General features: G+C 38.0%; 4 protein-coding genes across 4 annotated transcripts; 2 read left to right on the top strand and 2 right to left on the bottom strand.

Annotated features, from left to right (window-relative positions):
• Positions 1-15,290: 15,290 nt before the first annotated feature.
• Positions 15,291-32,623, bottom strand: LOC113091807 (zinc finger protein 845-like). The gene is made up of 2 exons (XM_026257434.1): positions 32,570-32,623; positions 15,291-17,816 (listed from the first exon to the last, which is right to left on the bottom strand). The coding sequence occupies exon 2, from the start codon at positions 17,686-17,688 to the stop codon at positions 15,661-15,663; it is 2,028 nt and encodes a 675-aa protein (XP_026113219.1). The 5' UTR covers positions 17,689-17,816; positions 32,570-32,623; the 3' UTR covers positions 15,291-15,660.
• Positions 32,624-51,861: 19,238 nt separating this feature from the next.
• On the top strand, positions 51,862-54,543 carry LOC113091808 (protein ALP1-like). Its single transcript, XM_026257435.1, has 4 exons — positions 51,862-52,424; positions 53,079-53,233; positions 53,484-53,599; positions 53,711-54,543. The coding sequence occupies exons 1-4, from the start codon at positions 52,015-52,017 to the stop codon at positions 54,413-54,415; spliced, it is 1,386 nt and encodes a 461-aa protein (XP_026113220.1). The 5' UTR covers positions 51,862-52,014; the 3' UTR covers positions 54,416-54,543.
• A 407-nt stretch (positions 54,544-54,950) lies between these two features.
• LOC113091810 (uncharacterized) lies at positions 54,951-59,545 on the bottom strand. Its single transcript, XM_026257438.1, has 4 exons — positions 58,809-59,545; positions 58,374-58,549; positions 57,555-58,052; positions 54,951-55,105 (listed from the first exon to the last, which is right to left on the bottom strand). Exons 1-3 carry the CDS (start codon positions 58,957-58,959, stop codon positions 57,609-57,611), a joined length of 771 nt encoding a protein of 256 aa, XP_026113223.1. The 5' UTR covers positions 58,960-59,545; the 3' UTR covers positions 54,951-55,105; positions 57,555-57,608.
• Positions 59,546-64,934: 5,389 nt separating this feature from the next.
• On the top strand, positions 64,935-65,853 carry LOC113091806 (nuclear apoptosis-inducing factor 1-like). Its single transcript, XM_026257433.1, has 2 exons — positions 64,935-65,520; positions 65,612-65,853. Exons 1-2 carry the CDS (start codon positions 65,103-65,105, stop codon positions 65,851-65,853), a joined length of 660 nt encoding a protein of 219 aa, XP_026113218.1. The 5' UTR covers positions 64,935-65,102.
• The last annotated feature ends 6,236 nt before the right edge of the window (positions 65,854-72,089 follow it).

Here is a 72,089-nt window from a genome sequence, read left to right as displayed (position 1 = left end):
TACTTTTACCACCAATGCATTGCTCATTATGTATTCATCTTCATTATCACTCTAAGGTGTGTGGGATACATTTTCCGTACGGACAACCTACAAGAGAAAACCCCAATCCTGTGTTGTTCATGGGTTATGAATGTCATGTAAATAGGTCTCAATGGATAGCCATATTATTGCATCACAATTCATTTATTTAAATACGCTTGATTGTCATGTTTAACTAATGCACCTCTCTTTTTTCCCTTTAGGTAACACCAGCTAGACCTCCCCCCAAAAGATGTCCTCAGCCATTACACCAGAACTCAACTACTGATCCTGAAGATATGGAAACCTGTGGATGTTGGGAATTTTGAGAATATGCCTCTGGAGACGTGTGATGTCGGAACCCAGTGGCCAGATCACATAGAGCATAACTACAGTTTCAACTGCGGTAACAAGCCGATGAAGGACTGTGGGACTCAAACAGATCCAACACCGTCAGTATCAGCACATAATTTAAATAACAAAGACTTTAAATTTTATACAGGTTTATGTGCTGACAGTTTCTGGCAACTTTTGCAAGTCTTATCGACTTTTTTCTCACAACGACTGAATACCAAATTGACCCTTCATGAACAATTTTTGCTTGTTTTAATGAGACACCATTTGGGGCTATTGGTTACTGACTTGGGTAAACGATTTGGGGTGAGTAGAAGCACAGCATTTGAAATATTTACATTTTGGAGACCAATACTTGCAAGATTCATGAGGGAAAAGGTGATTGCTTGGTTGCCCAGGGATACACTGAACAGAATCAGGCCCAAGACATTCCACAAAAACTATCCTAAAGCCACATGCATCATTGACTGTACAGAGGTCTTTGTACAAAGGCCAAAGAACTTAAGAAAAAAATCACAAACGTACAGCAATTACAAACATCATAACACATACTAACTGCTATACTGTATAGCCCCCAATGGCTATGTTTGTATCAAAGCTTTTTGGTGGAAGGGCCAGTAATAATTTCATCACAAAGAACAGTGGTTTTGCTTCAGGTGATAAGATTTTAGCAGATTCATCATCACGGATATTTTGCCTCCAAGAGTGAGTCTAGCTCTTCCTGCATTCACACGTGGACGTAAGGAGCTGTCTGAACGTGAGGGGACATCCACATGTCGCCTAGCTAATGTCAGAATTCACACTGAAGGGTTTTAAGATTTTGTGTAATGTTATGTCTGGTAGGTTGCAAAGTGTTGATGAGATTGTAAGTATTTGTGCAGGGTTATGTAATTTGCAACCTCAGTTAATCCGTAACATTACTGAATGAATAAGAAACACCTTAAATGGGGTGTGTGTGTGTCTGTCTGTGTGTTTGTGTCTCTGTGTGTGTCTGTCTGTCTGTCTGTGAGTGTGTGTGTGTGTGTGTCTGTGTGTGTGTGTGTCTGTCTGTGTGTGTGTCTGTCTATCTGTCTGTCATGTGCTGAGTTGTCATGGGAAAGTGTGAGTGTGATATGGTTAATATTGTATAGAATATGTCCTTAGGCTAAAGAAGGTCACAGTATACCAAATATTAATGTATTTATTAATGTACATTTATGTAAATATGAATTGTATTTAAACAGAAAATCTAACAAAGCAACCAACAGTTTCAGACAGCAATTGCAAACAGTCAAAATGTACAGGTTTAGACTGTAAACAAATGTCGAACGTGCATTAAGTTGACATAAAAATGCAATGCAGATAGTTAAAATGTACAGTTGTAAACAGTGAACAAATGTCGAACTCTTGATCTGTGTATTACCGCTAAGTTGTCACGGGAAAGCACATTAAAGTGTAATAGCTACTTGAGCCCACAAATTGTCATGACCCTGTGTGCAATTCTTGTTGCTATTGCTGGTAGCAGATGCTGAAAGTACACCCTCTTCAGGTGGCAGATTTTGTTCATTGTCCACTCTTCATTGTAGGGTACATCTATAATCACATGTTCATTTGTGGTCCACCCCATAAATTTACAATTCTTTTTTTTTTTTTTTTGCACAGGGCATTGCCATCTGGACCTGATAGTAGTACCCTAACCTAGATGCTGTTTCCCTCAGAATGTACTTTCCATCAATCAATCTAACATCGTATTTGTTCGAATCTATCATTTTTTGAAGACTGCCACCATGTGCTACAAGCTTTTTTGGTGTGGGACACTTGATCTCAATAACAGTATCTGTGTCAATAATTTCATCGAGACTGGCACCAAGCCAATTTTCTTGATCATGCACAACCAGGCCTGTAGTCTCCACTGTAAGCCCTGTTGTTTGCTCGAAACACTGTCTAGCCAAAGGCTCCACTTTTTGACTGTACCTAGTAGCCTCATTTCCAGAAGACCTTGTGTTATGTTTTCTTTCTACCCAGTTTGTTGGGTCTTTCTTTTTTGGTACCTCAGATGCCTCACTACTGGTTATCCTCATTTTTCTCTGGTCCACCACAGCTGACCATTATGGCCCTTGGTCTCCGTTTCTAATCTCTGCCTGTCCTGTTCCCCACATTGTATATACTTTTAAATGTTGTGTTGAAAAGTGTGCAGTTTTGATCTGCACACATGTTGTGCTCTTTGGGTGGACCTGTTTCAGTGTGTGCAGTGTGTGGTTGAGCAGTCAACACATGATGCATGTGAACCATCGATAAGCCAACCATGTCTAGTGCTGAAAAATGTGCAGTAACATCTTCATCTGTCAGAAATGCAGAAGAAATTACACTCATGGATTTTCTGGGGCCACTGCACTGCGTTTGCATATTTTCCACTGTCTCTGGCACTACATTGTCACAAGTGGAGCTGTTCCAGGCACATGCCGTGTCTGTGCAGGCCAAGCCTTTAAACCCTCTTGTTGTTGCATCTTTAATTTTGTACAGTAGCCCTGCCGTATGGCTACAACACTTCCCTCGGCCGGCCATGCAGTCACACACTACTTCGAGAACTTTGCAGTTTTCTCTCTGTATTGTTACCGACACATTATGGTACGTGTTCACTGCCTGTGAAAACCTCACGACACCTTTTAAGTTTATGAACTCATCTGCGATGGTATGCAGTATCTGGCCAATCCATCCAGAGCTCATGTAATTCTGACCTTCAATCAATGCCCTGTAGTTCAGTTTCTGAAGCTCATCGCATGCCAGATGATCAATAAAATAATCTTGAATACCTGTAAGAACATCTATTTTATTGCTACAACTGGTCGTAGCTAAGGCCATCCTTAAAAATATTTTGGTTTGCCGTAACAGCCAAAAAAATTAAAAAGGGTCTGTAGGTCACAAAAAAATTTAATACTAGGTAGGCTACACAAGGTAGGCATTAATTTTTTTCTATTATAATAACAACTTTATTTAATGATATAAGTAAAAATATAATAAAGATGTAATACCGTACACATATCAGCCTAAACAGGTTCTGTGTTAGGGGCTGCTGGCTGACAGCGTTTGGTCATGTCTGAGAGATTTACCTCAGACGAAGGTAAGTGTGAATACATGAATCCATTTTAAAAAACTTTTTTTTTTTTTTTTACAAGAACATAACATTATACGTTGTTTGATGTTGTAATATTTTTTTATCTGTATTTCTAGCATGTCACATTTACAAGCACCAAAACTGTATTTATTGTTTGGATTTCGTAATAACATTGACAGAATCTGAGAGCTGAGATTTTTTTCTTTCATAAGTAACCTGCTCTTTCTAGTCTGTCGGTCTCTGTGTCCTCTTCGCGGTTTTTCTGTGAGTGAGAAAATGGATGTGTTGCGTAAGAGCGTGTGGAAAGCGTGTGTCTCACATTTTATTGCATTTGTATTAGTTGAAGAGTAAAAAAAAAATCTGTGGGTCTTAACACAATTACAATCGTTAAGTCGGTCAGACTAAAATGGGAAATATAATTAATTGGGTTGGTCCTAAATTGACAGGGTCGGTCGGGTTATGGCAAAGAATATTTTTAAGGATGGCATAATTATTTAAAACTTACGAAGCTTGTGAAGATATTAGCAACACAGCTAGTAACAACAGCATTCAGTTTTATTGTTGTCATCAATTAATACACCTCTTAATAACATTACATTACATTATTACATTAGGTTGTCAATAAATTAACTTTATCAGTAAGTTTTGGCCACTGCCTTTCATCATCTACCCAATGTTCCCTTTCACCAGACATTTTCTTTAATGAGCAGGATTCGCTTTCATTGAATTGTTATTAGAGGGCACCGGCAAGTATCACACCGTCACACTTCGCAGGCACGCAGTAATTGGGGCAGGCAAGATGGCGGCGCCCATAGAGTACGCGGCGGATTTTTGTATACCATGTCTGTATGAAGGTCAAAGGTTTGTGTTGTTATTTGACTGCATGCAATGCATTGAAATCCAAAGCCATTTTCAAATCATTCTTATTTTCTTCCAAATAATAACGCTCACAATTTCCAATGAGAAAGTTAAAGGTGACAAAGGCAAAGAAAACCCTTGATGTTTAACTGAATGAGGAAGAAGCCTTCGGATGAAAACACTATACAAAAGTTCATTTGGTTCACAGAATTAATAACTGACAAAAGTCTCATATTTGACTATGAGAGTTAATACTACACTTTATTTTCTAGTGAAAAAAAATTCACTGAGCCTCTTATGTCCTCCAAACAATGTGAAAACTGAAGTCAAAGAAAACAAATATAGTGAATGTATTTATGTAGGTTCTGCTACACATTAGCAAAAAAAAAAAAAAAAAAAAAGGGGGTTAAAATACAAACATGACATTGTAAAACAAAAAACTCTTTGCTTGCCATTTTAAAACAAAGCATATTACAAATCCTAAAAACAAAACACCCATTAAATGTTAACTGTTATGGGGAACATGTATTCACGTAAATATACACGTATATTCTGAATATAGTAAATTAACACAGCAATTGTTTTACGTGTAGTAACTGTAGCAATTACATGTATACCCATTTACGTTTAATGCTCTCATAAATATAACAATATTAAACCTACATTTAAAATAAATATTTTAATAAAATGTAAATTGTAGTCAGAATCATTGCACTGCTATTCTATTCAATTATTTCCAAAATTAGACAAGGACTCTACCATCAAATGTAAGTTGTGCTCTGGAGAAACATGACTCAGGTCCACACACATCTGTCAAAGCATCTGTCAGGGCAAACTGCAAATAATATTTCTTCACTGGAGCATTTTCTCTGCTACTTTCAAGTTTTGTTCTCAGCTCATTGGAAGAGAGCTACGTGCATAAACTGTGTTCCCATTGACATGGTCCCTACACAGTGTTCATTGCTCCCTACTCCCTGAGCAGGGGAAATCTGTTGAGGTTTAGCAAAGATAAAACTAAATACATTTCGCTGCTTTATCACGCTGAAACAATTTCTATTGGTAGTTTTGTTTTATTACTTTGATCATGATTGGTTAATCTGGCTGTCATTCAGGAAACTGGACATTGAATCGTTTTGCGCCTTTCTACATTTAAAAATATGACCGTGATTATCGTCTTTCTGTGAGTGAGGCTGAGGCGGCTGACTGTGAGCTTCTGCTTGTTGTAACTGTTCGGTCGTTCAGGAATTGTTTTATATTTGCCTGTTATTTATTTATTTATATTTATTTTTTGAGCAAATTTGAGTCGTGACATGTCAATGGAGAACAAAAACTGTAATGTGAACACAAGAAGGGTCAAATGTGTTCTACAGACATAGTCCTAGGGTGAGGCGTTGCTGCTTTTGTTGAGGAGTGAGCCGAAGGCGCCCCACCTGCATAGGCTCTGTGGTTTCTGTGGGGGAAACAGATGACGACTCCTCAGTCCTCCAGGGTGCACGAACTGCCAGGCGCTGACGACGGCGGCGAAGGCGACCCTCGATCCGCAACGCCATGTTAACAAGATCGTCAAAGTCACATGGCAGGTCCTGAGTGGCCAGCTCATCCTGGATGTCATCCTCTAGCCCAGCACGGAACATAGCTCGACAGGCCCCCTCATTCCAATCGCAGGTCGCTGCAAGAGTCTTAAAATGAATCGCATAGTCCGTCACTGAGTGACCCACCTGACGGAGCCGTGCTAGCTGGTCAGCCGCTTCCTGACCTCTTGCAGAGCGGTCGAATAGTTTCTCCATCTCCTGGCGGAAATCTTTAAAAGAAGCACAACAGGGAGCTTTAGTCTCCCAGACGGAGGTTCCCCAGTCTCTGGCCTTGCCGGTCAGAAGAGTCAAAACAAAAGCCACTTTGGACATCTCAAGTGCGTATGTGCGTGGCTGCAAGGCAAACACCACAGAACACTGGGACAAGAAGGCCCGGCAGGAATTGGGGTCCCCATCATAGGGTGGGGGGTTATTGCATCGGGGCTCAGGCTCATGGCGAGAAAGATGGTGAACTGCACCACCCTGAGCAGCCTCTCGTTGCAGCTCTTGGATCCGGTTGGTCAGCTCAGCCACTTGGTTGGCTAAAAACTCCACCTCCCTTGTGGTATTTGCGAGTCTGGCTTCGTGCTGGCCCAAAAGAACACCCTGCTGGGTGACTGCGGTTCTGACAGAATCTGTACCTGCTGTGTCCATCTTGGCCAGATCGTTCTGTCAGGAACACAACTGGACACAGATGCAGGTTACAGTGCGGGACCAATTTATTCAAAAAATTCAAAAAGAAAAAACTTCCTCCAATGAACAGAAACAGGCCGGGAAATTAGGAAAAATGTCCAACAGAAAAATAAGAGACTTCAATGTCCTTGCATAAACACCTGGCAGGGGGCGCCCAATGGCGCATCCGCAATGAGAGCGGAGAGGGGAGGAAGCCACGAGAGAGCCAGCGACAAAGCAAACAAAAACTCTCCTGAAAAATGCCGGTGCCCGGTCTAGGAAATGAGGGAGGGGAAAAATAGAAAAACAAAACAAAACCAATAGCAGCAAACAGTGGCACGACAGAACAAGGCTTGACAGGATCAGACAAAATGGCTACACGGGGACTATTGACGAACAACGATCTGGCACCGATAGGCGCGACAGACGGGAATAAATAGAGCAAGAGATGAACAGACATTGAATTCAGGTGAGCGGAGTCAAACAATTAGAAGTGGAAACTGTGGTGATGAGGGGGAGGGAGGAACGCCACAGATAGGTGCAAGACGAACGATCGAAACCAAAACAAAACACCATGTGCACACGAAATGCAGACATATACAGAAACACACACACACCGAAGAACGGGGTGATCAGACAGCGGACATGACAAAAAGATCAGCTTGTTTCAGTCATAAAGGTACAAGGGTTTCTCTTGCAAGTGCTGCAAAAAAATATGCATTTATATGCAAAAATATTCCAAATTATTTGACAAAAACTTTTAAATATTATTGAATTTGAATTGTTATTCTACATGTTTTAACAATACGTCCATGCATACTCTGCTAAATAAAGTTTGGAATTATTTGTATCTGTTTTGTACAGTGTTTCCAAAATAAAACTGCTGTTTTACAATTTTGAGCATGTGGTAGTTTATTGAAGTTGATTGTAAAGCCATTGCTGCCCGTCATTAGATTTTTTACCTTTATCCTGTGCTGTGGATCTAAATGTAAACTAGGATCTAATGGTACATACAACTGTGTATTTATACATGGTGCACGGTACGACGGTGAAACAACGTCGTGTTATGAACGTCGATTCACTTTTTAAAATCAAGGATGTCCTAACACAACCTTATATTTTTTTTCACTTTTTCTAATTAGAGAACAAATTATCTGCCTTAAGACCCTCTCAAGACCAAAGACCATCAACCACACAACAAGGAATAATGCAAAGTAAAAGAAAATAAATAAATAGTCAATTTCAGTTATTACAATTTCAGTATCACTAAAAGAGGTCATATGATGCTATTTTAAAGACCATTATTTTGTGTATTTGGTGTAACATATGTTGACATGCTTTAAGATTCAAAAAACATTATTTTTCAAATACTGTAGATTATTGTAGTTCCTCTATGTCCCGCCTCTCTCAAACACGTTGTTTTCAACAAAGTCCCTCCTTTTGACAAGCACAGGCTGCTCTGATTGGCCAATGACCCAATGCATTGTTATTGGGCGAACACCACAAGCACTCGTCGGAAATGCAACACCCCTTTCCATAATCGCAAGATTCATCTTTCAAAATAAATATCAAGACTGTTAATAATGTCCTTCGTTTTACCATCAGTTCAAGCCTGAAAGGGGAACAGAGTCGAGTGACAGACACAGTGATGATGCAGTACACAAGCTACGATTAAGACAGCTTACGTGCTATGATTTCTGACAGTCTGTTTACTCTGCTGTGATGTTACCTTCACACACAAACGCAAACATACAACGCGTTACTCTACGCTGCACAAAACTCTGCATTTGAACAGTCAATAGCAAACACTTAAACTATTAAGAAAACACTTAAAGTATCTGATTCAGAATAAGACCCAGATTCAATTTGTGTAGCTCATTTTACAATACAATTGTTGCAAAGATTGTCATAGCAAAGTCAAAATGTACCTTTTTTAATAAATAGCCTTTGTGCACAGCCAGCCTTATAGGCTACTCTCCTAGGTTCACAAACTGTCATCCATTAAATGTGTTGTACAGATTTGAACATCTGGGTTGTACTGTTCTTTTGTAAATAAATCTTAACAATGATTGAATCTAATTTTGGAAGGCCACATATAGTCCTAGAAACACAAAGCGTCTCCCTGACATGGCTGCTTCAACACTTCCTGAAACCACACCTTCATTCTTTGCGTGGACATTTGGGCGGCATTACGCAAATATTTCCACATCTTGACGTAGATGTGTGGGGGGGTGTTTGAATGAGCCGTTTAGCACGGTCTGATTCTGCCTAGAATAAATCCTTTAGTGGGAGACTTTAAGCTTTGTAACTCTGCAGATCTTATATATGTACAAATACTTACATAACACACTGAATAAAAAGGAAAAATAGAAACCAGATCATATGACCCCTTTAAGAGCCCTTGAGCCAGATTTACTAAACAGGCCAAATTAGCATAAGAGCACAATTCCATAAATGTACCGATGGGAGGGAAAATTATGTGTGTGATTTACTGACAATGCAAACTTTAAAGAGCAGACGAAGCCAGATCATTCCCACAATAACCTTCTGCATTCTTCTAGTGTTATGCATGCATTTTTCTTTTAATATAATTTCTGAACATTGTAAAATAAATGTTATGTTAAATTAATCATTTTCATTTCCGGAAAAAGAAAATAGGCATAACTTCTGTAATGAAAAATGTCATTCAATCAGGAGTCTGTTTTCAGCATTTAAACATCAAAATCATGATGCCCTTCAATAATATAATTGAACATAGCTACAATTAGGTTTATGCATGAATGAAGAAAATAAGGTTACATCCCAGGAGCTCTACAAGAATGTTATAGAACATGAAGAAAAGAAAGTGGAAAACAACACAGGTAAGACAAATAAAGTAATTATTTTCATTTATGTATTAAACTGTTTATTTGTGCTATACAAATAAACTTGTTTTGTATAAACTGTTGGTAAGCCGACAAAAAAAAGTTATTTAGGACATATATTTTAGATATTGCATTTAAGACTGCTATACTACAGGCAGTTAACGGTCATCCGGTGATTTCCTCAGACACTGCCTTGAGTTTTCCCTTTTGTTTGGTCAAAAAGGTGTTTTTGTTCTTTTATATTATTAGACATTATAACTACCGTAACTACTGTTTAACTCCTAATGCTTACAGTTGATGAAGTTTACCTTTTTAAACATTTGCTGAAGTTGTCCCGCGCGGCTGCTGCATAAAATGACATTCAGAGGATGTAAAGTGAAAGTCCCCTAAACGTCTCCATGCATGTCCGGAGGACGTCTTCGCGAACGTCCACTTGATGTAAAGGGGACCCTACACACTGTTCCCATTATTTAGGCCCAATTAGCCTAAAACCAGAAACGATTAAATTAAACCTGCACGATTTAGCTAAATCCTTGAAACTCTAAAGAATGGACTGATTAATAAAACTTCCTCACATTTAAACTCAAGTTCTTTCATTATAATCAGCAAAATGCACACAATTTAAAAAAAGAGCTTCAATAATTGACAACTTCTGTGATTTTAAAGGGAGCTTTCTTTACTTGCTTTCATATAATTTAAGTAAAAAAATATATTCAAATTATTAATGCACATGCATGACAAGGAGGAACCCTCTCGATCTCTTGAATTTTTTTCCTGATAATTAAATAAATAAAAATTGGGGTGTCTCACATACATAAAAAATGGCACTGGGAATTTCATCTTGCAGTCGGCAAGAATTATTATTTTTTTATTAATAAATAATTAAAAGGTCTCCTTTTTCACAATTATTAAGCTACTTCTGCCTGTGCTTTGTGACAAACTTAATGCATGTGCTTGAGCGCAGAATATATTAAGACTCATTATGGATTGTAGATGTAAATTTAATATAAATCTGCGATTAGTTGAATAATGACAAATGAACAACTAGTAACTAGAAAAATCTTACGTGGGGGCAGACAAATTAAATACCCTCAAGAGATCTCTGTTCAGGATTCTAAATTATTTTGTATGCGTTTGCATAAACTCTTCTTTCAGAATGGTCTGGAACGGAGAGATACCTTAACACTGATTTTTCCTCTGAAACATAAAAATTAAAATGTAAATAACATTTTATATTTTATCTTTTGAGAATGGCCAACCCTTCTCTGCAGATATTATTGCTTCTGGTTTGTGCATTGTAAATACAAACAATAATAATAATAATAATAATAATAATAATAATAATAATAACTAGAATTAAAAGTTAGTGAACTAACTTTGATGTTGGCTTGGCCATCTTGGCCATGGGGCAAAAGAGCCACAGTACTTGAGTGCCCAACATTCTTGAGTTGCCCCGCTGCAAATAAAATAAAAAATACCATAAAAAATACACCTGCAACAGTCTTTTTCCATGGTCCCTTGCTGTTTTCTTTTTTAATAAAAAGCCTAGGCCACTTGTGGGCCGCCAATTATTTTCTGTTCATTTCCAGTCCATTCTAGGGCTGTGCGTTTAAAAGAAAACGTCCTAAAATCACGATTTGAGCGTGCGCGATTTTTAAATCGCTTTATAGCACAATTTTCCGCGGCCCTGACCTGCCGTATCCGATCCCATCAGAATGCATTGCGCCTAGCGCGAGAACAGAGACTGGGCATATGCCTACCTCCAGGTTCAGACACTGTCTGTGATGCGCCTTTTTTCTGAGCCAATGTTGACGGATCAGAGCGTTCTCACTGCGGTAAAAGGCTAGAAATAAAAACGTGCGAAAATAATTCATGTCTAACACATGAGCATAGAGCGAATTTGTTAGTGAACAGGATGCAGTTTGAGTGAGAGGAGACACGTTTTAAGTGTGCACACTCTCTCCTCGCAAAGCAGCGTGTATCTGAGCAAGCACGACTGGTTTTGTGACCGAGCAAAGGAAATCTGCTGCGAACAGAGAGATTCGCACTCGTGCATTATTTTAATGTGCTTTCGCGTTATATTTATGCGCTCTCACTGCTGACCGCATACACATACTGTATACACACTGCAAACACCTGAGGCACCGCTACAATTAATGAGCTCTATGAACAATGCATGGCAAAAAAAAAAAGTGTTCTATACAAAGTCTATACATTTTTTTACATCTTCACTATAGTGATAATTTTGACTTATGTCTGTTTTTAGAGATGTTACAACTTTTTGATAAAGCTCTGATTGGTTTTCTTTTGGAAATATGTTTCAAATTAATCCTGAATGCATTTATGACTGTAAAAGCATATCGGTGTGTGTCACAATTGCAAAATTGATCAAAAAAATCGCGATAGTTTTTTCATATCACACAGCCCTAGTTTATTCAATAAATACAGTTTAAAATCTAGCTTCTGAATACTAAGTTATTAACCCAAAAATAGCGGTTAATAGTTAATTTTTTTTAAGTGGGCCTCGCAAACATGTGTTTAGTTGTGTGGGCCCCGAGTTGAAAAAGGTTGGGAACCACTGATATAGGCTATATTTCACACTCTAAAAATTACTGTTTAGATGAAACAAAAGAAAATTAATGCAACAGTTAGCTTTTTTTTTTTAAAGGCAGCTTCCTCTGAAATTAAGTTAATAAACTATATTGCGCTATACAGTAGTCAACATCTGAAGTGGATCAAAACCTTTCTTCAACATTACGACGAGGCAATTGTTCTACTTTGGCTAAACCTGCTTTGCAAGTTTGAAACCCTTTATAAGACACTGTCCCTATGAAAGAGCAAGAAATTCACACCTTTATATCAAGCTCCACAAGGTACACAAAACTACCCCAAAAGCCCCAGCCCCCTCCAGCTGAACTGAACTCGGACTGTTTTTTGGCTGTGAGGAACAGTGTGTTTGTTACTGGGTTAAGACATGGCTGCACTCACAGCAGCCGTTCTCTTTTTACTCATTATTACTCGCAGGCCATATAATTATTATCACTAGACCAAAATATTAATAAATTATCAAATAACATAGGTGTTTGTGGAAGGCTTTAAGACCAAGTGGAATCCTTCATCAGCTGCTCCCGCTTCACAGCGACTCGTGCTAACTGACCCAACATTTAGCAAGGCAGGAAAACATTCAGTCTGCCTGAAGAAAGAGTATTTCATTGTAAGTTAATGCTGTTAAATAGAGAGTTGGCAGGCAGATATAGGCCTATATTATTCAAAATATATTATCATTACAAATATTTGGACCGTTCCTTATTCTGTACCTTCTTAAAGAATAAACACTTATTTTCTAGAATAATAAACAAATAGAGAATAAGAACAATAATCTCAATTAGCCATTATTTTCCATTTCTGATGTTAATTGGCAACTCTAATGATGATGTTATTATCTTTTGACTCCCCAGACAGTGGCATCTTGCTCAATTTTTTTTTTTTGAAATTAACTAAAAGAAAAAAAGGGAAAAAATTTGGTTTCAGCATGATACAATGCTATATTATAATGTCATTGTTGTTTCACTTCATCATTTCATCTCCATTTACAAACCAACATTTTAAAATTACATTCCGTTCCCAATGCATTCCATTTTGCGCCACCTGGCGGTAGTTTTGCTAATGATTTTAATGCGACTGACTTGCAGTTAACGCCGCGGCCCTGTGGCGGCAGAACTTGTGGTGGTATTAACCATTTTGGTTGTCTACCTACTTTACTTTTTTCTCCATGAAATTGATGAAATCCCACCAAAGAGCACTGCATTCATTCATCTCTAAAAGACATCTCAGTTAATCGCAATCTCTCATATATCAGTTATCATCAACAAAAATATGCGTAATGAATCTACATTTTCCCCTTACTTCAAACGAATGCTTAGTTTGTGGTTCATTATTATCCTATTATTATTAATAACAAAACAGGCTAAAACAGTGGGATGACATTCTCTTATATTAAACTTTGAACTTTTATTAACAGTATGAATGAGGAAAATGTTTTATCTGTATTGTAACAGAAAAATTTTAAAGACTTTGGATTTCCCCTTTCTTTAAAACTATAGTAATTTGTGGTTCATAATTAGACTATTAATTAAAACATAATTCGATCACAAGTGCAGTATGGAGTACCTCAAGGCTCAGTTCTAGGGCCGCTACTCTTCACGCTTTATATGTTACCCTTGGGAGATATCATCAGGAAACATGGTGTTAGCTTTCACTGTTATGCTGATGATACTTAGCTCTATATTTCTTTGCGGCCCGGTGAAACACACCAATTTGAAAAACTAATGGAATGCATAGTCGATATAAAAAACTGGATGACGAGTAATTTCTTACTGCTAAATTCAGAAAAAAAACAGGTGTTAATTATAGGACCTAAAAACTCTTGCATGTATTAACATAGAACACTGTCTAAGACTTGATGGCTGCTCTATCAATTCTTCGTCATTAGTTAGGAACCTAGGTGTGCTATTTGATAGAAATCTTTCCTTAGAAAGCCATGTTTCTAGCATTTGTAAAACTGCATTTTTCCATCACAAAAATATATCTAAATTATGGCCTATGCTCTCAATGTCAAATGCAGACATGTTAATCCATGCATTTATCACCTCAAGGTTCGATTATTGTAATTCTTGTGGTTGAGTGGTTGTTCTTCACTCTTCGTAAACAAAAAGTCCAAAACGTAGCAGTAAGAGTTCTTACTAGAATCAGGAAGTATGACCATATTAGCACGGTCCTGTCAACACTGCACTGGTTCCCAATTAAACATCGTATAGATTATAAAATATTGCTGATTACTTATAAAGCCCTGAATGGTTTAGCACCTCAGTATTCAGAGTTTCTGCAGGGTTTAATCAGTCAAATTTAAGACTTTTTAAGACCTTTTTATGACCATTAGCATTTTAGTTTATGACCTACACAAATTACGATAAATAACTTCAGTCATTAAAATTCCTTTCAAAAGTCTTTTTTTTATTATTGACTTTCATTGAAAGTAACAAGTTTTATTATTTAAAGAGTTATTCTATTATTTCTTAAGATTAAGAAACTGAAGCCTTTGCCTTCTTTTTCTTGAGGATCAAGAACACAGAAACACTTAACAATTGTAACATTGTAAAGTAACATAGCAAATTAACAATTATTTTATGGCATTACTTTCTGTTTGGTCACAGTATTCAACACCCACAGGCAGGGCCGTAGCTGGGGTTTGCGGGGCCCCGCTGAAGGTTGTACAGTGGTCCCTGTTTGAAATTGTTTAATTTGTATGTTCGTTCATTTTTTTTTTTTTTTGCTATTTACACAATGTTTAAGTTTTTTTTAAAGTTTGTAGGTGTCAAGGTACAGAAACTGAATAATTAAATGTAAAATAGCACTGGATAGTCTTCAATGTAAAAATTAAATATACAATCAAACCAAAATTTATTCAGACACCTTCAACATTTCTCATATTATTGGTTTATTTGCTATTGCTTCTAAAATGGTTATAAAGTACGACAAGAATTTAGAGTTAAACTCTGAACAAATTCGTCTGAAAAATGTCATAACTTTGATAGAAATGTACGGAATGGATTACAATCAACCAAAACTACAGACAACTGTTATTATGACGATATTTACACAACTATCAATACTTTGTTGATCAATTAGTTACCAAGCAATGCTTCATTTTGTTCAGACTGTGGTGTGAAAAGGTTGCATTAGCAATTCAGAAAAAAACACACACGTAAGCAATACATTGTGCTTTATAAGGTGCTGAATAATTTTTGTTCCCAATTTTATATATAGTTAGATAGATTTTATCTATCTATTTCACTAGTAGTTCACTGTATGAAGATTCTTTGGGTATAATATGTCACAGTTTGCTTATACTCACTTACATAAATGTATTAGTGTCCAGTACCTACTAGTAAAATATGTATTTAAAAAATTATATCTGGAGTCTGGATAATTTTTGGTGTCTGAATATAGTAGGGATGTGCGGTGATGACATCATTGTTTCACAAAATATATGGATTGGCAGAACACAAAACCCCAAAGGTGTCATTTTCAGATTTATCCACTCTGGGACCTGGTTTAAAAGAAAATTGCCTTTTCACTGCCCCGAATGCCGGATCCATCTGGACAAAACGCATATACCATACAAAATATTTACATATACAGCTAATTGTGTCTCCGCATGTACAGGGCCTTACTTTGATTGGTTTTTGTGTACAACAGATGACTTAATGAAACGCTTCCCAGGTACGTTGCGGTGATGTATTTTCTCTCCAGTGTGAATCCTCTCATGTTTTTTCAGATCTCTTGTCTGACTGAATCTCTTGTCACAGTGTGAACACTTGTAAGGTTTCTCTCCAGTGTGGATCCTCTCATGTGTTTTCAGATTTGATGAATTACTGAATCTCTTGACACAGTGTGAACACTTGTAAGGTTTCTCTCCAGTGTGAATCCTCTCATGTCTTTTCAGAGTTGATGAATCACTGCATTTCTTGTCACAGTGTGAACACTTGTAAGGTTTCTCTCCGGTGTGAATCCTCTCATGTGTTTTCAGATGTGATAAATTATTGAATCTCTTGTCACAGTGTGAACACTTACAAGGTTTCTCTCCAGTGTGAATCCTCTCATGTTTTTTTAGATCTCTTGTCTGACAGAATCTCTTGTCACAGTGTGAACACTTGTAAGGTTTCTCTCCAGTGTGGATCCTCTCATGTGTTTTCAGATGTGATAACTTATTGAATCTCTTGTCACAGTGTGAACACTTATAAATTTTCTCTTCAGTGTGGAACCTCTCATGTGTTTTCAGACTTGATAAATGATTGAATCTCTTGTCACAATGTGAACACTTGTAAGGTTTCTCTCCAGTGTGGATCCTCTCATGTGTTTTCAGATTTGATGAATTACTGAATCTCTTGACACAGTGTGAACACTTGTAAGGTTTCTCTCCAGTGTGAATCCTCTCATGTGTTTTCAAACTTGATAAATCACTGAATCTCTTGTCACAGTGTGAACACTTGTAAGGTTTCTCTCCAGTGTGGATCCTCTCATGTGTTTTCAGATGTGATAACTTATTGAATCTTTTGTCACAGTGTGAACACTTATAAATTTTCTCTTCAGTGTGGAACCTCTCATGTGTTTTCAGACTTGATAAATGATTGAATCTCTTGTCACAATGTGAACACTTGTAAGGTTTCTCTCCAGTGTGGATCCTCTCATGTGTTTTCAGATTTGATGAATTACTGAATCTCTTGACACAGTGTGAACACTTGTATGGTTTCTCTCCAGTGTGAATCCTCTCATGTCTTTTCAGAGTTGATGAATCACTGCATTTCTTGTCACAGTGTGAACACTTGTAATGTTTCTCTCCGGTGTGAATCCTCTCATGTGTTTTCAGATGTGATAAATTATTGAATCTCTTGTCACAGTGTGAACACTTATAAATTTTCTCTTCAGTGTGGAACCTCTCATGTGTTTTCAAACTTGATAAATCACTGAATCTCTTGTCACAGTGTGAACACTTGTAAGGTTTCTCTCCAGTGTGAATCCTCTCATGTCTTTTCAGAATTGATGAATCACTGCATTTCTTGTCACAGTGTGAACACTTGTAAGGTTTCTCTCCAGTGTGGATCCTCTCATGTGTTTTCAGATGTGATAAATGACTGAATCTCTTGTCACAGTGTGAACACTTGTAAGGTTTCTCTCCAGTGTGGATCCTCTCATGTGTTTTCAGATTTGATGAACGACTGAATCTCTTGTTACAGTGTGAACACTTGTAAGGTTTCTCTCCAGTGTGAATCCTCTCATGTGTTTTCAGATATGCTGATTGATTGAATCTCTTGTCACAGTGTGAACACTTGTAAGGTTTCTCTCCAGTGTGGATCCTCTCATGTGTTTTCAGACTTGATGATTGACTGAATCTCTTGTCACAGTGTGAACACTTGTAAGGTTTCTCACCAGTGTGAATCCTCTCGTGCAGTTTTAAACTGCTCACTGAACTAAAAGTTTTTTCACACTCAACGCACACGTACTCTCTCACACCAGTATGTATTTTCTGATGTACTTTCAAACTTTGTAGATGCAAAAAACTCTTACCACACAAATGACATGAATGTGGCTTCTTCTTTGCATGAACTTTCAAGTGTTTCTTCAGAAGTGAAGCCAATAAAAACATTTTACCACATTGATCACATGCGTGCTGCTTCTCTCCAGTGTGGATGTTCATGTGATCCTTGAGGTTTGATGATTGTGTGAAACTCTTACCGCACTTGCAAAGTTTTCCGCCAATTTTGACATGATTTTTCTCCTCAACTTCACTTGATTCTTCATTTTCCTCTTTTTCTTCAATGAATTCTGAAATAAAAGTAAAAATTATTTATTTTTGGTATATTGTTAAAAGCTGAGAGAACATCTGTAAATACACAATTTACTTTTCTTGCATTAGATTTACTGTCTTGTCTGCTGTAATGTTACTGTAATGTGTTCTACTAATTTAATAGGGAGACCCCGTAAAACATTTTTAAGCATCATTTTTCTTTTCGGTCAGTTTGACCCCAGGGTCTTTATGCTGTATAAAACAAGAAATATATAAATTTTACTAGGGTTGTGATGGTGGCAGATTTTTAACACTTTACCACCATATATATATACAGTATTGTTCAAAATAATAGCAGTACAATGTGACTAACCAGAATAATCAAGGTTTTTAGTATATTTTTTATTGCTACGTGGCAAACAAGTTACCAGTAGGTTCAGTAGATTGTCAGAAAACAAACAAGACCCAGCATTCATGATATGCACGCTCTTAAGGCTGTGCAATTGGGCAATTAGTTGAAAGGGGTGTGTTCAAAAAAATAGCAGTGTCTACCTTTGACTGTACAAACTCAAAACTATTTTGTACAAACATTTTTTTTTTCTGGGATTTAGCAATCTTGTGAATCACTAAACTAATATTTAGTTGTATGACCACAGTTTTTTTAAAACTGCTTGACATCTGTGTGGCATGGAGTCAACCAACTTGTGGCACCTCTCAGCTGTTATTCCACTCCATGATTCTTTAACAACATTCCACAATTCATTCACATTTCTTGGTTTTGCTTCAGAAACAGCATTTTTGATATCACCCCACAAGTTCTCAATTGGATTAAGGTCTGGAGATTGGGCTGGCCACTCCATAACATTAATTTTGTTGGTTTGGAACCAAGACTTTGCCCGTTTACTAGTGTGTTTTGGGTCATTGTCTTGTTGAAACAACCATTTCAAGGGCATGTCCTCTTCAGCATAGGGCAACATGACCTCTTCAAGTATTTTAACATATGCAAACTGATCCATGATCCCTGGTATGCGATAAATAGGCCCAACACCATAGTAGGAGAAACATGCCCATATCATGATGCTTGCACCTCCATGCTTCACTGTCTTCACTGTGTACTGTGGCTTGAATTCAGAGTTTGGGGGTCGTCTCACAAACTGCCTGTGGCCCTTGGACCCAAAAAGAACAATTTTACTCTCATCAGTCCACAAAATGTTCCTCCATTTCTCTTTAGGCCAGTTGATGTGTTCTTTGGCAAATTGTAACCTCTTCTGCACATGTCTTTTTTTTAACAGAGGGACTTTGCGGGGGATTCTTGAAAATAGATTAGCTTCACACAGACGTCTTCTAACTGTCACAGTATTTACAGGTAACTCCAGACTGTCTTTGATCATCCTGGAGGTGATCATTGGCTGAGCCTTTGCCATTCTGGTTATTCTTCTATCCATTTTGATGGTTGTCTTCCGTTTTCTTCCACGTCTCTCTGGTTTTGCTCTCCATTTTAAGGCATTGGAGATCATTTTAGCTGAACAGCCTATCATTTTTTGCACCTCTTTATAGGTTTTCCCCTCTCTAATCAACTTTTTAATCAAAGTACGCTGTTCTTCTGAACAATGTCTTGAATGACCCATATTCCTCAGCTTTCAAATGCATGTTCAACAAGTGTTGGCTTCATCCTTAAATAGGGGCCACCTGATTCACACCTGTTTCTTCACAAAATTGATGACCTCAGTGATTGAATGCCACACTGCTATTTTTTTGAACACACCCCTTTCAACTAATTCAACTAATTGCCCAATTGCACAGCCTAAAGAGCGTGCATATCATGAATGCTGGGTCTCATTTGTTTTCTGAGAATCTACTGAACCTACTGGTAACTTGTTTGCCACGTAGCAATAAAAAAATATACGAAAAACCTTGATTATTCTGGTTAGTCACATTGTACTGCTATTATTTTGAACAATACTGTATATATATATATATATATATATATATATATATATATATATATATATATATATATATAAATTATAAATGCAACACTTTAGTTTTTGCCCCCATTTTTCTTGAGCTGAACTCAATGATATAAGACTTTACCTGTGTACACAAAAGGCCTATTTCTCTTAAACATTGTCTAAATCTGTGTTAGTGAGCACTTCTCCTCCATCCATCCTCCTAATCCATCCACCTCACTCCTCTTCAATCGCTGTGCGAAGTTACTGGAAATTGTCAGGAACTTGAACAAGTTCCATCTAAAAGATCCATCCAATCCAGAGCATCCCAAACATGCTCAATAGGGGACATCTCCAGTCAGTATGCCGGCCAGTATGTTTTCAGCTTCCAGGAATTGAGTTCAGATCCTTGCAGCATGGGGCCGTGCATTATCATGCTGCAACATGAGGTGATGGTCGTGGATGAATGGCACAAAAATGGGCCCCAGAATATCGTCAAGGTATCTTTTTGCATTCAATATTCTATCAATAAAATGCTCCTCTGTTCGTTGTCCTTAACATTGGCCTGCACATACCATAACCCCACCGCCACCACTGACATCAGCAAACCGCTCAACCACACAATGTCATACATACTATCTGTCATCTGCCCTGTACAGTGAAAACCTGGATTTATGTGTAAAGAAAACACCTCTCCAAAGTGCCAGATGCCATCGAATGTGAGCATTTTTGCACTCAAGTCAGTTTCGACGATGAACTGCAGTCAGGTTGAGACCCCGACAAGGACGACGAGCATGCAGATGAGCTTCCCTGAGATGGTTTCTGACAGTTTGTGCAGAAGTTCTTTGGTTGTGCAACGCGACTGTTGCAAGCAGCTGTCTGGGTGGCTGGCCTCAGACGATCTTGGAGGTGAAGATTCTGGATATGGAGGTCCTGGGCTGGTGTGGTTACATGTGATCTGCGGTTGTGAGGCTGGCTGGATGTACTGCCAAATTCTCTGAAACACCTTTGGAGACGGCTTATGGTAGAGAAATTAACATTCAATTCATGGGCAACAGCTCTGGTGGACATTCCTGTAGTCAGCATGCCAATTGCATGCTCCCTTAAAACTTGCGAGATCTGTGGCATTGTGCTATGTGATAAAACTGCACATTTTAGAGTGGCCTTTTATTGTGGCCAGCCTAAGGTCTGTGCAGTAATCATGCTGTCTAATCAGCATCTTGATATGCCACACCTGTGAGGTGGATGGATTATCTCGGCAGAGTAGATGGGCTCACTAACACAGATTTTGAGAGCTTTGTGAACAATATTTGAGAGAAAAAGGCCTTTTGTGTACGTGGAAAAAGTATTAGATCTTTGAGATCAGCTCAAGAAAAACTGGGGCAGTGTATACAGTAGGTGGACAACCTAAATGGGACAACAGGGCCGTGGCGTTAACCCCAAGTCAGTCGCGTGTTAAAATAATTCGCGAAACTACCGCCAGGTTGTGCAATGGGATGGATTTCTATATGGATGTAATTGTAAAATGAGATAAGAGGAGGAAGTAAAACAACAATAACATTATGATATACCATTGTAACATCTTTAAAAAAAAAAAACATTAAAAAATTTACAGTGAGTTAATTTCAAAACGTAGGATAGTCTTAGGCTACAGTTTACTCATCAAAAATTAAAAGAAGACCTTTACACAAAGGATCATATGCATGATATTGTTATTAAACAGTATATATATGTAGATAGTTAGATAGATAGATAGATAGATAGATAGATAGATAGAACAGACCAAAAGTTTGGACATGCCTTCTCATTCAAAGAGTTTTCTTTATTTTCATGACTATGAAAACTGTAGAGTCACACTGAAGGCATCAAGGTCTATTTGACCAAGAAGGAGAGTGATGGGGTGCTGCGCCAGATGACCTGGCCTCCACAGTCACCAGACTTGAACCCAATCGAGATGGTTTAGTGGTGAGCTGGACCAGGACAGAAGGCAAAAGGGCCAACGAGTGCTAAGCATCTCTCGGGAACTCCTTCAAGACTGTTGGAAGACCATTTCAGGTGACTACCTCTTGAAGCTCATCAAGAGAATGCCAATAGTGTGCAAAGCAGTAATCAAAGCAAAAGGTGGCTACTTTGAAGAACTTAGAATATGACATTTTCAGTCGTTTCACACTTTTTTGTTATGTATATAATTCCATATTTAATTCCACATGCGTTAATTCATAGTTTTGATGCCTTCAGTGTGAATCTATAATTTTCATAGTCATGCCAACAACTAATTTAGATATATATATATATATATATATGTCATGAAAATAAAGAAAACTCTTTGAATGAGAAGGTGTGTCCAAACTTTTGGTCTGTACTGTGTATATATTACCTAATTATATATTTCATGACTATGAAAATTAAATTGTAGATTCACACTGTCTTTGGTAATTTTAATTGTGATGATTTTGGCTCACATTGAACAAAAACCCACCAATTCAACATTCATTCATCAACAAATTTGAAAACCATTTTTAGTGACTTGTTTGCCTTCTGGAAAGTACGTTCATTCATGTACATGTACTCAATACTTCGTAGGGGCTCCTTTTGCTTTAATTACTGGCTCAATTCGGCACGGCATGAAAGTGCTAAGTTTGTGGCACTGCTGAGGTGGTATGGAAGCCCAGGTTTCTTTGACAGTGGCCTTCACCTCGTCTGCATTAGTGTTGTCACGATACCAAAATTAATGTTACGATACCGATACCTAGTCAAGAATTGCGATTCGATACTTTTTCGACACTTTTCCTGAAAAGGGAAAATACACTCAAATATCATTGCTGTGCTTTATTTTAAAACGGGGACAACATTCTAATCATGTAACACACTAATAAATGAACATATGAACAGCAGATCTCACAACACAAACTTTTAGCACTTTACGCTAAACTTCCCTGCCAGACACAGAGGGTAGCAAAATATTAGCATGTGATGCTAATCTTCCCTGCCTAACAGAGTATTATTTTCATCTATAAAATATCCTTTTTAGAGGTTAACTTAGTTAACCAAACCCTACAGCTGCCTGTTAACTCTTCTCTGACGGCGGAGAGGCTAACAAATTTGTTTTGGTCTTAAATGTTCTTTTGGATAGTGGTACACTCACCAACCATTGGTTGTAAAGAAAGATTCAGTCTGGAATGAAGTCAGATCTTTGTTGAGATTGCAGCTTCAATCTGGATTCAGATGAGAAGCTCTATCCGGGTGACGGCACCAAAACTGTTGGGAACTCAGAAACGAAGACCAGGAGACTCTTGGGTAATCTTCAGCAGGATTCTTTATTGAGAACGCTCTGCGTGGCGCTGCAGTCATCAACAGTCTAATGCCGCGTTTCCACCGAAATTACCCGGAACATTTTTACCAGGAACTTTTTTTCCCAGGAACTTTCCCCCCCCCCCCCAGACCTGTTGCTTTCTGCGTTTCCACCGCGGTGTAAAGTACCGGGAAGATTAGGCAAATGACTGGTGACGTAGGTCCATGCGCGTTTCTCAATACAAAGTACCGCTGATTTAAAAAAAAAAAAGTACGCTGATTTTGGACGTGCATCATTGGTAGTTAGTTCAGACTTTGTGCATTCGACTGGGGAGTGTGATGTCCACAACGACGCAAGTCCGGTAAATCTATAAACAGCAGCGTTCTTGATAACTTCAGTCAGCTCGTCTTGGCTACTGCAATTTTGCTTACTGTGTATTTACAATAAAACGAAATAGGATATCAAATACCACTGCCTCCTTTGGTTTTCATTTAAGCATAATAACAGCTGCAGAAATGTACTTAGTTCAGGGATATGTGTATATGCAGCCACTACAATGAAACGAAATATTATATAAATTTGCCTTTTTTATTTTCATTTTAACATATGGATAAATTGAATACAGACCAAGGAAAACCTGTTAGATTGAATCCGCAGCTGAATTATATTTTATGTTTAACCACTAAAGACACATCAGAGCCAGCGGCACATATCAGAAGGTCTATCCCAGGAGAGGCTGCACTCTGCGGATACATGAGGACTGAGCTCCCGCTGATCGAGTCTCTCAGAGATCGACGAAACACATTTTTAAATAGGCGCTGTCTTTATAAATAAACCCCAGATTTGAGTTTTAAACAACTACATTCTCGCCTGAAATACTTTTAAAATTACATTTCATGACACAATAACAGTAATATTTGAAAATGATCCAAATAAATGGTGTTTGAACTCAACCAATGATGCGTGAACTCAGATGGCTTTGGCTACAGCAATTTTCCCCTCAGTATATTTACAATAACACAAAATAGGATATAAAATACTACTGCCTCCTTTCGTTTTCATTTAAACATAACAAAAGCTGCAGAAATGTACTTACTTCAGGGATATTTTTTACAATAAAAAACTAAATATTATAGACTTGCCTTTTTTATTTTCATTTTTATTTTCATTTTAACATATAGGTAAATTGAATACAGACCAAAGAAAACCTGTTAGATCTACCCCGCAGTTAAATTATATGTTATGTTTAACCACTAAAGAGACATCAGAGCCAGCGGCACATATCAGAAGGTCTATCCAAGGTGAGGCTGCTTTTCGGCGGATACATGAGGACTGATCTTCCGCTGATTGCGTGGAGCTCATCGTCTCAGAGATCGGCGAAACACATTTTTAAATATGCGCTGTCTTTATAAATAAACAAAAGATTTGAGTTTTAAACAACAACATTCTCGTCTGAAATACTTTTAAAATTACATTTCATGACACAATAACAGTAATATTTTGGAAATGTTGATCTGAATAAATGGTGGTTGAACTCAACCAATGCTGCGTGGACTCAACCAATCAGGATGTTTAGCGTCAAAGTCCCGCCCCCGAAAGTTCCGGAACTCTGAAAAAGTACCACCTCGCCAGCAGGGACTTTCTGAGGGGCATTTTTTACCCGGAACTTTATTTAGTTCCTGGTTCCTGCGGTGGAAACACACCAAGTACCAGGCCAAAGTCCCTAGTTCCTGGGTAAAGTTCCTGCGGTGGAAACGCGGCTTAACTTGTCCTTAAGACATCGTAGTTTTTATATACATTCAAGTGGGAGGGATCCATACAGTAGAGGTGGAGACCATTTTAACAAAGCATGCAAATGCAATCAGGAAAGTACCAGACACTGGCATCTTCCCAGCCTTGATCTTATCAGCATAACAGTGTCATTTAAATACAGAGGTGCCTGACAGTATCACTGATACCTTCAAATTATCACAGAGACAAAAGGCACAGCTGTGCCTTGAGCTTCAAGGAAGAACACAAAGACAAAAGGTTAATGTCTCAGACACTTGATTTTCCTGATTTGAGCTTCTTGGATGTCAGTTTTATTACCCCAAAAAGTCTACTATTATACTGGAACCTAGATTTAACATTTTATAAATTTGTAATCCCACAGTACGAAAAACATACTTTTTCAAACACGTCCTAGACGGTAAGTTGATTTTCACGAAAATTGTCTCAGATCAACATCAGACCATTCTGGCAAAAAGTTATGGAATTCATGTTGATTCATCCAACCGTTCTCAAATGACACATGAACAAATTTGATGAAAAGCACACAAAAATGCATGTGAGGCTTAGGGCTGTGACGGCTGCTTTGACAACCGCGTCACGTAGTGCATGTGACGTCACACACTCTATAGCAAGCATAATACAAAATTTTGTATATAAGTGTAATAACTGTAATAGTTGCAAATTCTAAGTCTATGGTAATTAACAATTTCCTCAAACACAGCGTTTCCTTTAGATTGGCAGATTTGAGCGCATACAAACAGTTTATGCATTCAAGCACATTAATTTAGTGTTGAGTCTTCATGTCAGCCATCTGCGTTTGCACAAGTTCTCGTGATCGCAAACGCTGGCTGGTCAGGTTTGGTGAGGCTTTCTCCAAACTGGCCAAATACAAACAAGACAGCGATAAATAAAAATGCTAACAAGAAATATGGTAACGATTCCTATGCACGATGCCCACAGGTCCGATGACGTGCGAGTGGTGGTAAATCACAACCTAAATGATGTTTTCATAAAAATATTAAAGCTAATGAACTTTAGTAATTAAGGCAGCATGAACACAGTTTTTGGATAAAATATTTGTCATTGTTTGCAGACAGTTACACCATCCAAACAGTGAAACCACATAATAAATAACCGATCTACAAACATTTTCTAAATTTTCACATTTCACTTTTTTTTTTTATTAGTAAGTTAATCTATTTTATATAGTCTATTGTTAATTCTACAATAGCCTATTGAATAATGCAATTATTTGCTTCACTTAGGCACTATATTTTTATTATTAAATATATCTATCTTATCTATTATTAATATAATGCTTATGTGTCTGACTGTACACCTTAACCATAATAAACACTTTGAAATAAGGTTCATTAGTTAACTACATTAACATTAACTAATAATGATCTGCACTTATACAGCAATTGTTCATCTTTGTTCATGTTAATTTCCACATTTAATAATACTATATTATAATCTTGTTAATAGTAGCCTAGTTAATGCACTGAACTAACATGAACAATGAACAGCTTTATTTCTATTAACTAACATAGATGAATAAATACTGTAACAAATGTATTTCTTACTCATTGTTATTTAATACACTAATGTTTAATAAATGAACCTTATTGTAAAGTGTATGAATGTTGTTCTTCCGAGGCATGCTGTCGCACATCTGACAAGCCACCGTGCGCAACAGAGAACACTCGCCGACAAAATGTGCTTGATACTCATTTCCACGGACACTTTCCAGCCAAGCATTTGATTCTTCCCACTTTCGTCGGTACTTTTGCATCCACTTTTGTTTCAGCGCTGGACGCAGTGGGGTATCTGGAGCAGCCTCCGCCATTCTTTTAAATCGACTCTCTGACAAGAGACCCGCCCTCCTCTGACTCTGCAGCCTTCCCCTCTGCACATATATTTTTTCGAGAATGTTGCACTCCTGTTGCTGTTTGTACTTCATACCAATAAATAAGAAATATTGTTGACTTGTGCATTTCCAGCACTCTTTTTACGTTCGTCCGTTATTTGACGTTGAAAAAGGAAACGTCTTTTTTTTTTAGACATGGAAAAATCGATTTTACAATCGATTCAATGAACACTTATGTCTTAAAAATCGAAAATGATTTTATCACAAAAGTGACAGCCCTAGTCCATAACAGGGAGAGGTGTATGAGATGTACATGAATTATGAAGTGATGTGCACTGAGCAACATAATTGGCTCAGAGGTCCTACCTGTCCTTCAATATATCTTTTTACATACTTAAAAAAGTGGACTGTGAGTCTGTGTGTTATCTCTTGCACCCAGACTCAAGCTGTGTGTAAACCAGATCATTCTCTGCAGAGAATTAAAGCAATACAAAAACAAAATTGTTACTGAATTAGAATTTCCACTACAAACTTGGCGATGAGTGACGGGATTCCACAGCTGATCATCCGGGACCTGAGGATGTGAGTTGGCTGATCACCATAAAACCACAAAGGGTTTAGCCCTAAACCCCAAAAAGGTTTCAGGGAAAGGGGGACTGACGTCTGAGGGCTTGTGGACCTTCACTGCTGGTTTCTCAACGGATTAGGAAACACGTGCTACAAACGGTGAGATGACCAAGCCAAGCATTTTGCGAAGCAAAGTAAAAAACTCTGCAGAGTTTGGGTGCACACCATTTTTCAAAAACAACAGGGAATTTCTGGAATTTCACCCCGAGGGAAGCTGATTGAGTTGTTTCTTGTCACATGACCTGGTGTTCTTAATTCATTCTGAAAAGCTGAGATGTTTTTAACTGGATGAGGTGCGGACACGTCTGGAAAAAAAACGAGCGCATCACTTCCATTATGAGCGTATACTGCGCATCAACTTTGAAATATACGAACTTGAGCACCCAAAAAATGCGATATGTGAACGGCCCACTGATCAATAATGTATAGATCAGTGGAACGGCCCCTTCATCAGTCAAAATATTTACTTACAGTTAACGGTTAAATGGTCAATATGAGCATCCATAACTGGCATATAAACATAATATAAAATACAAAATTATTTAATTTTAAGCCACACAAAGTCAACATGTTGGTATTTCTTGCTCCGAATCTGTCATAAAACAAAATAAAAGTTTATTGATCAATGAAAAGGTGTACCTGCGTTATTATGCCATTATCATTATATTAGTTGAAACTGGTCTTAGAACGATAATATTATTGTTTATCGCGATAATTTCTAGGTCAATTTATCGTCCAGCAAAATTTGTTATCGTGACAGGCCTAGGTACGCGTACGTTTTGCCTGTACGTGAAACTGTTTTTCGCAAGTACATGAAAGAGGATAGTTTCGCAGGTACGCAAGACTGATTTTTCACGGGTACGGGAAACGGGCCTGCAGGTAAGCAGGACGGGGATGATAAGACTGTAAGTGCGAAGCCACACGGTGGTGATGACCAAGTGAGGTAAAGAGGACGATTGCAATCTCAATCTCAAATCTAAGATCCATCTAGATCATACTGTTCAGAATTCTTCTCTTTATCCCATTAGAGAACTGCGGTGTGCCAAAGTGGACTTTGATCTGGACTCCTGGCTTCACCTAGGGCTGGATGATTAATTGAAAAGTAATCGAAACAGAAATTCAGAACATCTAACTGACTTAATTTGACCATGTCGATTATTTTGTTTTTTTAATCCTAATACTTCTCCCTTAAAAGTATACTACCGCGTGTGTAGCCACATTACTCTGCTCTCCAGTCAGTGGCATAAAAGCAAAGCACGGAGGTGAACACCGGTTCAACACATAGTGATGGCGCACGAGCGGTGAGCCTTGCGTCTTCACTAAACTTTGTCAGTTGTATTTGTTTTATGGTTTGGACATTCAAGTGATTAGACGGTCGGATGTGTATTATTATTTTGAGCTACCATGTTCGCGCAGCTGCATTGTGGCATGAACACTCATATAAACAGTTGGCATGAACACTCATATGTGAAGATCGCGCACACAGAGGAATGCAGAAACTAGTTGTCAGAGCTGTCCTGTGATTTATTACTAAAGTAGCTCAGAATCTCAAAACTTTAGCATATATTTCTACTTTTGAAGTAACTAGGCTATTTACAACCCACATCTTCACAATAATATAGAGACAGTATGACTAATTCACACACGCAATCACTCTTACTGGTACTGTGCTAATTTATCTTTATCTGATCTTTATTTATCTCTTACACCGAGGAATAATCTATAAGAAATGTTATGAACATAGATAAAATAACTGCTGATAGTGAGCTATGATCGCTCTTTCAATAGGAAAAAATATCCCACCTTTACTAGTCGATCTCAACCATCTGGCTGAGGCCTGTCTAAAAAGATGCTCAGGACAGTTGACAGAATGCTGCTGCGTGTCGTCATGAAAGCGTAACATTTTCACGTGTTATTAAGCCTTAACACTTGCCAATTTGACCATTCAAAAAACTTTAAAGCATTCAAACTCAAGACACGGAAAAGCTGAACTGAGCAGCTGGTTACTCGCACACGGTGTTCGGTGCGCAGGTGAAGAGAGAGCCGCGTCTGACAGACAACAACACTGAACTGAGCTCTCCTTTGCGGAATTGCTAATGCAACCTTTTCACACCAGACTGAACACAATTAATCATTGATTGGTAACTGGCCAACAAAGTATTGACTGTTGTCTGAAGTTTTGTTTGATTGTAATCCATTACATATCTTTCTATCAAAGTTATCTGATATTATCAAGATTAATTTGTCCACACAGTCAGCACCAGATCTAAAACAAAACATCTGCTCTGCCACCAGCAATGTCATCGAAATGATGAAATACTCCATGGCTGGAGTCAGCACTAGATCTAAAGATTACGCCATCGTTAAAAATATTCTTGTTTGCCGTAACCCGACCAACTTGCTGATTGTAAATTTGCATTAAGACCGACCAATTTTTTTTTACTCTTCAAACAACTAATACAAAAGCAATAAAATAATATTAATTATATTTAAATAAGTACTGTAAATATATAAATTTCCTAGGCCTACATACAAACGAAGGCTATCTTCCTTAATTAAAAAAAACCTTGTGACTTCATCTATGCTTACACTATTGGTTAACGGATGTCACACTATGGGCTGTGCGTTCTAGAAAAAAAAAACCATATCGGTCGGGCTCTAGTGCGTTCGCTTCGTCTCATTCACTGTCTGAGTCAACGGTTCGTGCTTACTAATGATGGCTGCGCCTGCAGTAAACAAAATGTTCGGGCACCATAATACATATAAAAAATGCATTAAAACAGCTCGACACCGCTTTAACTTGTCACAAAGTTCTGGAAAAACAGGCCAGATCTTTTCCCATCCCTTCTCCTGTCTAGTCTAAAACCGTGTCGGTGTCGACTGTCACTTTATGTTCGCAAAATCTATTGCACGAATTGATTTGACCAACCAACACAAGTTTCGAAAACGAAAATAGGAAATAGATTTTAACGACCTTCTCAAGGAGCGCGTCCAGGTGTTTTTTTTTTACATGGTCACACAGCAACTGCAGCTTCGGACACTCGCATACAGCAAATAATACTTCTGTACAATGTTTCTCTTTTTACAAGAGAAATGTGAATTCTGCCAGTATTCAGACAGTCTCATGCATACAGAGATACAGATTCGGGCTAGAATCGCCTAGGGCTGTGAAAATATCTGAAAAACTAAGTTCAAATTTTTTACTTTGTTTTTTATTTTATTGTATTAATATATATATAATATATAGTATTAATATATATATAATATATGTATTCATATCGCGTTCATTATCGAAGGCGATTCATCTGCGATAATGAACGCGATATTGCGTAGCTTATCAACGATCTACGGCTCTGTCTATTAAATGCCACTCCAATTATAAGCAGGTGATGGCAATTTTAGCAGTGATCACGGAAGCAGCTTTACTGATTAGATGCGCATGATCATATCGTTAGATATATCGCCCAGCCCTATTTGAAACTTTAATATTAATTTATGCAATTGCAATGTCTTAATTTTAGTAAAGTTAGTACATGGGCATAGCAATAACTGCAATGGCACTAATAATTGCCATAATTTATTTCGGTTTTCGGCCTTGGTTTTCACTTTTTCGGTTTCAGCCAAGAATTTTCATTTCGGTGCATCCCTACTTTATTTGACTTCTTTTGGACTATAGAGTCTGGGAACATGTCGTCAGCAACGCAATGCATTCTGGGACTTTGGGACACGGACGCTGCTGTATGTATTGTATTGGATTGATAATAGACTGTTTTGTTTGCTCTCTACAGCTAAAAAATAAGTAACAATGGTAAAAGCTTGTTGTGTAATTAACTGCCATACTCGTACTCATGACCGGCATGGAAAAATTTTCCCGCTGGAAAACCGCACCTTGATCTCAGGTCTCCGAGTTAACAAAGCGGCGTCACATGGCTTGGTTAGCAGCAGTAAGAAGGAAAAGAAGGATTGTCCCTTTGGTCTGATAAATACACACGTATGTATGTGCATTTATATATAAATATACACAAATGTACGTTATATAAAAAACTTTTTTTGAATGTGATTAATTGATTTGACAGACTTACATTAAATGTTACCTATGCATGAACCACATCTCCTGCATTATCAGTGTTATGCATATTGCATACCACCTGTTACAGTAATAAACGGCAAAATTTATCAATTCTGTATCTCTTTATTTGTGCATCATAACACACTGAGGTTAATTTGTACAGTTTACAAGAACGCATATTAAAAAGTAAAGGGGCAGTGTAACTCGCTCGTTGACGCTGAAAATTTTGTAGGTTCTGCACCCATCCATTTGTAAATTGCAGGTGAGACTTGAGAGATTTATCATTTTTAAACTGATCAGAGGTGTACGCTCTGACACTACAAACAAGGTAAGTAAAGACATTGGTTACGAGCGGCAGCTCTTTAAGATCATCTGACCACTCTTTGTGTTCGTGCAGATTGAGTTCATTGATTGTCTTGATTTTTTTCTAAATACCGCATCTTTGCTTCCTTGAGTTTTTCTTTATATGCAATCTTACACTTGATCTGTATGTCATGTCACTTTCACTTTTACTGATAAGTGTGTCCCCAAAAATGGACCGACTACCCAGAATGCAATGCACAGTGACGTAGTTTCCCAAGCTCTATTGAACAAAAACACTACTCCAATTCTAACGCTTGGAAGAACCAGAATAATTATTTATATAAATCAGATTGGATTAATCTGGAATAAATCAGTCATATACACCTAAAGAGTTCTTGAGAGTGAGTAAAACATGGCCTCATTTTCAGTTTTGGGTGAACTAAACCGTTAATATCTTTCTTGCGGTGAACACAAAAGAAAAAAGATATTTTGAAGAATGTGGGTAACCAAACAGTAGCTGGTGCACATTTGATAGTAGAAAAAATACTGTTCAACTGTCTGGTAATACACATTATTCAAAATAACATTTATCATGTTTTGTGAACAAATGTTCTGTATGTGTATCATGGCCTTATTTCAGTGACTTAAAAAAAAATTCACTAACCATAAATAAACGTTTTTTTTTTTGTCAAAAACAAACATGTAACAGGCAACATCCATGCAGCACAGCATATTATTGTTGCACAGACTGTGCTGATTATAGTGTTATCAGACTTAAGTTGCTTAAACACACACACTCACACACACACACACACGCGGGCGCATCTACACAGACATTCTCCAGGGCTAAAAAAAAAAAAAGAAGCTTACCACAAACAGTCACTAAAGGTGAATGAAGAATTAACACCAACCTGCTTTATCCTCTTGTTTTATTTTCAAAGTTTCTGGTTCCTCGTGTTTTATTCTGCAGGTTTCTGGTTCCTCGTGTTTTATTTCTGGTTCCTCTTGTTTTATTGTGCTGGTTTCTGGTTCCTCGTGTTTTATTTCTGGTTCCTCTTGTTTTATTGTGCTGGTTTCTGGTTCCTCGTGTTTTATTGTGCTGGTTTCTGGTTCACTCGTGTTCTCTTCTCTCTCCTCTTTCACAAACTCCATCTTCACAGCAGCAGATCTCAGTTCAGATGATAAACTCCTCCAGATATTCTTGATCGCTTCAAAACTCAGTCACGACTGTGAGGACGAGATTATTACAGGTATTTACTGAACTGATTCAAAAACTGTATTTTGTTTTTAGAAAAATAACAGTTTGTATTAAAGCAGCACACCGACAATAACAACAACAGAGAGCGCGGTGAAACTGAACTTCTTCCTCTGAGGTTTAATTGTGTTTGTCAAACAAACGTGTGTGTTTAGCGCCTCCCGCTGGACTGGAGCGAAGCGACGAGAGGAAGAAAGATCCGGAAAGTTGCCAAGAAGTTTTTATTATTATTATCATTATGCAATAGAAAAAAAAAACAACGACAACAAATACAATTACAAAGATAAAGTAAGAAAAAAAGACAACGAGGGTCACAAACAATATCCCAAAAGCAAGCTATGTTAGCTTACAAAACTTATAGGCTACCATGAACCCAGATAGCAAAATTTGTCTGGCCCATCCTTGCTCTGGTTCTGGTCCAGTTCTGGCTGGGGCCCCGGCCCAAAACTGGCCCATTCACTGAAAGCATACATAAACAGTTTCCTCTTGCCCAGAAGCGGCCCACATCCTGTAAAAAGACTTAGTGTTTTTATATGGCCCAGGTCTGGCCCAAATAAATTAAGACACTTCTGGCTGAGAGTCGGCTTGGTCCCCGGGCCAGATGTGGCCCAGAAACTGCCAAACATACTTAAATTTATCAGGAAAACACAAATACAACCATTTACATTTTTTAAGGGATTTTATTAAAATAACGAACAAATACATTAACATATTTTAGAACATATACATTAACAAATGCAAAACAAATGCAGAAACCCTGTACAATGTCACAGCTGCCTTCTCCAAAAGCCATCTTTTGCGCCCGCCCCCACGATCAGCTGCCAGCTGGAGCCACCTCCTTATGGTCCCCTCAACCTCCATTTCGGCAGCATTAGCAGTAATGGGGTTTCTCCGGACTGCAGCTTTTGAAATAAAGAAATACATATTGTAAGGTCTCTATGAAATTTAAAATCCCTAGTAACCATTTCTCAATACTTTGGTTATCATTGCTCTTTTATATATAGATCTTTTATATGACTAGATCAGATTTTTTTTTCTCTTTCACTCAGATGTAATCACCTCCAAACATCTACGTAAATACAGACCAGAAAACCAAATTCAAAGACCATAATATAAAACTGAATAAAAAATTAATTTGATATTTCTACAAGTATACCATTCAGAAATATATTCCAAATCTAAAATGACGAAAGAATTAAAGCCTTTCAATTTCCTTACCATTTATACAAGCTTAGTAATAATATTGTACTGTAATGTATGTAAACATGGACCATGTAACATACACCTACTACAGTAAATTCTAATCAGTAGGGAGTTTCATTCTTGTTTTATAAATAAATTTTATAAAATAAAAAATTGTGTTATGCTTCTCATTGCTCTATGAGTAACTTTTCATTCTATTGACTTCCATTAACATGCATACAAATGTGGGAAATGGTAAATGCAAGCACAACAAATTTTGTTGCATTCCAAATGTACTTAATTTATATTATATATTTTACATTATTAATATAATATTAAGATTGATAAAATAATTTCCTATCAATATTAAGCATAATTTTGATATTTTGATCAGTATAATAATAATAAAGTAAAATGACAAAACTAATATTTATGGTAGTAATGGCAATTATTTATTTTAAAATTAATTAATATTTATATTACTTGAATTTATTTTATATATTAATTTGCATTATTAATAATTAATATAATATTCAGATTGATTAAATCATCTACTATTGATATGAAATATAATCTTAATATTTGTATTAATATTATTATTATTATTATTATTACAACAGTAAAACTACAAAGCTAATATTTATGGCAGTAATGAAAATTCTTTACTTATGTTTAATTTTAAAAATACTTAATATTGTACATTATAATTCATAATTAATATAATATTACGATGTATTAAATAAGCTACCAATAATATTAAATATCATTTTAATAGTTTAATCAGTACAATGATGATGATAATAATAATATTAATAATAATACAGTAAAACTATGGTAGTAATTTATGGTAGTAATGACAATTCTTTATTATTTGTTTAGTTTTAGAATTAATTAATAATTATATTACTTCAATTTATTTTATACATTATTTTACATTATTATTTATAACATTCAGAGTGATTAAATAATCTATTAATATGAAATATAATAATTATTATTTTTATTATTACAGTAAAAATACAAAACTAATATTTATGACAGTAATTAAGTTTACTGCTTATTAATAATATATTATTTTAAATTATTGTAAATAATTTTTATAATATTCAGATTTATTAAATACAAATTATTATAGAAAAAAAAATTATAATAACAACTGCAAATGTGTTAGCAAGTAAACTGTAATTTACGTTTGATGGTTTTTGCACCTGAGAGAGGAAATAATTCATATAAACTAAAGTAAAAAGAAAAAGCATATTGTCTCAAAGTAATGAAAAATTATCCTCAGTTTAACCATGCTGTTGTTGTGCATACTGTTTAACATGATTTGATTAAGTGACCTAAATAATGATAATGTGTATTACAGATTGTAAAGAACTGTATTTACTCGTACCCACTACAGAAATAGCTAACTTTGTATGTAAACAGATATACGCATGGTTTCACAGACAGGGCTTAGACTAGATTAGTCCATAGTTCAATTGAGACATCTAAGTAATTTTTTCATTAATGTGACTTATTAAAAAAACTAGAAAAAAAGTTTGTTGAGACAAACATTAAGTTGGCTTGAGAAAGCCTGACCAAAAAGTTTGAATAAGTTTAAAGAAGTTAGTTTATAGTTTAAAGTTAGATTGATAGATTAGCTGAAAGAAAGAAAGATATATTAGTTAGAAAGAACTACAGATAGATTAGTTAGAAAGAATGATATAGATTAGCTCAAAAGAAAGAATGATAGATAGATTAGTTTGACAGAAAGAATGCATGCGACTAACATGTTTCTAGCATGATAAGCAAGTTACTAGCATGTTGTTAACATGACTAGCATGTCGCTGTCATGTTTTTAGCATTACTAACATGTTGCTAGCATGTGGTTAGCATGACTAGCATGTTGCTAGCATGTTTCTAGCATTACTACCATGCAACTAGCATGTTGCTAGCATGTTTCTAGTATGATTAAAATGTTAATACCATGTTGCTACCATATTGTTATCATGACAAACATGTTGCTAGTATATTTCTAGCATGATTAGCATGTTGTTAGCATGTTTCTAGCATGATTAGCATGCAACTAACATGCGAATAGCATGTTTATACCATGACTAGCATGTCACTACCATGTTTCTAACATGATTAACATGTTGCTAGCATGTTTATAGTATGATTAGCAAGTTACTAGCATGTGGTTAGCATGACTAGCATGTTGCTGGCATGTTTCTAGCATGACTAGCATGCGACTAGCATGTTGCTAGCATGTTTCTAGCATGATTAGCATGTTAATAGCATGTTGCTAGCATATTGTTATCATGACAAACATGTTGCTAGTATATTTCAAGCATGATTAGCATTTGATTAGCATGTTGCAAACATTTTTCTAACATGATTAGCATTTTGTTAGCATGTTTCTAGCATGATTAACATGCAACTTGCATGTTGCTAGCATGATTTTAGCATGATTAGCATGTCGCTAGCATGTCTCTAGCATGATTAGAATGTTTGCTAGCATGTTTTTAGCATGATTAGCATGTTGCTAGCATGTCGCTAGCATGTTGCTAGCATGTTTCTAGCATGATTAGCATGTTGCTAGCATGATTTTAGCATGATTAGCATATTATTAGGACAGATAGATAGATAGATAGAATTACCATAGTTTACCATGATTTAACACGATTTACCATAGTTTACCATGATTTACTATATTATACCATGATTTACCATGTTCAAGTATGCTTTACTGATTCTAGCATGATTTACAATAGTTTACCACGATTTACCATAGTTTACCATGATTTACCATAGTTTACCATTATTTACCACGATTTACCATAGTTTACCAAGATTTACTATAGTATACCACGATTTACCATGTTCAAGTATGATTTACTGAATCAGTAAATCATACTTGAACATGGTAAATCGTGTATCTAGTATGATTTATCATAGTTTACCATGATTTACCATAGTTTACCATGATTTACTATAGTAAACCACGATTTATCATGTTCAAGTATGATTTACTGATTCTAGCATGATTTATCATAGTTTACCATGATTTATGATCTATGATAGATAGATAGATAGATAGATAGATAGAAGTAGTCAGATTGATAGATAGATAGATAGAAATAGTCAGATAGATAGATAGATAGAAATAGATAAATAGATAGATAGATAGATAGATAGATAGATAGATAGATAGATAGATTAGATGAGTTTGAATGAGTTTAAATTGATTAGCATCAAAGCTTGATTGAGTCTAATGGGATTTGGAGCTTGGGTCATCTGAACATCCTGTCAATGAAAGTCTATGGGCATTTTCATGATTTTTAATAGGGCTGGGTATCGATTCAGATGTTCAAGATCTATTCGATTTTGATTCACAAGCTCTCAAATCGATTCGATTTCGATTCTCGATTCGATTTTCTATTAGAGCTGTAATCGGGCCTTAAAAGTTAAGCCCAACATGTCCCGAGCCTGACAGATTTCGGCCCGAGCCCGACACGTACATTTTGATTGACAGCTTTTTAAAAGCCCGAACCCATTTACAACCCGACATTATTCAAATGTACGCAGCACACAGCTCTTTTGCCTTTTGTCAGGAATGAGTCATTTATACATGGCTTAACATAATTTATACATGACTAACGTAATAGGCCACTTGGAAGTTTGAACAAAGAAATAAAATAAGTCCTCTGTAACATCGTAATATCTAAGCACTCTAGCCTGGTATAGGCTCATTTAGCATATAAATAGGCCAACGCACCAATAAAAACAAGTCTTTCTTAAAAATAAATTCTAAATTAAGATGGGTATTTGGCAATAACGAAATGAATTAAGATAAAGGCTCTGCCGGATTTGCTTCGCCATAGCAGCTGACATAATAAAATAATAATGCCAACATTAGCTTATATAGCCTACTCTGTCTACATTATGCATTTAAGACTCAAATAATATTTAGTTATTATTTGAAAAACATTTACTCACCAAGATAAGGTAAGGCTTAAGTGTTTTTGTGGAGGAAAATGGTTGAATCCACGGTAGATGGCTTCAGTGCGCTCACTGATGGTGCGTCATTATTCACTCATTATTCTCATTATAAACAAGGTCAAAACTTTTCCAAACCTCAGTTTTTTCCTTAATTGCTGGTGCTACCAAAACGTAATCGTCAGAAGCGAGCCTCCGTTTCAACTACTCAGCATACATTTTCGCATCTTTCTCGCGCTTATCGAAACACATTACATGACCGCTCATTTACTGCACAAGCCCGGCCCGATTGGTTTGATTGGCAATGGGCTTCTTCACACTGCCTGAACATGTGCAATTGTGCTTTTGAACACAACTGACCACGCGCACCTGTCCGCGCGGTTGTCTGCTCAGAGCCTTGGTACACACTCTCCGATGGCGATGTTTACATCAAGCCTGCATAGCGGTCCATAGCGGACTCGCGGACGCAGAAAGTTTAAGAGGCTTTAAGATGCAGTCTGTAAGACGCGAACGAGAGCATGACCTGACTCACAACATTGCAGAAAATGTGCGTTCACAAATGTAGCCTGTGTTGATCCAAATATGGAAAGCACTTTCGAATATAATAATACAAGGTTCTCTCCAGAGATTTTTTGCCACATTTCTTTCAATTAAGGATGATTGCTGCATAGTATATGGTGTTTCCATTTGCTTTAACTTCTTCAAGTGAGTTGCAAAAGTTTTGTGTGTGTGTGTTCAGCAAATGGTGGACCGCATTTGAATTCGTGACGGGCCGCGGGTTGAGAACCACTGCTTTAAACTGAATGAATGAATGACAGATTCGTTGGTAACATCGCACAAGGCACATAAGAGGGTGACATCTAGTGGAGAAGATTTGTAATTAGATTAACGCTAATCTTACGTTCAATGTCTGCGGAAATAAATATGGAAAAAAAAAATCGATTCATGGCTTTTGAGAATCGATTTTGAATCGACCACATTTTAAAAAACGATTAATCGAAAAATCGTTTTTTTTACCCAGCCCTAATTTTTTATATAAATTTTTAAGAAAACCATAACTCAAACCAGTTTGAAAAGATATAGCACACCGAGTCAGAACAGTATGAAGGTCTGACCCGAGTTTGGAGTATGTAGCTTGAACGGTCTAGGAGGAGTAGGTGTCCAAAAATTTTCCGGCCAGAAAAATAAGAAGAAGAAGAAGAAGAAGAAGAAGAAGAAGAAGGAGAAGAATAACTAGAATTAAAAGTTAGTGAACTAACTTTGATGTTGGCTTGGCCATCTTGGCCATGGGGCAAAAGAGCAACAGTACTTGTGTGCCCAACATTCTTGAGTTGCCCCGCTGCAAAGAAAAAATTAAATAATAATACCATAAAAAATACACCTGCAACAGTCTTTTTCCATGGTCCCTTGCTGTTTTCTTTTTTAATAAAAAGCCTAGGCTATGATAACAGCTACGACAGGGTTGTCTAGCTGAATGCGAAATAAGTCATGCAAAAACCATAATCTCCTAAATACCATTCAATTTAATCTTATTTTAATAGTACTGACAACATATTTTAAGTTATCACACATTACTGAAAAATTAAAGAAGGGACACTATATATAGTATACTTCGGCAAGTCAAGAGCTAAACAAAAAGTCCTGTTTCATTAAAAAATACTGTAACTTTTTTAAACTTTATACTATCACCACAAAATTTTAATTAATATTTATTATAAAATAAATATTTCATAAAACTGAAACTTAAATATATTATTTCTATAGGCTATACAAAACAGAAAAGAAAAAAGACTAAATTATAAGGCTGAATAAGTTGATCTATAGCATTTTAAATGGTGGTTGCCTGTCTATGAATGGTACACCCCTCTAAGCTCATAGAAGTGGTTTGACCCAAGTCCTCAGCAGCCAATGACATTAACCCGTTCAAACTGATTTTTAACGTGTACTTCACATGTATTTCACGTGTATTTAACACGTGAAATACACGTTAAATAACCGCTGATTTTTCACACGTATTTAACGCGTTAAATAATATTGGATATAATATTGGAGTAATATAGTATTTTAAGAAGCTCTTAAAAAAATATATAAATGACTTTACCATGTTGTGCAGCGCCGATAAATACATAATATTAAATTTGTGTTGCCTACGCATGAAATACACGTATTTAACGTGTTGTTGACGCGTTAAAATTCACGTTTATTTGACCCTCTTGGTCTTACATACACATTAGATATAATGAAGGGAGACGTGAAAAAAGGACATTGCGTTATTTTGATATGGATTACTTTATCACAGAATATTTGTTCGGCAGCACTTGTTTAGTTTAAAAGTAGACATGTCAAGCTTTCTATAGATCTCTCATGTCTCTTCGTTGAGTATTCATGGAGTTGCAGTTCATTTTAATGACGTGTTTGTAAATGAAGATCAGCGCAGACCAAGGCTGCAGACAGCACACCTTGTTTGTTATCTTTATTTTATAAGTGCCCAAAGTTTTGTTGTTATTATGTTTGTATCCAAAAAAAAGTAGACCCTTTACAGAGACGCGTTAAAATTCACGTGTATTTGACCCCTCATTAATGTAACAGAAATGAGTCGAACCAGACAAATTAAAGAGTCTATCAAAGCTGTGTGTTTGGAACACGAGCCGAATTCCTCAGGAAGTCATAAATCAGTTCTAGTGCCACAAGTCCCAAGCAAGATGACCAACCAACTTGTTCACACAACAGCTTTGATCATTAACACCACTAGAACAATTATTGACAATTTCAATTCGAAGAAGAGAAATTTGGTTTCAAATGTGTTGTTCGTAATTGAAATGCAACGCTGGACATCACATGGAAACCCATGAGTTAAACACTTCCATTGACTTTCCCCCACCTAGCAGAACCAGACTGAAATTCATAAGGGGGGAGGGGCTGTAAACCTCTGTCTTCACAGAAAAGTCTTTGTCATGAGAATGGCAAAGAAACTGCTTTTGTACATATATATGGACCAGAATGAACTCAAAAAGACTTATAAATGAATCAGTCCATCGCTTCACTCCATATTCATTTATGTGTAACCCACACATTTGACTATCATGTTATAATCACTTATTGTGTGTGTGATCGAATCTGCTTGCTTGATATTGTCCTGACAATCATTTATTTTTCACATTTATCATATTCGTGTTAAAGGAATCATGTCCAAAATCATACCCTGCAAGAGCAGGAAAATTTGGACCACATGCTTGGTAAGATAAACAAATGATTTATGATACCCCCGAGCCAAGACAATATCTGATTGGTCAAGACAACATTTGAGGTGTGGCCAACAGGCCAGTATAAATACTTTGGACGCCATAAAATCTTGCTTTTAGTCTCTAGCCTTGCTTCTGCTATTAGCCATGTCTGCTTTTAGTTTGCTTTAAGCTTTTAGCTTGTAGCTTTGCTACCTAGCTTTAGCCTTTTAGCTTAGTTTTTAGCTATGCTGTTAGTCATCATTGTCTCGTCAAACTTTATTTCTTTTCTTTTCCGTTTGAGAGTTTCGTGTTCTGACTTAAGTTTTGAAACGTTGAGTCTCCGACGCCTGACCTCGGGTGCCCGTTCAACTTCAACCAGCCCACACAACTCCATCTTCAGCCAACGCCCAACAACCACGGGCTTCCCAAGACGTCACTTCAAGGACTACTGAACTTCCAGCCAATCAGTGACAACTTTTCACAGGAGACGCAAGTAAACTCCAGACTGTGACCTTTACTGGTGTATCTAATATAATTTTAACCTTATTGAGGAACTCAATGCGAGGGCTAATTACGTGATTGGTGGTTGTTCATGTCTATGCAATTTAACGTATTGCTGTAAACTTGGGATTCCATATTTCCATTCTCTTAAACTCATCTTTCCCTAACTTTCGACCTTCCTGCAACTTGTGTGAATGTGTGTGTGCATGCGTTTATGTGTTAGATTAGTTTATATGTCTTAGATTTATCTAATAAAGCCTTAAGCCTTATTCATATTGAAAAGAGAAGTATCTTGTGTTTTGTGCTTACAAGTTAATGTCTTAAACTGTCGATCGTGTTACTGTGCTAATTGATAGTGTTGCACTATAGTTTGGATATTAGTATCCAGCGCAGATTTGATGTTAAACGGCTCGTTCACTGAATCGCAGGGCGTCTCAGTGACCAGCCGTGAAACAGTGATTCTGTTCAAATTCCCTTTAAAATCTTACATGATTCCCTTTGAGCTAAATTGACCTGTTTCCGTTACATTAAAATGCGCAAAAAGTTTTTTACTCGTCTGGACATCGCTAAGACTAACTTTTAAAATTCAGCACAAAAATATGCTATGATATTAAAAAGTTGATTCGGTTATCCTATAATTGTTCTATTCTGTGCTACACTCAGCGCTATAGCAGATGCGGCTTTAACATAACACAGACTGGTGCGCAAATAACAGCCTGTAACTGCTATCTACCAAGCAAACAGCATTTCACTTGTACATTTAAGTAATAGACAGTAAATTAGAATAAACGCATAAAAATAGATGTACATAATAAACACATAGACACATAAAAACTTACGTGTGGCAGCCTAGCTGGTCAGATAAATCTCCGTTGACAGCTTGGTTTGATGATATTTTTTATTATTTTTTAGAGCTTCTGACTGAAGTCCGTAGTACGAATGTGGACCGTATCTGCAAGACGACAGTCAAGCGAGACCCAACGTTTACTTGGCACTTTTGCCGCTGTTGTAAAACGGACCTAAAACGGAGCTCAAACGGACCTGTGCTGTAATGGACCTTATAGCATCACAAAATGTTGCTGTACAGTTTTTAAACACTGATAATATTGCTCAGCTTAATGACAATCCATTTATCTCATGCTCTAGATAGAAAAAAAAATGCAGAAAGGTAACCATGTTGTTTTGAAAATGTTTATTCCACGGAGTTCTTCACACAGTTTGAGAAAATTATTTCGGATGTGGTCCACATCAGGTAGTCTCTGAAAGTCTAGGTCAAAACAGTGTTGGCTCAAATCTGTTTTGCAGATATGGGCCAGAGCAGTTTTTAGCCCTTTTTTAAATGCAGTCGGCTTAGATATGTATCACAGATTCGGGCCACACCAGTGTAGCCTATGTGAAAACAGTATCGGCTCAGATTCATATTGCAGATCTGGACCAAATCAGTGTCAGACACAGCTAATGTCTTTCGGTTACCTATGGGAAAAGTGATCTGGGCCAGATCTGTAAAATGATATAAATACTGAACTGATGGCAGTTAGAATGTTTAAGCTGAAACCTCTATCTGGCACGGATCTGGTTCCCAATCAGAAAACATCTCTAAGATAGAAACGGAGGCAAGGGGCTTAAAACGGATCCGGGCCAAATGTAATAGCTAACTGGGTCGTTACTTTTTTTCCTTCCAGTATTCATAAGCTGTATTACTCTGTCATATGGGCTGCTGATGAAGCGCTCATTTCGCTCTCGTCTTTCTCTCGGTTCTTTGGCCTGAGACTTAATTTATTAATGAGATCCGATCCGGTATAATAACATATGTTGGTTTAGCTTGGCAGTGTGAATGAAATGTGTATTTATCCGATCTCTCTCCAAAACGCTGCTGTCATGTGACTTTTTCTCCCTCGATGTCAAATGATATTTCGTTTTGCACGGCTCAACAAACACCTGGATTTTGCTCTTGTTTTGTTCTAATGAGTGGATTGTATTATTTTAAGAAGCTCTTAAAAATATATATAAATTAATTTTACCATGTTGTGACGATGGCAATCGATGTGAGGTTCAGCCTGACAGATAAAATCTCACAAGCAGATATAAACACTCATTTTCATGTGTATAATATATTCGTCTAATTGTTTTGTGCCGTTTCGCTGCAGTGTTTTAATGTGACAGGCTGTAAATTCTCTTCAAGTGTTCAGAGAAATACATCTCGAGGAAGTCGTGGCCTAATGGTTAGAGAGTCGGACTCCCAATCGAAAGGTTGTGAGCTCGAGTCCCGGGCCGGCAGGAATTGTGGGTGGGGGGAGTGCATGTACAGTTCTCTCTCCACTTCCAATACCATGACTTAGGTGCCCTTGAGCAAGGCATCGAACCCCCAACTGCTCCCCAGGCGCCGCAGCATAAATGGCTGCCCACTGCTCCGGGTGTGTGTTCACAGTGTGTGTGTGTGTACACTGCTCTGTGTGTGTGCACTTCGGATGGGTTAAATGCAGAGCACAAATTCTGAGTATGGGTCACCCAGTGTTGTAGTCGAGTCACCAACTGTCGAGTCCAAGTCGAGTCTCGAGTCTCAGTGTTCGAGTCCGAGTCCAAGTCCGAGTCACCAAAGAAGAGTTTTTTTTTTTTTTTTTTTGAGGAAACAATAGCAACCAACTGAGTTGGTAGGCATTGAAGTCCATTATATGAAGAAAACATCATTAAATGTTTTCCTTAAAAAAACTTAATTTAAGAAAAAACGGCATAGATATAATGGATGGCATTGGGAGGAGTAAATGATTAGGAAATTTTCATTTTTTGTGTGAACTAATCCTTTAACACTGTATTACAGAAATACACTAGGCGAAAAAAAGAAACGTGCATATTACAATGATTGTGTGTGTGTGTGAGAGAGAGAGAAAGAGAGAGCGCTCTCTCACGCTCATCGACGAGTGATTTAGCGTGAGTGCGTTTGTATGTGTTCAAGTGAATGTGTGTGTGTGTGTGTGTAACGCTCATGTTCGTTATTTCCAATGTAGGCGCGCGGTATGCGCGCTCATAATGGAAGCATCCAGGCGCGTTCGCAACGCGCAACGAGTTAAAAACATCTCAACTTTTCAGAATCCCACAAGCGCACCGCGGGTCATGTGACAAGAACTAACCAATCAGCTTCATCCTTTCCCGCAAGTGCCCGAGCGCTTTGGAAAAAAAGTAAAGTGAGTGACGTCAGTGAGTGTGTTGTCAAGCAAAGAGAGCGAGCGGTAGCAGTGTCTGATCCCGGCCGGTCTTGGGCACGAAACATTTTTTATAATATTTTTTGTCAAAAACAACGTGATGAATGCTCAAATCCGAGTCCGAGTCCAAGTACGAGTCATCAGTCCACGAGTCCAAGTCGAGTCACGAGTCCAGAGAATGGAGTCTCGAGTCGGACTCGGGTCCAAAGAATAGTGACTCGAGTCCGAGTCCAGGACTCGAGTACTCCATCACTGGGGTCACCATACTTGGCTGAATGTCACATCACTTTCTTTTTTTTCACTTTCTTTCTATAGATATATCTCTCATGTCTCTTCGTTGAGTATTCATGGAGTTACAGTTCATTTTAATGACGTGTTTGTAAATGAAGATCAGCGCAGACCAAGGCTGCAGACAGCACACCTTGTTTGTTATCTTTATTTTATAAGTAACCAAAGTTTTGTTGTTATTATTTTTGTATCCAAAAAAAGTAGACCCTTTACAGAGACACGTTAAAATTCACGTGTATTTGACCCTCTTGGCCTTCCATACACATTAGACGTGAAAAAAGGACATCGCGTTGTTTTGATATGGATTACTTTATCACAGAATATTTGTTCTGCAGCACTTGTTTGGTTTAAAAGTAGACATGTCAAGCTTTCTATAGATATATCTCTCATGTCTCTTCGTTGAGTATTCATGGAGTTACAGTTCATTTTAATGACATGTTTGTAAATGAAGATCAGCGCAGACCAAGGCTGCAGACAGCACACCTTGTTTGTTATCTTTATTTTATAAGTGCACAAAGTTTTGTTGTTATTATGTTTGTATCCAAAAAAAAGTAGACCCTTTACAGATTCGATTAATGTATTGCTCTTATCTGTACGATTAAAACTGAAAGTGTAATTTAAGTAATTTTCGGGGTTATCAGGAGAAAATGACTCAAAACGCGTGTATGCGTTAATCGACTCCAGAGTTAAAAGGCTGTCGTGACTTTTTTTCCTTTTCAGTATTCATAAGCTGTATCACGCTGTCAAATTATATTTCATTTTGCACACATAAACAGTTCAAAAACACCTGAATTCTGCTCTTGTTGTGTTCTAATTGGTGGATTAGTGCATTCGCTGTGAAATTATTTTTGGAAGCTCTTAAAAAATGCTGATGAAGTGCTCATTTCTCTCTTGTCTTTCTCTCTGTTCTTTGGCCAGAGACATAATTTATTAATGAGATCTGACCCGGTATAATAACATATGTTGGTTTAGCTTGTCAGTGTGAATGAAATGTGTAGCCTATTTATTTGCCCGATCTCGCCCAGAAACGCGGCTGTCATGTGGACTTCAAGTGTTCAGAGAAATACATCGCGAGCTCGCGGGCAGTTGGCTGCCGCTAATATATCATGTTATTACTTTAAACAGTTCAGAAACATCTAAATTTAGCTCTTGGTGTGTTCTAATGGGTAGATTGCGTGCAATCGCCGATTTAAAAGGTCTTAAATAAGAATGAATTCGCTCGTTGTGAGCTCCGTGGAGACAATGCCTGAGCTGAGCAGCAGTGATTCTTCTCTCGTCTTTCTGACTGCTCTCTGCCCAGAAATCAATTATTAATGAGCCCTGACCCCTGTAATAATCAGATATGTTGGTTTAGCTTGTCAGTTTGAGGGAAATTCTATTATTTACTTGGTATTTTTAACCGGTTTAAAAGTGAAACGAAAACCGACTCCTCCCTTAATCTCGGGTATTGCAACTAGGGGCGCAATTTTTCTCAGATAATGTAAGTCTATGGGTAATGTATTTAAAAAAAAAAACTTTAAGTCTGATCAGTCTGAAAAGATATAGCATAAAGCACCCCCCTATGCTGCAGGTATCTGCCGAGTTTGGGGCTTGTCCCAGCCGGCACATGACCGACCTTCAACGTTGAAATATGGTTGAAATAAGGTCAGTTGTGGTTTCAACGTTGAAACAACGTTGATTCAACGTTTAAAGATTGTAACTGTTGCTCTGTCACTTTCCTTTACTGCCTCTTTTCTTTGCTGGAGCTCTTCTTGGGGCTCTGCTTTCTCTCCCTCTTTTTCTCCCTCTCTAACTAGTGATTCAAGGTTAATAGTGAAGTTGCAATACAATATAGTCCCTCATCGCTCTCCAACATATTTAGCTATTCTAACTGCAGTTATTTCCAATGTTGGTATAAGTGGCAGTACGTGGTAATAGACAAGAAATGCACAATTTTATACCATTGTGCTGATAACGCTTCTTTGGCTATCCTACATACCCATACATTGCCCATACCTGGTATGGTTATATACATGGTCAATTGCATAACAATTTGGCACCCAAGAATTATGACAAGATTGATTCCAGAGAGCGTATCATTACAGCCCTAATTTTTGTACCAGTTAAAACAAAACAAAAGATCAGTAACTGTGTAATTGTGCAAACAATTGTAAAAAAAAAAGAAAAAAAAAAAGAAAGCATCTTAAAAGTTTTTGCTTGTAATCTGGGCTCTGCTGAATCCTTTGCTCAAGGCTGAGCAGTCGTGGAAGTTCTTGCAGGGGCAGCAAACCTTCCTGAATGTCCAAAAGCTGTCCCTGGTCTTCCCGCAGCTGCAACAATCTGAGGATGGTGGATTACTGGTCCAGCACCATCTCTAATTTTTTTAAAACCTCCCTCAGCAGGGCTAAGTTAAAGACATTTACAATATTTTACAATTTTAATACACACTACAAAACTGTACAATGTCATCCTCAGTCTTATAAAAAAAAAAAAAATCAGTGGAAATCAGTGTAGGACCAACCTGGTTCTGATGATTGCGGGGGGGGGGGGGGGGGGGGGGCAATTCGGAACGTCTGACAATTCCGCAGCATTATAAAAGAACACTGTTGTGAATTGAGGAAAAAGTCCTACAAATGAAATACTTACAAAAGAAAGTCAAATCAAAAGCGAAGGAATACACTCACGTGGCACATCGTCCATCGGCTGCCAATTTTGCAGCATCTCTGTATATGACCCTTGTGGTGGTGGTGGTGCTGCTGGCAATGTGGTGATGGGAACAGGGGTGAAAGTGGTGTTTGGGATGACTACAGGGAGGTTTACAGTGGGGGCAGGTGGAAGAAGTTGCTTTGGGGGTGGGCCAGACTCCTCTGAATCCAGTAAGCAACCTCCAGGTGGGCCGATTCATACACTCTTCCTATGTTAAACTAAATATTAATTAATCAAAATGAAATGGAAACTTCTAAATCGCCAACTTCTTGCTAATTGTAAAAAAAAAAAAAAACTGGAATTTTTAAATACAACCTGAATGCATCAAGAAATAGCACCAGTGACATGCTGAACAAATATCTGTACATTTTACGCCTTGGTGGTTTCTGTCCAGACATATCTGACTGGAGGTCTGACCAGGTCTCTGCCTCTTTAGCCTTCCTTCTGCCCTCTTCATAGCTGTCTGCAAAATCCAGTTGAATTTAACGTTTTCAAAATTCCTTCAGGATCATTCAATTAGATAAAAACTTAGTACTTCACTAGGCTAATCTTACAAATTATACATACAACATAGGAAATACAGTGCTGAGCCTAATAATGGTCTGTTAGACTGCTGAGTGGACAATATAATCTAATAATGGACAACAGAATTCTGTGATCCCACATTACATGACAATTAACTTATGATCAAGAATAAATAAAGTTACAATAATGTGGAAGAAAAAGTGAAACCTAGCATGAAAATGTAAAATTCACCTGTTGAAAACATTGTTCGGACTTCCCAACTTCCCCAGTCACAGTTAGGAGGTGTCTTGTTTTTAATGGCCAGGTGAAGGGCCATACCCCTCAGTGAATTAGGCCAATAGCACTGGCCATTCTCCACCCAAATGGCTGGAACCAGCTCTACCTCGTGTGACTCAAGTGTAGTATTTACAAGTATATACACAGGTGTCAACTTTTTTTTTGCACACATTCACTACATTGCCAAAAGTATTTGCTCACCCGCTTCCAGTGAACAGGTTTGACTACTTTAGTCATTTCCATGAATACAAATATACAAATATACACACATACATATATATACACAAATACATACACACTGTATATGTTTTTAAATTGGCACAGATTTTTAAATACCTGAAAGTACACTCTTAATAGTCAGTGAAGCATTATAATGTGATATCTTGATAATCAAGTATTATTTAATGATAGAACTTTAGTAATTATAATTAAAACTTGGTAACCGTATGAATGCAGACATTTTTACTAAATTTAGAACTGATGGTGGTTCTTTGTTCTCCTCTCTCCGTTTCTGCAGCTCTGCATTTTCTGGTCCTTGATTTTTCATATGTTTGTACAAATTAGTTGTATTGCCACTGTATTTTAAAGACTTTCTACAATGGTACAAGTCGCTGTTGTCTCATTTTCGGCCTGAAAATACAGACATACAACGCTCCTCTTTCTCTCTACTGCCATTCTCCGCCTCTGACTGACTGCTGTTAGAAATGCCTGACTGCTGGTGGTAGCGCTAGTGGTGAGTCACGTGACGGTACAACACAGGAGGGGGGGGGGAGCAGTGTCAAGTACGAGCAGCACTCTTGAGAGCTTGCTCTGCTCTGTGGCAGCAGCAGCATTTTGACAAACACGGCCAGGTCGCAAAACGAAACTTAAGTAAACCGAAACTTAAGTATCGATATTTTCACGTTGGTATCGATCAATACCGATACCAACGTTGGTATCGATATTATCGATATTAGTATCGATCTGCCCACCTCTAAAAGTACACAGAGTGTTCAGCGCAGAATTTATACTTTATCTTCAACTCTCACACTGGCGAGTAAAATCTGATAATTTATTAGTCAATGGCTAATATTGAATATCATTTAGTCGCCACAGTTAAGACTTAGTCGCATGCTGTTTTTTTTATAGTTAACTTATTCAAATACTGTAACGGGTGATGTAAACTTGCAGTTTGTTCACATAATTTTGTTTTTATTCTTTTAACGCTCGTGCTGCAGTTCTATGCCCTCCACTGCTTCGTAATAGCGTTGAAAACTATAGCTTGTACACTTATGCAGTCAAAGTTCATTAAACCACTCAAGTAAGTTAATATTAAACCATAAATACTTTAAGGCAACACATATGTTTATTGTTGGCTTAAATCTAGTTAAATTATGCCTATATCTGGCTTGACTTATTAACTTTATCTAGAATAACAAATTGGAGAGTTCCGGTTTAGCTAACAATTTGTTGACAAATTTATTAACCGTTTTGATTGTGCTATATTGAAAGACTATAGAATACCCTTAATAGTCTTAAAGAGACTTTGGTATATTTCACATCTTACAAAATTAAATAATGCTCCACTTACCAGTTCAGCGTCGAAGTCCCTTTTCTCGCTCTGTGGGATTAGAATTGATGTCGAAAGTCGTCTTGTGGCCGTTTCAAAGCAAGTGAGCCGACTGTCGCTCCACAGAATCGGGCCGAGTGCTTGATAGATATCCGTCTGCCGCATATTTATAAATGGCGCCAAACAGCGTGACGGCTGGTCTGTCAGTTCCAATCGGGCAGCGTATGTCCTTCCACAAAGACAATGCACTGTTCATGTTTATCTACCCTTATTTAATTGTTTTTGTTGTTTCTGTAATATTACTTTTATTACGTTGTGTTATTATAATATTTAATAATAATAATTATTATTTTATCATGATTTTATCATCATCATGAAAAATCTACTGGGTAAAAATGGACATTACAAGTATTATAGGCCATATGTTGATATCATCATCATCATCATTAATTTCCAAGTCATTGCTCAGTCACACTTAAGCCGTAATAGGGACAGATACAATGCAATGTACCTAATACAACTACAAGACGCCAGACTTGGTGCGACCACGTGAGACAGTATGTCAGCCGACCCGGACTCCAGCCGATTGTGCCGACACTCAGACAGAATCGGGCCGACTATGCTTGCTATCTGGGAAAGAGTCTTACATGCAAGAATTATTTGAGTTTCTTAAAGAGTTTACATACAGATCAAAATCTTTCCTGAAAATAAAAAAGTAGGGATTTTTCTTTGAAAATGTACACTTATGAACGTAAAATTTAGCAAGATAAAACAATAAATTAATAATAATAATAATAATAATAATAATAAAAATTTAGAGTGAGAATGGTCTAAATTCAAAGAATAACCAAAAAACACAATTTTAGGGGTTAAAAAAAGTTTGAATATAAATATTTTTTAACAAAATTAGAAAATTAAACCAGAAGACTTTACAGGAAGTACAGTCCCAAAACAAATGGTTGATCATTTCTTCATACTGAAGACAAAAGGAACAATTGGGTGAAATACTATTGTTAAATTCAGCAAGTTTATAATTTATTGGATAACAATTATGGATAATTTTAATAGAGACTTAAACAACTTTATTAGGTAAGAGGAGTTTTTGTCGAAGAAGCCAAAAATCTTCCCATTTTATATCACTAAATATATTATTCCAAAAACTCACACAAGCAGGTAAAGAAATCTGAGATCTATTAATAATTGAACGAATGTCTTTGTTTGACATGGTATTGAAAAGACTTTGGTCAACAAATAAGTTAGTGTTGTCAAAAAGAGGATAGTCTAATGAGCCTTTAGGGCCAGATTTTATTAAAGGTATAATACAGTCAGGAATTGCACCACAATGGCATATTCTCTTGGGGGGACTAGAAAAGAGAATTCTTGCATAAATGTTCATAAATAAAAAGAGAACCACGATCATCTAAAAGTTGGCTGACTAAAACTTTATTTTTATCAAACCAAGTGTGGAAAAAAAGAGATTTATTTTTATATCTAATATTTGTATTATTCCAAATAAAGTAGCTATGTGGAGAAAAATTATAATTATATATAAGTGACCAACTTATTAAAGCCTATTTATGAAAACAAGATGAAGATAAAGGTATTTTAGAGATGTCAAAGTTGCAGGGCAATAGAAAATGTAAACCTCCAGCAGAATTAAATATATGATTTGGAATAAAATTCCAACAGGATGTGGGGGTTGTTTAAAAATGTTTTTTCACCTGACGGCCAACTAGCACGTCCGTTCTGCGCCTGCGTCGGAAATACCTTTCCGTACCAGCAGGTGGCAGTAGTCTTGGAAGTAGTTACTCAAAGCGGGAAACCGGAAGAAGCTACAGGGATACAAACCATATACAAAGATCAAGCAAATCAGAGTCTCGCCATCCATAGACGGATTTGTGATTTTTTGGAAATGACTGACAAGTTGCAAATGGCACTGGCGTTGTCAGCCCTTGGTATTTTGCTTGTGGAAAAGGAAAGAAAGAATCGGACGCGAAAAATACGCAGAAAGCGCACTAAATGGGTGAAACCATGGATTCTCCAGAAACAGGCTCATGGGGCTTTCCCGAACCTGTGTAGAGAGCTGGAACTAGATGAAACCAAGGGGCAAGGAACTCGACCGGAAGTTGAAGTCGGGTGGGGGCTGCCATCTTTTAGCAGAACTTCACTTGCGTTAGCATTCCCATTGACTCCCATTCATTTTGGCGTCACTTTGACAGCGAATAACTTTACATCTGAGGCGTTTAAAGACTCTGTTTGTCCATTATTTATTTCTAAAGATACACGACAATGTATAAAGGGCTCCATTACCTTCTATGTTACATTATGGCCCCGTAGAAACAGTTTTTGTAAAAAATAGGCTAACGATTGCGTCATAACCACTCGGCTCTCTGTCGCATTACCGTACAGACAGGTGGAGAAGCTCGCAGGCAATTAACTTAATATGGCGTAGTGGCGTTACATTTTAAAATACTATACAAAATAATTAATCAGAATACTTACTCCTGCTCACTCACGACAAAGAACTCCTCGCTCAAGCTTGCCGTCTCTGCAAGATTAACGATGGCAGTTTGCACGCAGAGCTACTAGAAGATTTACATCTGGGCAGACAGGTTGCTGACGTCGTCAAGCTTCGTTTGAGTCTGCGCGTCAGAAACGGAAGTGCTAAAAAACGCTAAAACTGGGCTTCACTTGTCTCAATTGAGTTCCAATGGGGTCGCTGTGTCCATTTCTTTTACTGTCTATGGATGAAACCTCCGATTTTAAAAATTTTGCACGGCTTTTTCCGATTCAATTTAACACTTTAAAGGAACTTATCACTCCAATTATACAGAGGAAAAACACAAACTACCGGGATTGTATCTCAGTTGGGGAACGACTGATGGTAACACTACGGTTCCTGGCAACAGGTAAGCAAGCTAAAGGTTATTCTTTGTTTTAACATTGCAGTACAACACCTTTTCCGTTGTGTACATTTTGGTGTATTATTAAACTTTATAATAGGCAAATTAGGGATGGCAATTGTAGCCTACCTGACAAGATACAGCATATAAAATATAATAATATGATAATACATTAAAATTGTTTTGTTCTTGATGATTAATTCTCGAAAATGTGTGGAAAATTGTCAATGGAGTTATGTGATTGTATTCTTTGCAGGAGAAAGCTTCAAGAGCCTTTCTTACCAGTTCCGAGTGGGAATGTCTACGATTCAGCAATTTGTTCCTGAAACCTGTGCAGCAATCTACCAGGTCTTAAAAGAGAAATACCTGAAGGTTTGTACACATTCGGACAGTGTAACATCCAAAAATGACTACGATTTATAAAGGGTCTGCCAAAAAAATTAAATAAAAAAAATATATTATTATTATCTTGCTGTTTTTCAGTGCCCAGACACAGTGGAAGAGTGGCAGCGAGTTGCCATTGTATTCCAGGCTCAGTGGAACTTCCCAAACTGCCTGGGTGCTCTGGATGGGAAACACATCAACATTCGTCCCCCACCAGGAACTGGATCGACATTTTATAATTACAAGCGTACATTTTCCATTGTTCTAATGGCACTGGTTGACAGCAATTACAGATTCCTTTATGTTGATGTGGGCTGCAATGGGCGTGTTTCAGATGGTGGAGTGTTTGGTGGATGCCCTTTACAGGATGCTTTAGAGAAAAGAACATCGAACATACCTGCACCTGCACCACTTCCTGAATCTGACCAGCTGGCCCCTTACTGCATTGTGGCAGATGAGGCATTTCCCTTGAAGGAATATCTCATGAAGCCATATCCAAACCGCAGGCTATCTGTTGAGCAACGCATATTCAACTACAGGCTTTCGCGAGCTCGGAGGGTGGTTGAAAATGCATTTGGCATCCTGGCAAATTGCTTTAGAGTTTTTCTAACTACCATTAATATTCAAAACACTGCCAAAGTTGAGGACATTGTGTTGGCTTGCTGTGCTCTGCACAACTTTCTGCGTACAGAGTGCTGTGAAGCATACATGGCAGCAATTGACCAGGAAGGACTAGATCAAGACCCCGGCCTCTCTGCCACACACAACCAACAGTACTTCAAATGCCAAACAGCTCAGGGATAAACTGTGCCAGTACTTTACTTCAGACATTGGTGCAGTCCCCTTTCAATGGGGCAAAATATAAGACACTGAGTCACTGCAGTGTGTTCCAAAAGTGGGAATGAAAATGCTGTTATGTGTGTTTGTGTGTCTCTGTGTGTGTTGTGTAACTTTCAAGAAATAAAATCTATAATTTTCTAATTCAAAACACAAATTTGTATATATTTGTTCATTGGGTTAAATGCATGTTTGTGTGCGAGATTCTCAACTTCCTCTTTTATTTAAACTTCAGTTGCTTAGTCACTATTTGAGCACAGAAGAGCCTCCACACACACACACACAAACAAACACACGTCTAACACTTCTCTATGCATTTGCATTTTGTATTTTTTTTGGATCTGATATTTGATATCATATTTTATCAAATGCTCTAATATGCTCGCAGAATAAGTTTGTGTTTCATGAAAATGGTGAGAATTTGCTCAATAAAAGTCAGGATTTGACATAATTATGTCTTTTGTGATCTCTTTTTACATAAAGAATTGTGAATGCAAGTACCTTTTTACTAAAAGTCAGTGTTTTATTTTGAAATGTTCAGAACAATGGCCCAACAATTTGCTAGAAGGTAAATAATAAAAAATAGAAGAGACTTTAAATTCTAAATAGAATTGTACAAGCCCTATAATACAACTATAATATAAATTATAAATGTACATGTATGTTACAGGCCGGAGCGGACCACCAATTCAACGGGTCTCGCTCCTCCCTCTAACTTCCACCTCGAGGAGGTCCCACAACACCCCAATGAATGGACGGACAACCAAGATTAAAATGTAACAATTTTATTTGTTTAAAAGTTTGGGGAAAGGGGTAAGGAAACTTTAAAACTAATGATGACTCGAACTATTCTTTATCCACAAATACGGATTCCAGTCTCAGGAACACTCCTCTTCAGCCCTTCCTCGACAACACTCCACTTCAGCCCTTAATTTCCCGCCGACTCCACTCCAGGTAAGTTTAAAGCAAGAGCTAGGCAGTTGACGTGCAGGGGTTCTAGCTTTCAGGTAAATACAGAGTTCAATACACAGGTGAGTATTCACAGGGCTAAGCTGTTAGCGTGCAGGGGTTCTAGCTCTCAAGTAAGTACAGTGTTCCATACACAGGTAAGTATTCAAAGGGCTGGGCTGTTAGCGTGCAGGGGTTCTAGCTCTCAAGTAAGTACAGTGTTCTATACACAAGTGGGTATTCACAGGGCTGGGCTTGTTAATGTGAAGAGGTTCTTGCTCTTAGGTAAGTACAGCGTTCAATACACAGGTAAGTATTCACAGGGCTGGGCTGTTGGCGTGCAGAGGTTCTAGCTCTCAGGTATGTACAGCGTTCAATACATAGGTAAGTATTCACAGGGCTGGGCTGTTAGCGTGCAGGGGTTCTAGCTCTCAGGTAAATACAGTGTTCGATACACAGGTGGGTATTCACAGGGCTGGGCTGTTAGCGTGCAGGGGTTCTAGCTCTCAGGTAAATACAGTGTTCGATACACAGGTGGGTATTCACAGGGCTGGGCTGTTAGCGTGCAGGGGTTCTAGCTCTCAATGTAAGTACAGTGTTCCATACACAGGTGGGCATTCACAGGGCTGGGCTGTTAACGTGCAGGGGTTCTAGCTCTCAAGTAAGTACAGTGTTCAATACACAGGTGAGTATTCACAGGGCTGAGCTGTTAGCGTGCAGGTATTCTAGCTCTCAATGTAAGTACAGTGTTCCATACTCAGGTAAGTATTCACAGGGCTGAGCTGTTAGCGTGCAGGGGTTCTAGCTCTCAATGTAAGTACAGTGTTCCATACACAGGTAAGTATTCACAGGGCTGAGCTGTTAACGTGCAGGAGTTCTAGCTCTCAGGTAAGTACAGTGTTCAATACACAGGTGAGTATTCACGGGGCTGGGCTGTTAATGCGCTACTCACCACTGAAGATATTCAGAGGTCTGTATTCCAAGCAGATACGGGTTTAGTCGATGACTGACGGCTGGTGGGCCTTACAGGTGAAACTGCAAACAATACTGGGCTTCCCGCCCAGCTTGACAAGGGGGCACACGGGGGAGGATCGGCTGTTGTCCTTCGAGGGATTGCTGCGTGGGCAACGACATCCAACCTCCTCCAGAGGCGCCTCCAACACGTCCGAGCTCCAGCTTACTTAAGGTAAAGACTGTGGTTGCCACCAATACACTACTCCTCTCCGTCAGGCCTCTTCCTACGACCAGGGACACAACCACGGACAAACACCACACACCACAAAGGCACTACAATTCTTCTCGTGTGTACACTTCAATATAGCAGCACTCACCACACTCCACACACTCAGTGAAAGAAGATCGGTGGTGTATTCCCGTTTCGGGCTCAGAGTCCTGACAGGGCGGGTCAGATGGACAAAGGCAGGAGGGCAGACCACAGCAGGCAGATATATCGTACACCGGAGTCTCTCCGTCTTTCCCAGCGGTCTCCAACGCAAGGCACTACTATCAACACTGAGTAAACACACAAGCACTGAGGATTATCAGATCAACACAAGAGGGGGGGGGGATTTTCCACTGCTACGGAGAGATATGCAGTCGGAATCCTTTCTTAAAGGCGGTTAGTCTCCCTCCACATCCGTCATTCACTCTCCACAATATACAAGAAATGTTCGTAAAGTCTTCACCCACCAGTGCACAATGTTGTCCTCTCCCAACACGAATTCAATGATCTCCTTCACTCAGGGGCCTTCCAAACGTAGGATCGCTCCTTCAACTCAATCCACAATAGGAGGTAAACACAACATACAAAAGGTCGATCACTTAACTTCCTCCGCACTTCCAATATCCATTTTCCTTGGATTCTCCGTTGCAGCCCGTAAATCGCAACATCCACGCCACACCAGCCACTTCCGTATCCCGTGGAACAACAGCAGAACAAAAACCCTACTCCTGTTCATAAACCAGCCCCTTTTATATCACTGCATCCTTCCCGATCCTCCAATCGGTATCCAACACGTCCTCTTCCCACACCTGACATGTATTTTGGATAATTTCCCCGCCTTGGGCCAACCGGAACAGAACTTATGTTTCACTTAAATTGGTCCGGGCGGAAATATTTCCCACACTACAGTTCCGCCCGGATTAGTCACCCAGTGACATGTACAACCTACAATATACTGCAAACATGATTACACTTTTGCAATGCAACACATTACAGGTGTGTATACTGATTGACAGATGCATCCAGTGAATGGTTGTGGCCCACTGAATATTTGAAAATGCAATCATCAACCTCATGCTGGAAATGTGGCAGTACATGTGGTGGCAAACTCCGCATTCTGTGTTCTAGATTTTTGCAGAAAGCTGAGAACTTTTCCAGAGTTTTGCCGATGGTTCGCATCAAGTATGTGGACTCCTCACTGGAGGACTCATCCTGCATCTTCCTGCGCTTCCCCGGAGGCTTTGGAGTATTTGGTTTCTGTCTAATGGCTGTGGACTCAGCTGTAGACTCCGTTCCACAGATCGTGGATTCAGGCAAGGGTGTACTGGGCCGTAGCTCCGCCTCAATGAAGCTGGGCTCTTCATGGGTGCCAGTCCATGTGTCACTGTTGGTACCATCTGAGGGTGAACAGGAATCACTATCAGCCGAAGATTCCTTAAAAAAAAAAGTAAAAGATAAAAATCTAAATGCAAATTATGTGATACCATAGATTCTTACAACTGTTCACCAATCATCCATAACAATAACAATAACAGGGCAAAGCTACAACAATACCCTGCAAATTGGTGAAATGGCTCTATTCAGAAGCACTTTATGGCACATTTGTGGAAGATAATGGGACAAAAGAATTTAACGGCTTGTGTTAATATGCTGAGTTACTTGTAAATAGACCCATCTGAAAAATCAGTGGCCACTTAAAAAAAAGCAAAAGGTTTTATTTTATTCTGAAAAAAAAAAATAGATTTGGTTATTTACCCTGATAGGTAAATTTGAAGTGCTCTCATTCCTTTTTGTGTGAGGCTGTAGAAACTGCAGGCGGTTCAGGATCCATTGCTGCCTGCCAGTCTTCTGAGATCCAGAACTTCCTGAGGGTCCTTGTTTCTTATATCGCATGTACTGGGTTCGCAATGAATCCCACCGCTTCTTGAGCTCTTTCTCAGAGGGATAAGGTCATATTTTGTAAGCATTATGCCTTATTTGTCAGTTTCATGATTATTGGTACTGCCAAATTTTTACTTTTTTCTCTACTGGACGTACACTAGATGCTAACACATAATTATAATAACTGCCTGTTTTCCATTAACCAAATTATTTTTGTACACTCACACACGTCATTATTCTTACAATGGACCATTTAAAAATAACAAACCAGTTTTCTAAAGACCTTGATTGCCAAAAAGAAAATCTTACCTGATATGACAAGTTTATTTTCGATCTCACACCACATTTCAGCTTTCACCAATCGGTTGGAATAAGATTTTTCCGTGATGTCATACAAGGCCGGCCTTTCCTGGATCATGCTGATCAAAGCATCTTCACTTGCCTCGTTCCAGACAGCCATATCTTTAAATAATCACGAATGATAATCACAAGAAATGCAAACAAATGAGAGAGGCAACTATGTCCCCGTTGACTTCATTGTATATATGCTCCGTCACTTCCGGTTTTTCTTTCCTAGCGTGCTGGTTCGCTGGTTGAACAGCCAATCAGAATGATCAGATGGCCCGACTGGCTGACAAGCTCCGACGCCGATTCAACATGTCAAATCGGCCATTACAAAGCCGACGAGAACCAATTTCAGCCGACATATTAGTAAAAAAAAAACTCAATAAAGTAGAGTTAAGTTTCAAATATGAATTATACATTCTTGAGTAATTAGAAGGGCTATCGAAAGATAGAATGATAGATTTATGGTCAGACAAAGGAGAAGGCAAGATTTCAACTTTATTGACAAAATTGGATAAAGAGTCCGATATTAACCAAAAATTCTAGATCTAAGTGAACCAGAATTGTAAGACCAAGTAAACTGTAAAGCGGATTAAATTTAGGCGGATTAATAGGAGAATGAAATACAGGCTTTATTTTAGATACATGAAAGGCGGGATGAATTCTCCTGTACACTAGAGGAAGTTTGAGGCGGACTGCCACCGGACTAATGATCTTGGTGACAGTGAACGGGCCAATAAATTTGGGAGCCAACTTATTAGAGACGGAACGGAGAGGAATGTTCTTAGTAGAAAGCCACACTTTTTAACCCACGACTTATACGGGAGGCCTAGACCGGTGGCGATCGGCTTTAGCCTTGGTGCGCGCCCCCACTTGGAGTAGAGTCTCGCGGTCTCTAGTCCAAGTGCGGTGACACCTCTGGACGAATGCGTGAACGGAGGGGACCGCGACTTCGGATTCCAGACTGGGAAAAATAGGTGGCTGGTAACCTACACTACACTCAAACGGAGATAAAATCTAGTGCGATGTGGTACCAGCATCGATGGTGCTCAGGACTTATTAATCATTCGTCAGCATCCTCAGTCATCTCTCCTTACCGTTTATATGACAAGTAAAATCTTACTGTACTGTAACAGGCTACTGCTAGCAAGCGGCTAACCATGTCCCTTTAGTGGCTTTCGTTATTTTATTTGAATGAATTATTTGTTTTCTGTTCCTTTCTGAATAGACTCCAACACATCCAAGCAACATCACATCCCCTGCACAGCCTGGAATATAACATCTATTTCCATGATTATCCACACTTGTTTCTTCACAATACCTGCAGAACTTCTGATGATTCGGCTGTGCAGGTTCAGCTGGCGGCTGACAAAAGCAAATGTTGGGGGTGTAACTATTAGTGATCCAGACTGTAACATCACAGTCGGTGTCATATTCTGATTCAACTATTTTTCAGTGTTCTTTTGCATGCACAAGATTTACATAAGGAGAAAACAATGCTGTTTGAGCCTCATATAATGTTACTTTCATGTACAGAACTGTTATTATTCAACTATTCCAAGGTAAATACAGTTTTTCATTCTATGTCACCTTTAAGCAAGTACTACAAAACTTATTCACATGCAATCACTCTCTCAATAATGCATGCAAACAAATGTAATACAGCGCTACTTCATCTGTATCTGATTTTGAATGAGCAGAAATCTGTAAGAAATGCATTGATCTGTAGGTAAAATAACTGACGAAAACGTAGTTATTTTCATCTCAAACAAAATTTGCACCCCAAAAAGCAGCAATTATACATTTTAATGCTGAGAACCACGTTATTGGATTGTCATGTGTTAGAAAAAAAGGTTGCAAACTAGTGTTCTGATAAACCACTTTGAAACTCTCCTCTTATTTTATTTTTTAATATATGTTATGAACAGAACTGTGCTATTTCAAACATACTGAAATACTTCAGACATGGAGCGGTGTTTCTGATATCAGTGAGCGTGGAGTGGAGCAGGAGCGGGATAGACGTCAGCGATGTGTTCGGCTGTGGTCGAGGAAAATTAACTAAAAACACTGTTGTTAAAATATGTAATATTCACAGATGAACGTTTATTACTTAGGAATTTCTGTGTTTCTTAGAACAAATTCAAGGAGGATAAATGTTAAGCCAATGAGCATGTGCTTATATTTTCTCTAAGGTACACAGAATTACACCATATTTTAGATTTGACACATTTACTAGGTGTGCAATATTTATATAATAAGAATATTATTCTAAAGAAATTGTGGCATCAGAGCATTAAAAGTGGTAGTTTATTTTAGTGAGCTGCCTATATTTTAATTTTTTGGGAAAAAGATATTTGTCTGTTCACTGATTAAGAAATTGTTGTGTGTTTTATAAATTATTTCCTTTATTTTAGTAAAACGTGGGGCACTGTATTTACGCTCTCATTATTTTGGCCTAATTAAAACAAGAAACGATTAAATTAAACCTGCACGATTTAACTAAATCCTTGAAACTCTAAAGAATGGAATGATTAATAAAACGTCCTCATATTTAAACTCAAGTTCTCTTATTACAATCAACAAAATGCACAAAATTTTTCATTAATTGACAACTTCAGTGATTTTAAAGGGAGCCTTCTTTAATTGCTTTCATATAATTCAAGTAAAAATAAAAAAAAATTCAGCTGCTTTTAAATGTGGGTGTGTATCATATTTCTTGCTGTGTGCCCAATGCGGAGTGCGACGCACAGCAATTATTCTTATTTGTCTACTTATTTATTATTATTATTATTTATTAATGTTGGATAATTGCATATAAAATATTATTTACTTTGTAATGCATATGCTAAATGTGAATAATTATTCATATTCAAATTATTAATGCACATGCATGACTGGGAGGAGCCCTCTCGATCACTTTAAATTTTTCCTGATAATTAAATAAATGAAAATTGGGGTGTCTCACATACATGAGAAATATATCTACAGAAAGCTTGAAATGTCTTATGAACGAAATCAATTCAAAACGAAAGCATAATGTAATCTGTGAAGGTTGCATTTCTCTCTAAAGACGCGTCCATGTGGAGAGAGACAGCACTGGGAATTTCATCTTGAAGCCGACAAGAAAACATTTGTTTATTAATAAATAATGAAAAGGTCTCCTTTTTCACAAATATTAGGCTACTTCTGCCTGTGCTTTGCGGCAAACTTAATGCATGTGCTGGAGCACAGAATATATTGAGACTCATTATGGATTGTAGATGGAAATTTAATATAAACCTGCGATTAGTTGAATAATGACAAATGAACAACTAGTAACTAGAAAAATCTTTTGTGGGGCCTGACCTATTAAATACCCTCAAGACATCTCTGTTCAATTTTTTTAAAAGCATTTTATACGCATTTGCATAAATTCTTCTTTCAGATTGGTCTGGAATGAAGAAATGTCTTAAACACTTTGTCTTTGTCTAAACGAAAATTGAAATAAAATGTATATTTTTATAGAAAGGCAAACCCCTCTCTGCATATATATCATTGCTTCTGGTTTGTGCATTGTAAGTACAAATAGTAATTAACTTTCTACAAATGGTACAAGTTGCTGTTGTCTCATTTTCGACCTGAAAATACAGCCATACAACACTCCTCTTTCTCTCTGCTGCCAATCTCCGCCTCTGACTGACTGCTGTTAGAAATGCGCGGCTGAGCGTCGCGCGCCTGACTGCCGGTGGTATCGCTAGTGGTGAGTCACGTGACGGTACAACACAGGAGGGGGGGGGGAGAGCAGTGTCAAGTACGAGCAGCACTCTTGAGAGCTTGCTCTGCTCTGTGGCAGCAGCAGCATTTTGACAAAGACGGCCAGGTCGCAAAACGAAACTTATGGAAACTGAAACTTAAGTATCGATATTTTCACGTTGGTATCGATCAATACCGATACCAACATTGGTATCGATATTAGTATCGATCTGCCCACCTCTAACAGTAACTTCCTGATTCACTGCAGTATTATGCTGCTTTATCATTTAGCTAAGTGTTGCTAACATGTTTTAGTATGTTTCTAGCATGCTGCTAGTGTATTTATCACTTGCTGGCACTTTTTAATATGTTGCTAGGAGTCCTGAGAGTGTTATACATGACACTTCCTGTTGCCAGTAGATGGCGCTATGGCTATAACCAAATACAGGCATGTTGATGTGTATAGGACAGGAGTTAATCTTGTCAAACGTGTGAAGTTTGGGGCAGCAGAACCTGATTTTACCAAGTGAGACATATTCCTGGGACAACATCGTTGTTGACCCTGGAACAACATTGTGATTAACCAATCAGATTTGAAGAACCAGTGTTTAGATTTTGTGAAGTTTACGCTTAAAATCAGTGTTTGGTGCTTGTACATCAGTGTCATTCATCTATCATTTCCTCTGATTTTAGGGATTACTCATGGTTAAGGTTAGGTTTAGGTGTAGGGATATGGTTAAGAATATATTTTTGGAGTAAAATGTTGTTCCAGGGTCAACAAAATATGTTGACCCAGGAACACATCGAACTTGGCAAAATCAGGACGTGCTTTGGGGCAGATCGGACATTGCTTGCCTTAGTTACAGCAACTTCCTTTTTTCACTGCCTTAGTAGCATGCATCAGCACTTAGCTAAGTGTTGCTAACATGTTTTATTATGCTACTAGAATTTTGCCAGCCTATTTAACAATTTTTGACACTTTTTAATTTGTTCCTAGGAGTTCGTAACAGTGTTAACTTTGTCCCTTCCTGTTACCAGCAGGTGGCGCTATGACTTCAAGTGAATTTGGTCAAGGGTGTTTGTTCAGAACAAATCACACGTGTGTAGTTTGGGGAAGATCGGACATTGCTTGGCTGAGTAACAGCAGCTTCCTTTTTCACTGCATTAGTAGCATGCTTTAGCCCTTAGCTAAGTGATGCTAGCATGTTTTAGTATGCTTCTAGAATGTTGCCAGCGTATTAAATAATTATTGTTGCTTTTTATTATTTTGCAAGGAGTCCATAACAGTGTTAGACCTGCCACTTCCTGTTGCCGTTAGGTGGCGCTATGACTAGAATCAAATATGGGCATATTTATGTGTTCAGGACAGGAATCTCATCAAACTTGTTCAATTTGGGGCAGATTGGACACTGTATGCCTGAATTACAGTAACTTCCTGATTCACTGCAGTAATATGATGCTTTAGCATTTAGCCAAGTGTTGCTAACATCTTTAAGTATGTTTCTAGCATGTTGCCAGTTTATTTTTCACTTTCTGGCACTTTTTAATATGTTGCTAGGAGTCCATAACAGTGTTACACATGACACTTCCTGTAACCAACAGGTGGCGCTATGACTATAACCGAATACGGGCATGATATTGTGTTCAGTACAGGACTTTTGTCAAACGTGTGAAGTTTGGGGCAGATCAGATGTTGCTAGCCTGAGTTAGAACAACTTCCTTATTCAGTGCAATAGTTGCATGCTTTAACATTAGTTAAGTGTTGCTAGTGTGTTTTATTATGCTTCTAGAATTTTGCCAGCCTATTTAACGCTTTTTGACACCTTTTAATTTGTCCCTAGGAGTCCATAACAGTGTTAACCTGGTCACTTCCTGTTACCAGCAGGTGGCGCTATGACTATAATTGAATTTGGTCATGTGTGTTTGTTTTGAACAGAACACAAGTGAAGTTTGGGGAAGATCGGACATTGCTTGCCTGAGTTACAGCAACTTCCTTTTTCACTACATCAGTAGCATGCTTTAGCACTTCGCTAAGTGTTGCTAGCATGTATTAGTATGTATCTAGCATGATGACAGCTTATTTAACACTTGTTGACACTTTTTCACATTGCTTGCCTGAGTTACAGCAACTTCCTGTTTCACGGCGAAACATCAAATTTGTCAGGCCGCCATGGACACACCCCTTGACGAAAACTCAAAACCTTCGCAATTTAACATCACAAAGGTCTTATGATGACCCTTACTAAATTTGGAGACAATCCGATTAAAACTGTAGGAGTTCGTCAAAGTACGAGGCATGGAAATGTCAAAAACTGCACAAAAATCATACAAGAAATTCTAAATAACTCACACAGAAATATTCGGATTTATAAAACCGTGCGCACGCACATCCTACGGATTTTTCCCTTAATAAATCACAATCAATTCTAAATGTAGCGCAGCTTTTGCGGCTTCATGACACGCCCATAGTTGCCCATAAATAGTCAGTGAAACGCCCACAAGTTAATATTCATTGATTGCGAAATCATGGCAAACACAGAGAGGAAATCAAAAAAACGTAACTTCACTCAATGTGAAGTAGAAGTTATCGTTGGCGAGGTGGAAAAGAGGAGAAAAATGTTGTTTGGAGGGCACAGTGTGGGCATTACTAATGCCAAAAAGGCACTTGAGTGGCAAACGGTGGCAGACGCCGTAAATGCTGTAGCCTCACAACCTCGGACCGTGGCCGAAATAAAAAAGAAATGGTCGGACATCAAAGTCGAGGCAAAAAAACGTCTAGCGCTCCATCGCCAGAGTGTGTCTGCCACGGGTGGGGGAAAGGGGACACCGGAGCTGACCCCTCTTGATGAGAGACTGGCGGCAATTATTGGGGAATCCCTATTAAGTGGAGTGGTGACTGAGGCGGAGGGGGACACTGACGCGCCAGATGCACCGGGTGACACAGGTAAGAGAAATAAGTAAAATGAATGCAGTCAAGTCACATGTATGCAGGCTACACAATTACAGTTTATTAATATAGAACAATTTTATTTCAGTTGCTGGGTGTTCCAGCGGGGCCAGTGGTTACGATGCTGCAGCTGAGCAGCCGTCTGGACTCAGCGTCTCCACGGCACGCGGCTCTCAACCCTCCAGCAGTGGACGTGTCCTCACCGATGCAGTCCTTGAAATGCAGAGGGAAGTCATTAGTTCAATCAGAGAGGTGGCCAAGGAGTTGGGCGAAATCAAGACTGCCCTGACTGAAATAAACTGCACGATGAGGGAATTCTTGATTAAATAATATTTTCCACACCTTTTGTTGTTCTTTACAAGCGACGCATCACTTCCAAACGCTGGCGCACAGCAGCAGCATTTGGCTCAAATGCGTGGGGATGGGGTTCAGGGTCGGGGCCAACACAGCAATCAGCGCCAGGGGGTAGAGGCACGTTTTTAAGCTGTGCCACATTGTGTAGCACAGCACATGTCAGCACGATTTGGCACACCTTTTCAGGCGTGTACAATAACCTCCCTCCAGTGCAGTCGAGGCAGCGCAATCTGCCCTTAAACAGGCCGATGGTGCGCTCCACTATAGCACATGTTGTAGTGCCTTTCCTCTGCACTATGTGGGTTGAGGAAAGGCGTAAGCAGCCACTGTTTGAGGGGATATCCACTGTCCCCTGCAAGGATAGTGAAAGGGTTAAGACATTGAAGTACATTAAAATGTGAATGTCTATAATCAAACGTACCTAGAAGCCAGCCATCACGTATAGCACCAGCCTCGAGTCTGCGTCCAACACTGCTGTGTCTTAAAATAAATGAGTCATGGGTTGACCCAGGCCACCGAGCTACTACATTAGTGAGCAACATGTCTGCATCACAAATAATTTGGACATTGATTGAATGAAAATGCTTTCTATTAATGAAAGTATTATCTTTAACGTTCGGTGCCCTTATGGCAACATGAGTGCATTCAATAGCACCGATGACATTTGGGAAACCATACATAGCTGCAAATTGAGCTTTCTTGATTGCCTGTTCGCCCGCCGTGTATGGAAACTTTATGGAATCATGGGACGAAGCTATTATGCCTTTTAACACGTCTGGCATTACCCGGCTAAGGGTCGGCTGAGATATTCCTGACCTGTCAGCCAATTCCCTCTGAAAAGTGCCAGTCGCCAGGAATCCTAGTGTTATTAGGACTTGAAGTGGGACTGGCACGGCGTGGTTCCTCCGAGTGCTCCTCTGTAACGCCGGGCCCAAAAGCCCTCAGAGGTCCAACAGGACGGCTCGAGGAAGTCGGAACCGGCTCATAAGCCACTCGTCCTCGTTTGCCAGCAAGTCTTCTTGCTGTCTAAAGATGCGTTCACTCCGAATTCTTCCATTTGCCACATCTTCTAAGAGCGCAAGATCAGCCATTGTGCGTCATTACACATTGTGATGGGGCATTTTATTTCCATCCATTTAATTGCATCTGACAAGCTACAGATGTCGGTTATAATCGACGTGGAAATGGGAAATTGTTCAGCGCAAATGTAATTTCTTGTTGCTTTCTGAATGGTTGAGACATACGCCATACATTGTTTTATCAAAAATAAAACAAACTAAAGGCATATGCATGAATACCATAATTCCGTAGCTTATGAAGAAATGTTTTACTATGAAAACAACTTTCCCCAGTGGACAATTAATACATCTATCTATCTATCCATCCATCCATCCATCCATCCATCCATCCATCTATCTATCTATCTATCTATCTATCTATCTATCTATCTATCTATCTATCTATCTATCTATCTATCTATCTATCTATATATATATATATATATATATATCTCCTTAATTATCTATCTATCTGTCTATCTAATTGCAACTATATCTGCTCCGCCAGATAGACACATTGATGAGAATATCAGTTTTGTACATTATTTCGTTCTGTTAACTATATTATTTATGAGGATGAATTGCACAACATGCCAATATTGCAGAACGTATTTCACTTTTCTTTTTGCAAATATGTGTTCATTTGAATTTCTGTTGTAATTTTCGTTTGATTTTATTTGTTTGTTTCACTGCTGATCGATAAAACGGGTGTTCATGTAGGCTGTTAATTGTAAGACTTGCTTTGTGAAGTCTTCATGTGATTTATGAGAGGCAGTATTGTCATTTTCACTTTCACTTTCACGTGTTTCTTTTATCTGCCGACGGTGTCGCCATTTCTCATTTCACCCGTTTTTGTGCGTACGCCTGGGTCAGAGCTTGCGTGAAGGACCGCACATTTTCTCGTCAAGTTTGCTTTTTATAAATATCAATTATTGTGTAGAGAGTGGCGTACGCCTTCTTTTGTGCGTACGCAACGTTTATAAATGAGGCCCCTGATGCGTGTGCAAAGTTTCGTGAGTTTTGGAGCATGTTTAGGCCCTCAAAAATGCGACTCATTACGGAGAAGAAGAAGAAGAAGAAGAAGAAGAAGAAGAATAAACAGAGCAATTCCAGTAGGGTCCTTGCACCGCAGTGCTCGGGCCCTAATAACAAATATAGCTGCAAGCAGCAATTACAGGGCCAAGCACTCCACCGGCAAATTGAGGAGCTAAGCATGGCACGGAGCATCATACCAAATGCATTAATAAGCGATAACAGCAATTTTAGGATTATTGTAATTGATCAATCAGCGTCGCACACCTGTAGGTTATAGATAGATGCTTAGTCAAAAAGACTGATATAGTCCTGATGAAGATCAAACGATCGAAAACGTTGCCATTAAAGTATTTTTTGTTTTGAAAGTTGTTAGTGTGCGGGATTTTCTTGTTTTTCTCAGGATTATTGTAATTGAAATGGCTAAAAAAACATAAATACAATCTCTAAAAGCATGATTACTTGGCTTATCAAGTTTGACCAATAGGTGTCACTGTTATCAAATCAATTTTGTGTACTCTGTGTGACTTGTCAATGACACACACAAAGTTTGGTATCAATATGCCAAAGCATTGCAGAGATACAGCCTCAAGTGTCATTTTGGCATCATGCCTCAAATTCGTGGCTGTGGCATGCGAAAACCGTTTTGTCTATCGACACAAAATCCATACATTTTGTCAGAACTGTCTGAAGATCATGACTAAATTTTGGTGAAAATCAGACCAACAGTTGATGAGGAGTTAAAAAAAGTATATTTTCAATATAAATCAAAATGGTGGACAGGAAGATCCAGCTTACTCTGGCATATTTGGTATCTTTGTTGTCGGCATAAGCCAGGGAATATTTTGAGACCAGTTTTATTGCAATAGGATAATGCAATAAAAGGTTATAAGCATTTTCATAAGTGTAAAAATTAATAGTTAATGATTGGTTTATTACTCTTGACCAATAGGTGGCGCTGTTACAAAATTGATGTGGCATGGTCAGTGTGAGGTGACAATGACACATACAAAGTTCGGTGCAAATATGTCAAAGTCTTGCTGAGATACAGCCTCAAATGCATTTTGGTATCCGTCCAGCAAATTCGTTGATGCGCTAAATGAGAACCGTGCCGTGTATCGACACAAAATCCTTAACTTTTTGCTAGTGGGGTCTGAAGATGATCCGCGTCAAATTTGGTGAAAATCTGACTAACGTTCTAGGAGGAGTTTGAAAAAGTACGTTTTCAACAAATCAAAATGGCGGACAGAAAGTATAGCCAATTTTGGCATAATTTGTATTGATGTTCTCTGTATGCCCCAAAGAATATAGGGAGACCATTTTGATTTCAATAGTCTAATTTATTCAAAGGTTTCATTATAACTTTCTGAGTACCTTCAGGGCATGGAGCCGAAGATTTTTGTAATTATTTTCGTAAGGAAACGATAATGCGTTCAAAAAATAAAGCATTATAAAACATAATTCAAAATTGCCGACACAGGAAAATTGGATATCATTCGACTTGACATGACACTGAATCTAAAGAGACCAGTTGTGTGATTTATGGCCAAACCATTCAGAAATTATATGCAAAAATATGCATTTTTCATATCTCCTGACCACTAGGTGGCGCTCTGTCAAAACATTGCAGGTAGTCTCAGGTCATGGTTATTAGGACACACACCAAGTTTGGTCTCAATATGCCAAACCGTTGCCGAGATATAGCCTCACGTGCATTTTTTCGTGCTTTTCGTCAAATGTGTTCACGTGTCATTCGAGAACGGTTGGACGAATCAACTTGAATTCCATAAATTGTTGCTAGCATTGTCTGAAGATGATCTGAGCCAATTTTTGTGAAAATCGGAAAAACAGTCTAGGACGAGTTTGAAAAGTCGATTTTTCATACAATTGAAAATAGCAACAAAAAAAACTAAGCCCATTCCGAGTTCATTCGACTTGGCATGAGCCAATGAATTTTTTTCAAAAATTGAAAATAGCGAAAAAACTAAACCTTGCGATTTTTGAATTGTGGGGTTGAGCCAAGGATTCAGAGGAAAAAAGAAATTTTATTTTCTGGCTTACAGTTCAAAAGTTATTAGCATAGAAACTTTGAAACTTTGGACAAGTGGTGGCACTAGAGTTGGAGTTAGAGACTTCAAATTTGCTATGGTTAATGTTGGGACGTCCCTCTATCAGTGTGCCAAATCTCACAACATTCCTGCAATCGGTTCTATGGGCTGCCATAGACTTGCGGAGGAAGAAACGGAAAAAGACATTTAAATTTATTCATTTAGCTGACGGTTTTATCCAAAGCGACTTACAATTGCAATATATGTCAGAGGTCGCACCCCTCTGGAGGAGCTAGGGGTTAAGTGTCTTGCTCAGGGACACATTGGTGTGTGGTCAGTGAATGGCTGCTGTTTCCAATGAATATGTGCACGAGGCACCAGCGTGATCAAACAGCTGAACTACTATATTTTTGGTTGCACAGTAAAGACATAATTAAAAAATGCAAAGTGTTATCAGTTTTAAAAATCAAGAATAATAACAGAGTTAATACGAATTATTTCTAAATGCTGGACCATTCTGATTTCGCTCTGCATGTGGAACCTGAAGATTTTTTTACTTATTTTTTTAAACCAAGAATGAACCAACATGAAAACATTTAGCTTTTAATCCTTATGTATATATATATATATATATATATATATATATATATATATATATATATACACACACACACACACACACTGTAGCCTTAGACTATTCCAGGTCTGGCAGTAGTTTCGCAAATGATGAACCATTTTGGTTGTCTATCTACTGTACATTACTTTTTTCTCCATTAAATTTATGAAATCCCAGCACACGCTCCTAATAAATATTTGTTATTACAGCAGCAACATTCACAGAACAGTTATTCTTAACTAAAGCAAGTGGCTGCTGTGTGCATGGTTTATATGGTTTGGTGGAATGCCAGCAGAGCACTGCATTTGTAATCTCTAAAATACATCTCAGTTCATCCGAATCTCACAAATCTGTTAACACACAATAAAAATATGCATAATGAATCTACATTTTCCTCTTCAAACGAATGCTTAGTTTGTGGCTCATTATTAGCCTATTATTATTAATAACGAAACCGGCTAAAACAGTGGGATGACAAATTCTCTTATATTACACTCTGAACTTTTATAAACAAAATGAATAAGGAAAATATGTTTTATCCGAATTGTAACACAAAAATGTTTTTAAAAGACTTTTGATTTCCCCTTTCTTTAAAACTATAGTAGTTTGTGATTCATTGTTAGCCCATTAATTAAAACACAAGCAATAAAATAGTACAATGCTACAAATTCTCATTGACATTTAAAGGCTTTTTACTTTTCTTGACCAAAGTGAATAAAATTGATATTGTAACCAAAATAAATAAGGTATTTTCCCTCTTTTAAAACAAATGCTTAGTTTGTGGTTCAATGTTTTATTTATTTGAAATGAAAACAGCAACCATAATGACAAACTCTCTTTATTAAGGGAATATTAAAAGGAAGAAATTTAACCTTTTTTAACAAAAGTTGTGCTTTTGGATCAGTATCTCGCATCAATCCCTGTTATAGCCTAAATAGAAGCTCTGCATACGCTTACACCTGTTTATCATGTATATTTTATATTAGTTCATTTTGCTTTTGAGCAACAAATGAATAACAATTTAATTGTTTTAGATATTTTATGTTTAGATATTTCTACTTTGCAGAGACCCATGAATCATTTTATTTTCCTGTATCCTGCACACACACACGCACACACACACACACACACAGAAGTCTTGTCCAGCGCAGCTCTCTGTTACATCGGATCTCGCGGGAGCAAGTCTGTAATCCACAATCACATGGCAGTTGCTTCAATGCATTTAAGGGTGTGGTCCTGGTCAAGAATCTCCTGAACTCCAAACTGAATGTCAGAATGGGAAAGAAAGGTGATTTAAGCAATTTTGAGCGTGGCATGGTTGTTGGTGCCAGACGGGCCGGTCTGAGTATTTCACAATCTGCTCAGTTACTGGGATTTTCACGCACAACCATTTCTAGGGTTTACATAGAATGGTGTGAAAAGGGAAAAACATCCAGTATGCGCAGTCCTGTGGGCGAA

This window comes from Carassius auratus, unplaced genomic scaffold, assembly GCF_003368295.1.
Source record: "Carassius auratus strain Wakin unplaced genomic scaffold, ASM336829v1 scaf_tig00214320, whole genome shotgun sequence".
Taxonomy (NCBI): domain Eukaryota; kingdom Metazoa; phylum Chordata; class Actinopteri; order Cypriniformes; family Cyprinidae; genus Carassius; species Carassius auratus.
The sequence above is the reverse complement of the archived record's forward strand: the minus strand, read 5'-3'. Positions and strand labels throughout refer to the sequence as shown.

What these genes read in the sequence shown, in the direction of transcription:
- LOC113091807 (XM_026257434.1), bottom strand. Translation starts at nt 17,688, where the DNA reads ATGAACATCCACACTGGAGAGAAGCAGCACGCATGTGATCAATGTGGT.
- LOC113091808 (XM_026257435.1), top strand. Translation starts at nt 52,015, where the DNA reads ATGTGGGGGTTGTTTAAAAATGTTTTTTCACCTGACGGCCAACTAGCA. An exon ending in GAGCTGGAACTAGATGAAAC is followed by an intron (nt 52,425 to 53,078) that starts CAAGGGGCAAGG and finishes TATGGATGAAAC; the next exon opens with CTCCGATTTTAAAAATTTTG. An exon ending in ACTACGGTTCCTGGCAACAG is followed by an intron (nt 53,234 to 53,483) that starts GTAAGCAAGCTA and finishes TATTCTTTGCAG; the next exon opens with GAGAAAGCTTCAAGAGCCTT.
- LOC113091810 (XM_026257438.1), bottom strand. Translation starts at nt 58,959, where the DNA reads ATGGCTGTCTGGAACGAGGCAAGTGAAGATGCTTTGATCAGCATGATC. An exon ending in AAATAAACTTGTCATATCAG is followed by an intron (nt 58,550 to 58,808) that starts GTAAGATTTTCT and finishes CCTCTGAGAAAG; the next exon opens with AGCTCAAGAAGCGGTGGGAT. An exon ending in CTTCAAATTTACCTATCAGG is followed by an intron (nt 58,053 to 58,373) that starts GTAAATAACCAA and finishes TTTTTTTTTAAG; the next exon opens with GAATCTTCGGCTGATAGTGA.
- LOC113091806 (XM_026257433.1), top strand. Translation starts at nt 65,103, where the DNA reads ATGGCAAACACAGAGAGGAAATCAAAAAAACGTAACTTCACTCAATGT. An exon ending in AGATGCACCGGGTGACACAG is followed by an intron (nt 65,521 to 65,611) that starts GTAAGAGAAATA and finishes ATTTTATTTCAG; the next exon opens with TTGCTGGGTGTTCCAGCGGG.